Genomic DNA, 72,089 nt, shown 5'->3' on the forward strand with positions numbered 1-72,089 from the left:
ACTCTAGGCATCAGCAGTGACACACACATGCTTCCATGTGTTAAACCCATGAGCCTATCTAGTCTATCCACATTCTACATTACTTTTGAACTGAACAATCACACAGTGCCAGTGTGTCCTTATACCGGATATCTGCACATTTTTAAAGTATGCATTATTTAATTAATTTTAAGACCTCTACTTATAAGACTTATTTTATGTAAAATGCATAGCACTTCTTCCTTCAACGTAGCCTAAATGTTACGTTGAAAGCAGTCTGACAGGAGTAATATGTCATAAGTAATATATCAGACTGATTTCAGTCGGAAATAACATTGTAGAATAGGCAAAAAAAGTAATTCTGCTGCAGATCTAATTTAATACTGGCCCTCCCACAATTCCAGACATTATAAACAATTGTAGTCCTTAAATATCAAAAACTGTATTCAAAACGTTTTAAGATTTTGAAAATCTATGGGGCACCTGTAGTAATTAATGAATATGTTGAATACAGTTAACGGTGTTCTGGAGGGAACTCACGTTCGAAAGAGGCCACATTTCCATCCCCTTCATCCAGATCTTCACTAGATGATAGGGTTCCCGCAGAAATAGGCCTTTGGGCTTTAGTGATGTCACCTATAATCATAAAACCACACCATAACAATTACACAACCATTTAGAAAAATGGAATCGGCTTGAGATACATATGGCTGACACAGACCCCTTAAGAGTGCTGTGCATTATGGGATGGTACCTGTGCTGGTGGTGGGGGACCCTGGGCCACTAGCCCCTCCCACACTGTCTGTGTCGCTCAGGGTAGAGGGCCACGACTTATGGGATTGGTCTCGACCCGCTGTAGAAGAAACATCAAGATAAAGTCTCAGAACTTTCCAACATTAATCCCAATCACTAAAGATCAGGATAAACGTCCATCTCAGAACTTTCCAACATTAAAGGTTGTATCAGCGATTTCAGGCCCAAACATAAATGATCACATTCATCTAATCTTTCCTAACGATCCGCTAGCTCCCAGCCCCATAAGCAGGCCATCAAAAAACTGTGTCTCTGTAGGCAGCCTAGGCTCCGAGATCTGTACACAAAAACAATTGCTACTAACAAGGGTTGGCAACCCATCAAAAGCAAAATAAACTGTTTCGACCAATAACCGACGAGATGCGCGTTTAGGAGAGTTTTACTTGCACGGGAGGGAGGGGGAGGGAGTAGCGAGCTAGCTCTCTGTTTTGTTTGAACATCAACAGAAGTAACGTATCCCCACTATCGCTGATACAACCTTTAATCACAATCACTAAAGATCAGGATAAACGTCCATCTCAGAACTTTCCAACTTTAATCACAATCACTAATATTATAATGCAGCTATAAATAACACAGCAATTATTCATATACAAAGAGACGTCTCTAACTAGTATTGTTTAACTAGTAACACTAGTGCATGTAGAGAGCATACATTAGACTCAGCATGCGTGAGGGGCACCTGCCCCAGGAGTCCATCTCACCTCTCCTCTGTTTGACCGCATCTCCAGATCCAGACTCCCCTGCAGCTGGGGTGCTGTCAGAGCCGCTGAGGCTTCGAACCCGCGTTGAACCCCTAAGTGAAGAGAACAGTTAAAATTTGATTAATCAAAGTTCGATTATGTTCAAAGATGATCATGGAGATGACAGGTGGTAACCCATTAGCTTCACACTGACAGCATTGTCTATTATTCCACTAACAATACTTCATCAACCATTTACATGGACAGACAAGATAAAGGATTATATCCATCTATCTATGCACTGCTTGTCTCCGATGACTTCAGAAAAATCACAGAATACCAGCAACATGAAACAACTTGGGCAAACCCCAAACGACCAGCTCAGTCCACCAGCACTGTGCCATGGACAGAGAGTCCCATGCATGTGTCATGTGGCTGCAACAGCTCTGTCAGTCCTAAACGCTCTGTGCTGTGCTGTGTGTGTGTGTGTGTTTTGGGGGGGCTATACTCACTGGCTGGTGTCGGAGTACCGCTCAAATGTGTAAGTGGAAGGCGGCTCCTGACTGAGGGGCAGGTTCTTGACGTAGGCAGCGTACTGCTGGCCTGGGTCGTACAGCTTGCAGCTCTCGCACAGTGTCTGGTAGTGCACCGGCAATGCAGCTGTCTGCATGTGCATGATCTGGTAGTAGTAGATAGTGCACTGCAGGGAGAATGAGAGAGGACATGAAACAGAAAAAGGCAAAGGCAGGATGTCTGCATTAGTCCCATAAATTACACAGATGAATGGGCAGGTAATTGTACTGTGAATCGGCTAGGATTTGAGGGTGACCTGTATGGTCTCTGTTTCAAACAGGTATCACAAGTCACTGAGAGCTGAACAAACCCAGAGCTTAAAGGTAAACTATGCAGTATTGGCAATTTCCTTACTGTTTTCTCGGTTTTTGCTTATTTTTCGCTGGCTCTGTCATGACGAATGGTTGAGAAACTCCATCGCTACCTTTTTCTAGCCGGTGTCTGCGTGTATGTGTATTTGAATGCTGTAAAGCAATTTGTTACACTTGTTATGCTTCCTGACACTGAGGCCGTGGGCCCGCCGGCCCACAGTTGCAAGGGTGGTTTTTCCGCTCACAGGCGCTAGGGGGAAGCGAGACGGCCACCATTCAACCCGAAAAAAGTCATATAACCATCCAATTACTCTGAAGCTGTTAAATGAAGGTAAATGAAGCTAAAAAACTTGCATATTAAGCTAAAAAACCTGCATAGTGTGCCATCAAAGTGAGAAATCTAAGAGTGGGGCAAATGTCCAAAATCATTAGCGTCCGTTTCAGGCGTTAATTCTTCACTATGAGCACCATAAAACGCGACATGATATGTACGAACAGAACGCACAGGAATGAAAGCTCACTCTGCCCACCACAGGCGTGTTGTATGGCAAGCTGCGCTTTTCAACATGGGAAGGTTGAGGGAAGCCAAGAAGTTGGGAGGAGTGTTAACAGCAACAGATTAGATAATTAGGTAATCCACAGTATATATCAAAGCTGTTAAAACCTTCTGCTTGACTTTTGAATTTGTCTGTTTTTGTCTGTGCACATTTAGCTTGAGTATTTGCTTAAGTATGAGTAGAATTACTGATGCCATCTTATTTGTTTGATGCCATCTTATTTGCCTGTACTGTATTGATTGCTTTTTATTTAATGTCCTCCGCAGTTAATTCCTTTCAACTGCGCTTTTGATTAAATGATATCATTCCTTTATGGCCACAGTAAATTACACTGGAGGTGCCAACTTCGAAATGAGCGTCATATCTTGTTGGTAAACAGAACGTACAAAAAGAAGGTATAGTGCATGATTTTAGTGCTGCCGCGATAAGTCGACCATGAAAATTTGTTTTAGTCGATGAGTCGTTTTACTATTGACTTAATATTGATTTTTCTTCGATTTATTTTTGGTCTCCCATCTCAAACGGCTCATTGCAATGTTATTAACTCCACGTAATTAACTCTCGAGAAGTACTGTATGTGACTGTCTTTGGATGTTACACACATGGAACACATCTCAGATCGTAGCATAACTCACAACACAGAGCACACATAGGCCTACCACAAGCATAGTTAAATAAGGATACATGAGGGATACATGAGGGATACATGTCAATAACAAAGTATGGTGAATTATGTCCATAGTATCCACAACAGTATACTATCCTAATGGAAATGCAGATACTTATTCTTAGATTGTTACATAATGTTTTTTTAACACTTTACAAAAGTAGGCTGATATATATATTTATGTTCTGGCGCTTCAGTTGAGTTAAAAATAAAATGGACACAACGATATAACAAACAGTTTTTTTTTTTTTTTTAAATTAGTCGTTTAAATTAGTTGACTAATCGAAAAATTAGTCATTAGAAAATGAGTCGTGTGTGGCAGCACTACATGGTTTCTGTAGACTGGACCAGGTGTCAGGGCTAAGAGAAGTCTGGTCAGGCATGTAAAGGTGAGCTGGTCCAGGTCTGAGTGGGAGGAAGAGTGAGTGCAGTTGCACTTCTCTGCTAGAGACTTACGGTGCGGAGCGTTTGGTCTGTCTGTTTGATCAGGTCCTGGATCTGCCGCAACACGTTCACCTTCACGTCTTCCAACTCCTGCTGGTGGGTGCTGGCGTCAGCGATGCACGTACGGTATGTGGCCTCCGCTTCCTCGGCCTGGGCACACACACACACACACACACACACACACACACACACACACACACACCCCCAAAACGGATGAGCTTCAACATAGCTGAGCAACTCAACATATTCAGCAGGCACCATACACTGGCACCATAGCTACATCTTCTAAATATATATTGTATGTGCACACAAAAGGACCATCCAGTGTTCTCCTGTACTGCCAGTAATATACTTACAGTTAGCACGCTCTGCCAATGTCCAAAAACAATGTTGTCTATCAAGGATAAACAAGTGATCAGATCCACACAAGTCTAAAGAACTACTGACACTGTCTCGTCTCTCAAGCTATATATATGCCCTGTTGGTGTGGCCCTAGCCTGAAGCATGGAATGTTTGTCACAGCAAACCTTTAGCAATAGGTGTGGTCACCTGACATGATCTTCACAATACCTGATAGATGAGTATATCTGTTTTTGCATTACCCTCGTTGCAAAGAATTACAGTATTTCCCTGAAATTACCCTGGTTTTGGGAGTACTAAGCAAGGGCACCCACATATGATACGGGGGACCCAAACGCACCCACGTAACATATGATACGGGGACCCAAACGCACCCACATAACATATGATACGGGGGACCCAAATGCACCCACATATGATAGGGGGGACCCAAACTCACCTACGTAACATATGATACGGGGGGGGGAGGGGGACCCAAACAGACCCACATATGATACGGGGGACCCAAACGCACCCACATATGATACAGGGGGCCCAAACCCAAACAGACCCACATATAAACCCCCCGGGGGACCCAAACGCACCCACATAACATATGATATTGGGGGGACCCAAAAACAGCAACAGTCCTTCATTTCCTATAAACGGCGCTGGCATCTCAGTCACACTTTTCCAAAGAAACACGCGGCTATTATGACACACTGTGGCTAGACTGTGGGCGGAGGGTAGATCAGCCAGGAGGAGGGAGGATCAGCCACAGACTCGTTGTCATACACAACGAAAGAAGCCTGCCTCATAAAAGTGCCCCAAGCAACAAAAAATTCAACAAGATCAGTTGATTTGTGTAATTCTTTCTCCCTCCCTCCCTCCCTCTCTTTCTCTCTCTCTCTCTCTCTCTCTGTTAAAACTTGTGGCACCACGTGTTACAATAACACTTTGAGGCACAGAGGTTGAAGCAACTTCCACCTGGTGAGTCACTTCCTCTTGGGTCAGCTGACCTTGTTGCGTGCTTCCTCCTCCAGTCGTCTCTTCTTGTCGAGGCTCTTGGTGGCTGAGCCACTCTGCTCCTCCTCCACCTTGTTGACCACGCTGTGCGCCTTATCGTACTCCTCACAGCGAGCCACATACGCCTGCTTGGCCTTACGCAGGTTGTTCTCAGCCTCCACCTAGACAGCACATACACAAAGATATACAAACAGCAACACACAGTGATAGTAACGCACACTCACATACCAACTTGTATTATGGCATATATCCATAGAAACACACACACACACACACACACACACACACACACACAAACATACCAGCTTCCTCTTTGCTCTCTGCCATTGTTCTTTAATCTCTCTACGTTTCTTCTCATGTTCCTGCTTGCGCTGCAACAAAGGCTGACATACAGAAAGCGTGCCAGTTTTAACTTCTGTCCAACTGTGTGTATGTGAGTGTGTTATTGAACAGTATGCATGTAGGTTCATCTGTGTGCGTGTGTGTGTTTTGTGTGCTGTGTGTGTGTGTGTACCTGTATGAAGGGATGTGTGTGTGTGTGTGTACCTGTATGAAGGGATGTGTGTGTGTGTGTGTGTGTGTGTGTACCTGTATGAAGGGATGTGTGTGTGTGTGTGTGTGTGTGTGTGTGTGTGTGTGTACCTGTATGAAGGGATGTGTGTGTGTGTGTGTGTGTGTGTGTGTGTGTGTGTGTGTGTGTGTGTATGTGTGTGTGTGTGCTGTGTGTATGTGTGCGTCCTATGTGTGTGTGTGTGTGTGTGTTTTGTGTGCTGTGTGTGTGTGTGTGTGTACCTGTATGAAGGGATGTGTGTGTGTGTGTGTGTGTGTGTGTGTGTGTGTATACCTGTATGAAGGGATGTGTGTGTGTGTGTGTGTGTGTGTGTGTGTGTGTGTGTGTGTGTGTACCTGTATGAAGGGATGTGTGTGTGTGTGTGTGTGTGTGTACCTGTATGAAGGGATGTGTGTGTGTGTGTGTGTGTGTGTGTGTGTGTGTGTGTGTGTGTGTGTACCTGTATGAAGGGATGTGTGTGTGTGTGTGTGTGTGTGTGTGTGTACCTGTATGAAGGTGTGTGCGTGCATGTTGCCAGTGGCCTGCTGTGCTCCCATGCTCTGCTCCAGGTCCTGCTCCAGGGCCAGAGAGTAGATGGAGAAGAGCGGCATGTGGGGCTGGAGAAGGAGAAGAGAGAGGAGGAGAGAGAGAACATTTACAGTATGAGAGATTTGTCACACCTCCATGGAGCAATATGAGAATTCCAGTGTCCTGATGTGATGGACTGTGATGCTTCTTCAGCTTGAGATGGCTGTGAGGACAAGGGCTTTGGGAAGACTGAAAATAAGAGAAGAGGAGAGGAGAGAGGAGATGAGGGGAGAGAAGAGTAGAGGAGAGGAGGGGAGAGGAGGGGAGAGGAGGGGAGAGGATGAGAGAGGAGGGGAGAGGAGAGGAGAGAGGAGGGGAGAGGAGGAGAGAGAGGAGAGAGGAGAGGAGAAAAGAGGAGAGACGAGAGGAACAGAGAGCAGAGGAGAGGAGAAAAGAGGAGAGGAGAGAAGAGGACCCAGATGAAACACTGCCACTACATTTATGCCTAAACACAGCATCATCTGTTGCTTCAGCGGGCCTCTCGGCTGCTTACCTTAGTGAAGCTGTCCTTGCAGGACTGGTAGAGGCTTTGCATCTTCCTGGCAAAGTCCAGCTCTGCAAGAAAAGAGTTCCATCAGAGCAATGAGGACATGTGTCTGTATGTGAGCTCGGAACCTGCTCTGCAATCTTCTGGAATGTAACAGTGTACTGAGTGGACATCAGTAATCACCAATGTGTCCTGTGGAACTCTACTCACCGTGTGTGATTCTCTTGTCCACGTAGCTGATCACATCCTTCAGGTACCTCGCGATGCTCTTAGCGTAGGACAGGGCCGAGTCTACACCCCCCTCACTACGCTGCAGCAGAACATCCACCTGCTCCGCACTAATACCTAACACACACACACACGCACACCACACACATGCACGCACGCACACCACACACGCACACCACACGATGTTAATGCCCTGGTGAAGTATGCGCTCACACACAATGTTAATGCCCTGGTGAAGTATGCGTTCACACACAATGTTAATGCCCTGGTGAAGAATGCGTTCACCGGTTGAAAACACTCACAGCAATCCAGCTGGTCATTTCTTGGTGAATCCAACCCTTGTCCAGGAAATCCCCCATACAGGTTCTCCATTGACTGATCACACAGAGGGCAAGAGTGAAGGGTCAGACATCCCATAGCAACACAACATGGTCATCCCAGATCACCCCACCCACTTCCTCACCAGGACAGTCTGACTCTCTCTCTCCCACTCCAACTCTAATACAATCATACAGACACACACACACACACACATATTCTGACTATGAACATGGTGAGTAAGAGGCCTTGCATTAGAGTGAAGTGAAGTGTACAAAAAGCACTCCGTGAAGTATAAAGTTCAGTGTGAAGTAGATGACTATGGATGGCTGCCTTTCCAATATCTGCCAATTAGGTTCCACAGACATACAAGCAGATCAGGACTGTATTATTAGTCAGGGTGGGCTTTTGACAAGTATTTAGTTCCAGTATATCTGTGTACATATATACATATGTTATTATTTCTCCTATTGGGTAATGTGTGGTTCAATCACACTGGTACCTTTAACTGTGTTAGCTCTATGAGCTAACAAGCTGTAACAGTTAAGCCAACACTGGTTTTGTCCTCTCTGTGTAGCCTAACTTAACGGTTAACGTTCGCCTGTCAGGGTGGAAACTGTTTTCACCCTCTTGGTTTTTATTGAAGGTCTTTTAATATAATCACTTTTACTATTATTATGAAATAAATTATATTTCATTATTATATTTCATTATATCCTAGGTGTATTGGCAATTCCTTTCTGAATATGCATCCACCACTAGTGTAATGAACATTCATTTTCACATTGTTATTTTAATTCTGTAGGAATTATACACAAGCTTTAAGGTAAGTGCAGTATTTTTACAGTGGAGGCACCGCGCTATTGAATGTATTGTATTGTCTTTCATTACTCTAATTAGCCTAATGGTATACAGGAACTCCGCCAGTTCACCATTCCACTGCTGAGAGCTCTGGATCCTGTTGCACCACTGTTTCATAGCCTGTTTAATGTAACTTGTGCCTGGTACTGTGCACATCCATTAAGAAGGGGTTACACACACACACACACACACACACACACAGATATACTGGAACAAAACAATATATATATAGATAGATATGCTTAGCAATGTGACATCCCTCTTCATGGAAAAACAAGGGGAAATTATGCCTTCTGCATTCGTGAGAGATAGCGGCCCAATGCGCCCCGGGGGTTGTCTGCTGCAATTATTGTGAACATGCGCTATGTTTTACACTAAGGTCATCTTGGTCAACCGCCACCTCCAGATGGGTCAGATCTGAGACCTGAGCCTTGAGTCATATGGGCTTGAGTGTGAGCTATAAATTGTCCCAGTTGTGCAAGATTTCTGGTCTTGCACGGCAGAGGAACACAAGAAGTAAAGATAACGACACCAGGCAGGAAGCAGCCCCAACAACATCCGCTGTGCGTGCATACATGCATGCACGCACACACTCACACTCTAATAGACACAGACATACAGACAGACAGACAGACAGACAGACCGACAGACAAACTGACTAACCCTGCTCTTCTCTGCAGGAGGTAGAGAGAGGAGGGTGCTGCTGTCCACTTCCCCCATCAGCAACTCAGAAACACTGAGAGAGAGAGACAGAGTGAGTGAGAGACAGACAGCAGGAAGATAGAGGAAGGAAGACAGAGGAAAGACATATTCAAACATTGCTTCACCAGTACATTGGCCCACACAGCGACCTTAAGGAAAGCCCATGCATGTTGGGAGGGCAAACAGAAGAGGAGGTGATGGTATTCCACATATGTGTGCAATCTGTGCGAGGGATATAGTATTTGCAAGGGACACCAGTGAGGCACCCCTCTCTTCTGTTTATAAAAGGAAATAGTGGCGTGCCATGACACAGGAAGAAGGCAATACAGCACTGAGAAAAGAGTCTAATGTGACATTTTCCCCACAGATCTCACCCTTCACACACGCTCACACACAACCATAAATGGAGATCATACTGAAAAAAGACCAGTTACAACACCACTTACTTGCTGCTGAATGCAACAGCAATGGTCTCAATGGCCTTCTCAAAGTCCTTCTTCTCTGTCTCATTGCTAGCCTCAAAATGGAACCCTGAGCAAAGAACACAGTCAGTATGTAAAAGTACCTGCTCACCAACAACACACTATGATGTACTGTGATAACGATGATTAACTGTGATAACAGAGTCTTGAGAGGCATAGCAAACATGCGATATTTTAATTTACAGTCATTTGGCAGAAAAGACATTAAAGCAACAATTCATGTAAAAATGATATGTTTTGGTTTCACAGGGCTTCAGTGTCATGACCATTAAGATGAATCTTCCCATAAAAAATAATATATAATCTATAATCATTAACAAATACATACATATGTTTCTCACATCCAATTGGTGATCACTGTATTCATATGGTGCTACAAACCAAGATGGCTACCACCATCACAACTTTAAAGACGATGTAAATCCCTCTTTTACCCCAAGTCAAGAAAAATTTGCAGCCCTTTGATAAATTTGTTTAGAATCAAACAAATTCTTCATATGCTGTAGCAGGTGTCATAAGACGACTAATTCAGCCGAAAGCCTGCATGTGAATGGGACTGACTGAGTCGTGCGTACGTCCTAAAACTGACCTTTGACCTTAGAGATGAGTGTTCCGGCTGCTGTAAGGGTCTCCACGGTGTTGAGCAGTGGGTAAGTGCCGATGACCTGGCGCAGAACGCGCAACACCTCACCTAAGCACTCATGTGCAAGTCCACGCCTTAACTCGTCCTTATCTGTGGGCAGATCAGACATACTGTATGGTGAATACTGAGGACGTTTGATTGAGCACATTTTAAAGCAAACTTAAAATGCATTTTTCATGAGGTGTTACATGGCTTAACAAAAAACCAAGCAGAGATGATCAAACAACCAAACGCAAACCCCTGACCACCAATACACACAAACAAACACATGGATTTATGCACAGAGCTACCCAATGTTTCATGTTATTGCACCATCTGACTAACTCAGATGCAATACACCTGCAAGCTTTCAGGAAAAGGTATCTATATAGGAAGAGTATTCAGTGAAACTTCAGTTGTTGTTGATGTCCAAACACACACGCACACACAACAGCACACATTCAAATCAGAACTCAGTTATGAGTCACTGGAACCTAATTAAGCACTAGACCCACACTGACAGGAGCTAAAAGGCAGACAGCGTACAAACCCTCCTCATCTCATTGTTTAAATGTGGGTGCTTTCACATTGCATCATATCATGCAGACTGACACTTGACCGAATGACGTGAATGCAGCACTTCAGGTCAGAGGACAGTGAGGCTTGTTCCTGTCAAAGGGCTGCTGGAGCAATAACCCTGCCGTGGACAATCATGTACACAGGAGAAGAGGACAGAGGACTGTTTCATACTACATACGAGGAGTTGCTGTGATATCATGCCATGCTTGTGGCACATGCTTAGGCACTGGAGGCTGGCGTAGGCAACCAAAGGTATGGATCATGGGTTGGCTCCTGCGGTCCTGGCCTGGTTTTATCTGGACGAGGGTAGGGAGAATGATCAGAGACGTCCAGGGCTCGCCAGACACTGGCTATGTGTGGTGGCAGTGCTGCACTCCCTGGAAAGCTCCAAACGGAGACAGCTCTCTGACCCTTATCTGGCTGGCCACCCAGCAGCCACTGCTGCTTGGAGAATGTAAACAGGAAGAGAGTGTGATGAAAATAGTTGTGCTGTCAGGAAGTGCAGTTGCTCTGACCAACCTACACTGCCGTAACTGATTTCTTTGGTTCCTTACCCTGTCAGGAGGGTGCGTCAATGGTGGGTCAGTCCAACACCCCCCTGAATGTCCTTCTCGACTTTCACTTTCTGCTGCTTCCAGCTGTGTGTGTGTTACAGGAAGCAGCACTTTCTGTGAGGTGTAGGACCTCTCCAGTTTAAACTACTTACAAACGGAGTCAGTCCTTACCAAATATATTCTATATAAATATACTAATTTTAGCTAAACATAATACATTATATATTATACATTATTATATCCATTTTAATCCATTTTCGCTTACTCCATGGATTTTTATTTCATAGAATGTAATTTCATTATAATGTCAGTAACAGTGTTTTGATGCACTTTTTGTAGTAGCCTACACTCAACTTTAGCTTTAAAATAACTGATCTATATGACTGATAACCAGAACAGACAGGTCCAAAATGTGTCAATTTTTAAATTATTTTTTAAAAACTCATTTGGATCTGCTTATAAATTCCCAAACAAAATAGTGCCTTTATTATTGCAAACAAAGCCAAGCAAAGAAGTTTATCACCTATTTTGAAACTCTCCAAAACAACAAGGCCTAGCAGTTATTATTTAGCTGATCTAGATTGATCTGCATGAATTAATAAAGCCTTAGGGCTGTATTTTGGGTCACCAGCGCATGGCGTAATACTCGTTATTCACCCGCGGAAAGTCGAATTCGGTATTTTGCACGTTTATTTTTTAAGCATTGCGCCCAGGGGTGTGGCAATAAACAACCTAGGGAGGGGACTCGCGCATTGTCTAAAAATCGCTATCATACACCACCTAAACCTGGTCAGAAGTCAATGGCGAGTTGTTCATATGCTATTTTAAGAGCGCATGTCAACAGTCATATTGGCAGGTGCACGCACCATCCTTCTATCATTCATGAACGCACACCAGCGCACGTCCATGCAAAGCATTAAATTGCACGATTACAATGGGAAACATAATTAGAATAAAGATATTACGAAATACTGTACATCTCATGATGAGTAGTTATTCACCATCATTTGCAAATTGGTAATGACGGTTAAAAGTGATTAGGGGAGAGGCGAGAGACACGTATGGAGCACAGCTGAAGACGCACTGTCACGAAATATAAGCAACTCCTCTGCAGGATAAATGTTGTTTTATTCAGTCATTTGAGCAATATTAGGGTAAGTGTTGCTTTTTCCAGCCTATGTTTTCGATGGTAACCCATTGTCAGTCAATAGTGAAAGTAACTGCATATAACTGTCTTGTCGTTGACTGACTCCTTGGTGAAGTTAGTTTCACTTTGCCAAAGAGTTCAAATAATAGACGAGTGCAAATGCGTGAAGGCTATGCTAGATTTTAGTAAAGCATGGTTTAAGAATGACTATTCCATACGGTCTTGCAAGCAGCCTCCTTCAAATGCGCTGTTGAATGCCAAAATACCGATGCATTTATTTGACATATCGCGCGTTGCGCCGTTAAAAGGAATGACAGATGTCATTCTCATTGGTTTAAAATGATGTTACGCCCCAAACACACCCATATGACTGATTAAAAGACCTAGGAACACCTTGTTACGCCATGCGCTCCACTTTTGAGAACGAAACCCCTCCCAATGTGAACTGGACATCCTACTAAATTTGAATAGACTTTTGACGAGTGACGATGCACTTTAGAATGTCATGATAGGGCCCTTAGTGTTTTAATGCATGGATTGTCTGTGGATTCACTTTTTGAATGATCAGTTAAGGCTCAGAACATAGACTACTACTGGGATAACGAATAAAGACATATTTTTATCTTATCAAAACATTGTTTTACCCTTTGGAATTGAAATGAGGAATCAATACAATTTGAGCAATACCCAATCCTAGGTAAGGTATGATGACAAAGAGAGCAAGCGAGAGACCACATGATGGAGTAATCTCTACCAAAGGCTGCAGAGAAAACATCTGACGCACATATTCTCTTCCTTCCTCTTAGTTGCCATAGAAACATAAAGAAAAAAAAGAAAAGGAAACCTCAGAATGTGTAAATGGCCATTCCCCAGAATGATACCAAGAAAAGGAGAGGCAGGCACACAAAGGTTGTTGTACACATGTGCTGTGGAGGGGTCAGTGGAATTTTTCAAACAACTTCTTGATAAGACTTGCTGAGGCAAAGCTCCAACGGTCCCTAAGATAATATGCAAACATCACAGGAGTGGTGATTCAACTATGAAAACCACTCAGCCAATTCAATATACCTGTTTTTTTGCATTTGTATAAATGGGGAAGAATTTTGATAGCCCTTTCACCAATATATTTCCTTTATATTAATTCACCAGTATTCTAGATAAAATGCCTAAATACTTGTCGATTAAAGCAGCACCATCTTCATTACACAACTTCTCTACAGATGCTGTCCACTTTTACAACTTTTGGCAAAACTGGAGACCTGATAGCCACTTTCTCCAGTTAGCTCCCACCACCCCCATCAAGACGAGCTCACCCACCTTCCCCCAGCACCACATCCTTCAGCCTCTCCACAGCCTCAGCGAAGCGTGCTACATCCCACAGTAAGGGCGGAATGTCCTCCACCTCGATGGCAGCGCCCCCCTCCGCAGTCTCTGTAGTGGGGCTCTGGGCCAGGCCGCGGCTGTGTCCCCGGCTGAAGGCCCAGGCGCCGGCCGTCTGCATGGGGAAGCCTGCAGCACTGGCGTGCCTGCTCAGGGTCTTGGGCCGCCTCAGGGTGTTCACCGGTGATGGGCAGTTCACCAGCTTGCTGTGCAGCACAGACGGGGTGCCTGGGCACGACATGGAGACGGCATCCAGAGGGCCAGGCAAAGTAGACAGAGGGCCATCCACACCATCTATGGTGGACTGCTCCTGCAGAGAGGACAGCTTCATAAAGTGTGTGTGTGAGAGAGAGAGAAAGAGAGGGAGAGAGAGAGACAGAGAGATTGGGGGGGTTGGGGGGTGAAGGGATGGGAGGTTAGGATTGAGAGAGCTGCAGTCACATGTTATGCTAATGGATAAAAAACGACAGAGGGCATGTCATGAAGACACTTCAAAGTGACATTGTTTACTAACGTTTAAAAGAACAAAATAAACCATACACTACAGGTGGAAGCTTGGCCTACATAAAACAGTAAGTTAACGTTAACGTTGCTCTTACATTGATGAATGATGATGCGCAATGTTACAAGACACTACACTGCAATTTCCCCTGGTTGTGACTTCATGCAATAGAGAACTGTATTCTCCTTTTTGCTGAACAGCCCCTATATCTCTTTCAAAAATATATATAAAATAAAAACGTGTATTGGTTACTGTAATAACAACAGTAAAACACCTTACAGGCCTTTGGGCGACTTCAGACCGACAAGGCCACCTGTCATGCTTTGTTCACTGGCGCGCTAAGGAAAACATCTTAAATTTGGCGCGCTGATAATAATTTTTTAATTCCTAAACTAACTTCATATTACTGTCTTCTTAATAACAATCGAAAAATCTAATCGCCTAAATTTGAAACGTAAACGACTTCTCATCTGCATCTAACACCATAGTTTCCTATTCAAGTTAAGGTATAGTTCTAGTTCTAGCCCACAGTTCAACAGTTGAGTTGACTCTCGCAGGCGTGTTAAACGGCGAATGAGTTAGCCCACGTTTACGAAAAACGCAGCTACAGTAACTAGCGCTGAGAATGAACAAAAAGGAAAAAAACAATGTAAAATGTATTTGTTCAGAAGTAAAAGGGAAAACAATACCTGTTATTAGAATTTATGGACAACTGACAGTGTCAGTCTATTTAATGTGCAAGTTAACGTATCAGACCACCACTAACTTCTCAACGTCCCTTCATAAATCCATCAAATACCTTAAGGAATAACGTATGCTTTAGCTTTAACAACTATTAAACACATTGTGTTAGCTTCAACAACTGCTTTGACATAAACAGTGAAATCACAAATGACTTACAGATGGGCTATGAGGTCCGGGATTTCCTGCGTTAACGTTGCCCTTCTTTAACACTGAAGGGGTCTTGGATAAATCCTTTTTTTTTCGAAACATATTGTAGACTATTCTTTTATAGTTTGCCGGACTAGCTCAACTTACATACGTTCAAAATAAATTAACATGGGAAATAAAATGGCATCAGTCCCTCCCCACCTCTTAATTCTGACTGCCAAGCTTCCCCATCAGATCAACGGTCTCCTGGCTGAGCGAATAGCCTATACACACACACACTAACGTTACCGTTAACATCTAGTTGTCTCTTCCTGTCGTCACAGAACGAGTTCTGCATGCACTCTACATGCTAACTTGCTTACTGTGTTAATTTCAGACACTCAACACTTTGGTAATAAAATCTCCGCAAACACATTACTTCAATTCAGAGCTGCAAATTCAATTATGTTATGCCTTATTAGACATTCTCTGGTTATGCCAAATTGAATTTAGGACGAGACAGTTCCTCCCTCACTAAATCGATTGTCTCCACTGTGTGGCGCTGTTGAGACCTTTTTTTTTAGGAGAATTTTGATACACCTTGATAATCAAGAGCCTCATTCAACAATTCGACAAACTCTAGTTTTTATTTTGTTGTTAACAAAATTAATATCAATACAATATATTCCTTCTGTTAGATATAGAAAATGTTGAGAATGAGTCAAAAGGCACAGATGTTTACATTATTTACAATTTCACCTAATCATAAATATTCAGTAAAATAAAATGGAAACCCCAAAAGAAAAAGTGCTCCAACAGAAAATACATACAATCAGTAGCAGTTTCAATAAATGTTCTGTTTTTATTATCAAAGTGTTCACCAAAGAACTTTCTCAGTTCTTTAAAAGGGAAGGGTATAGACAATTTTATGAAAAAGCACACAGGGTGACAAAATCACTCTTGAAATACAGATTTCTGGTGTTTAACAAAAACACTGGGGGAAAAAAACTCGAAATTTATTTAAAAATGCTCAAAGGTCTGCTGAAATGGACAATGAATTGTTTGATAGTCACAGCTATGACAAACTGTAGCAGGAGCAGAATTGTCAATGAGCTGTTATCTGCAACAGGACATTGGAACAATATCAAATTCACAATTGAGATAGAATTCTCCTCTACTCTAAACTACCAGTTAAAAAACAAACAAACAAAAAAAACAGAATCTGATTTGGTGTCCAAGTTAATAAATCTTTTGTCTCCAGAACCAGTAGAAGAGGTCAGTTTACCAAATGTGTTCTTCTATTAAGTAAAACAATAGTAGTCAACCTTGCAGTGCAGGACACACATTTTGCCCTGGTAATTAATCCAACATGTTGCTCAAATGATCCCATGGGTCTTCCTGAGATTAACTTTGTAGGGAGAATTCGGTAACATGATTTTGTGGTGACCTGAAATGGTATCTGGTTAACAGCCAATGTAATTCACGCCTGTTTCAACATTGCAAGATATTTGTGCTGATGCTTTGGTGTCAGAAGAAAATGGATACTAGGGGGTATTAAACCCAACGAGGAGATGAGATCATTTCTGATTAGTGTGCATAAAATATGTCAGAGAGAAAAAAACATACAATATTGCAGTACAGCAGTATGTGGCAGTGCAATATATTTGGTGGCAGGTTAAATATGCTTCAACTAACTTCTGAGGAGAGTGTGGGGGGACAGGACCCTGACAAGAGGTTTAGAACGTGTTGAGCTATCAAACAGGATTAAAGAATCAAAATAACAGTCCTACTAAAATATCCCTTGAATATAAATAACAATTATAGTTATGATGACAATAATATGAACAGCAACATCAAAGAACAATAATACACTTCTTTCTTCCCACTTGGATACAAGAATACAAGACACAATCTATTGACCTTACAGTAAGGACCTTTAAACAACTGAACTTTTTTTACCCCATTTTTAAAAAATATTTAAATAGAACAATTCAAACCTGTAGTCAGACAAATACACACCAATTCCTTGAATCACTGAAGCACTTTTGATGAGTCGTTGATAACTTATAGGTACATTTGAGAAATGTTCATAAGACACTGTATTGCTTCCACTTCCACTTGGAGGTGAGACAGTGAAAACATACCTGATTTCACCAGTTGTCATGTTTCGCAATTTGGGAGGTTCACGTAATCGAAATGGTCTGGTTCCCCTGAATGAGTAGATTAATTTCCGAAACATATCTTCCCAGAACTAATTGAATTAAAATACGGTAGCAATTGGTCTGGACTTGTAGAAAAAGGACAACACTATACCTGAGAAATTACTTAAACAAGCAGTACAAGTGACAAGATTTCTTTTATTACAACGTCTGGCTCACATTATGGCCATCTGTCCATTTTCAGCACTGGCCACTCCCTCTCTCTGCTGTCACAGTCAAGGAAGATGTGGACGAAAGAGGATAGTCTGACTTGCTGAGTGGGGCAAAATAAAAGCATCTGAATTAACAATTATAATATCAATAATAATAACCATAAACAGCAGACTAAATGTTGCATGACTATGTTTGACCACAGGTCACTGCTCAAGAGAGGAAGGTTTTTCTTTTCTTCTTTAGAGTAACATAAGTCATTACAATAAATAATAATATTCCACTTCTCTCAATATAAATATATACATACCAGTTTAAAAGACTGCATTTGTTAAGCATTTGTAAAGGCACTGTTAGGACAAGGCATTTCTTTCTTTTGATCTTTTTCCTAAGATCAGAACCAACTTCCCCATGACAAACATAAAAAAATAACAATAGGCTCTAGCCACAAACAAACAACTATAATGGCCTCAGCCATTTTGGATCTTTAGTTCAGATGGCCTGACAGTTGCACTTGATCTGAGAGGCAGAGGGGTATTCTTACATGCGTAAGTGACGTGACTGATCGACAGTCTGAAGATGAAGGGCCAAACAGTGTAGTTGAGGCACTATAATTGACAACAATTTGCACTGGGCATTTCATTTTGATGTGCCAACTATACTTTCTACAATCAGATCTACAACCATACTGATTACATTTAATATGCTTGGACGCATGGAAGGTTGTAAAGAATGTTTTCTTCAATGTAATCTGGCTTCTGAGTACAGAATAAATTAGTGCCTCTGCTGAAAAAGGGCAGAGAAAAGTTTCTGTCAGAGGTAAACTTTTCACAGCAACATGCCCCCACAGAATAAGCCCATAATAGGCATTCACGGCCAAGATCAACTGTGGTCATCACAGAGTAAAACAAATAAACAAAAAAAAAAACATAAAACACCATTTCATAACAGTAGCTTATAGATGCAGAACAAAAACACAACAGAAACAATAACGCTACTTGACAGCCCTGGGGAGGCGACAGTGACTCACGGTGTCTGCATGTGGGTGGGGTGGAGGTGTTGGGGGGGGGGGGGGGGGGCAGGGGAGCAGTACTGATGTGCGCATGAACAGTGTCAGCCAAACGAGTGAGCAGCCTGGACACTAAGTGGCGTCCCACTCTGGCTTGTGCTGGATGACAGACTGTCGGTCGCCAGCGGCAGATCTCAACATGTCCAAGGCGTCCATACTGCAGTGGCCGTTGGGCAACGAGGAGGAGGAGGATGACGAGGACGAGGACGAGGAGAAGAGCGAGGGATTGGCGGAGGAGAGGAGGTAGGCGTCAGGCGGGGATGGGAGGGAGTGGGCCCCAGAGAGGAGGGAGGGGTTAAGCGAGTGATTGGAGGAGGCCAGGTGGGAGGAGTTGGTGTGAGCTGAGGAGGGGAGGAGAGTATGCGCCGGGGGGAGGATGGAGGAGCCGCTGTTGGAGGAGAACACATTGCTGGAGGACAGAAAAGCGTGATTGGAGGGCAGGATGGGAAGGTTAGCAGAGGAGGAGGTGGAGGAGGGCACGAAGACGGAGGAGGACCCGGCGCCCGTGCCCATGGGCAGAGGCAGGCCAGCGGAGTAGAGCGACGCCGAGGAGGCCACGGTGGGAGACGAGGACGAGGACGACAGCGAGGGAGAGGAGGAGACGGCGTGCGAGGACGCGGCCGAGTAGTACGACGGCGGCAGGACCGCGGAGGACGCCGAGCAGTCCAGGAAGTCCAGAATGTCGTCGGGAGATGGACAGCTGTCCAGCGCGATGGGCGGGCTCACAGAGAGTGCCTGCGTGTTCACCTGGGCGTGCGGCTGAGTCTGAGCGAGAGTTCGGGGCTGGGCGTGTGAGCTGTGCTGCGGACCCAGGCTGTTGTGGATCATCTGCTGTCGTTGTTGCTGTTGCTGTTGTTGTTGCTGTTGCATCAAGCGGGTACTTGATGCTTGTGTGTTTAACAGCTGTTGCTGCTGTGTGTGTGTGTTGCCCATGTGCATTGCGTGTGTGTTTGAGCCATGCAGAGTGTTGGGGAGGAGCTGCCTGTTTGTGGCCTGCTGAGCGTAAGGCAGCTCTCTCCGCTGCTGCTGTCGCTGCTGTTGTAGAATGTTGTGTGTGTCCGTGCGGATCTGCTGCTTGAGTGCGCTCAGTGACAGAGGCGTGTGCGGCGCCGACTGCAGCGGCTGCATCTTGTGCGCGCTCTCGTTCGCGCGCTGCATTTTGTGCGCGCCGGCGCCGGCGCCGGCGGCGTTGGCCGTGTGCCTGGGCTGCCGGAGCGGGGGGCCTCGCGGCGCCGACTGTGCGTAGGGGCCTCGGCCCACGGTGCCGGCCGGGCGCCCATGGCTGGTCAGCGGGCTCCCGGGCCGCTGCAGCAGCTGCTGGTGCAGGTTGGCGTGGGCCATGAGCAGGCGGCTGGTCTGCTGCTGCCGCTGCTGGGCCTGCCCCGGCGTCAGGCTCCTCTGCTGGGACAGGAGGCGCGGCGGGAGAGGACTGCGCTGCTGCTGCTGCTGCGGCGGCTGTTGGTGTTGGTGGTGTTGTTGTTGTTGATGTTGTTGTTGATGTTGTTGTTGTTGATGTTGTTGTTGTTGTTGCTGCTGCAGTTGGCGTGCGTGCAGGGTGAGTGTGTGGGCGCTGCTGCTCCTCTCCCGCTGTTTCTCCTGGGAGATGAGCGCCTCCAGGTTCAGCGTCTCGGGCAGGCTGGGACTGCGGTCCGCGTCTGCGCCCCCGTCGGCCGTGCTGCTGTCCGGCGAGGGCGAAGGGCTCAGGGTCAGGTCCAGCACCTCATCCTCCGCCACCTCCTTCTTCACCAGGGCCGGCAGGAGTCGGTGGGAACCGGTGGCGGAGGCGGTGGCAGCGGCGCTAGCCCTGGGGTACAAGGCGGCCAGGTTGTGGAGGTTGACGTTGGGGTTGGCGGCGCGGAGCTTGGCCAGGCGGAGCAGGAGCTGCTCGGTGGCCAGCTTCTCCTGGGCCCTGTGCTCGCGCTCCTGCCGCTGGCGCTTCACCTCCTCGTCCATCTGAAGGAGCTCGGTGCGCACGCGCCCAACGCAGTTCTCCGGGATCTTGATGCCTGTGTGGAGCAGAGCAGAACACACACACACACACACACACGGTTAGACAGAGGGGAGCACACGGTCCGAAGAACACAACACAGAAGTCCAGTGAGGGCTCATTCCGGTCAGATGGGAATGACCCACTGACATGCATGATCTGTGGGGCAATGTAGTCATGAAGGACCGAGGGGACCCAAAGAGCCAATGGTGGTTAGCCTACACACCACACCAACAGGAAGTGGTGGAGAGGCGGGGCTGAGGATTGGGACGGTACTCACCCACTTGCTTGCTGTTGTGCTTGGTTTTCAGTCGGACAATCTGCAGGATGCTGGAGTTGGTGATGTCGGAAACGATGTCTGCCACGCGCTTCCAGACACGCAGCAGCGCACCACAGAGCATGTGGTATTGCCTTAGACGCATGCCCAGCCAGCACTCATGACCCAGCTCCTTTTGTTTACACTTGCCCTTCCTGAAACACACACACACACACACACACACACACACACACACACACACACACACACACACACACACACACACACACACACACACACACACACACACACACACACACACACACAATTTGAACAAAACAGATTTTTGTATGTATGTGAATTTTACCAAAAGACCGATTGGCTACACCTCATGTCTCTATTTGTAAAGCCTAGCTGATGAGCCCTGATGCACAGACTGGCGTACAGTATTCTATCCCCAAAAGACTATCTCTTCGAACACTTCCACAGGGACATGGTTCATTCTCTTACGAAATCAGCACAATGTACTTCAGTATTACACAAACGTAACCCACATTCAAAATGAGAGGCTTTCTTGGAAGAGTGAGCGACAGACATCTGGTCTAGGAGTGAACCACTGGATTACTCATAAGGTCAAGTGGTCATTTAAGGAGGCTATTTCTACAGTTTCCTGGTAATGCAACCCTTTCATTCATAGGTCACACACACTCACCAGTGGGCATGGCTGCATTTCTGCAGAGAGAACTCAAACTGATTTTCCCAGCAATCCTTTGCCTCCTCTGGAGTCACCTGCACAGGAGAAAAACATTGTCAGCAGCAGCCCACATCAAGCCAACCCTCACTAACAGGCCTTGGAGCCTGAGGCAAATATGGGGCCACCATTTGAATAATGGGCAAGGTCTTAAGTCCAACAAAAAAAAAATTATCTAATTGATTTTTCCTATTTATTAACACAATGGGCAAGACCTTCACCGCAAACACAGACCAGTCCGCTCAATGCTCCCACATGCCACAAAATAGTTCAGTATGTGATTTGTACTTTACACTTACAATACAAGTTACATGTTTTGCTTTTACATCAGTGATTCTTAAACTAGGGGTCGCCAAAAACTTCCGTGGGGTCGCTAATTGCTTTCTGTATTCAGTCTGAAATTATTATTAGGTGAAACAAAGGAAAATAATATTGGCCTTTTCTGCCTTTTTCTTATTTACACGCAGTTAAGAGATCTGGTTCAGTCTATGGGCTACTGCAGTGATTCTTAAACTAGGGGACGCGACCCCAAATGGGGTCGCCAAAAACTTCCGTGGGGTCGCCAATTACTTTCTGTATTCAGTCTGAAATTATTATTAGGTGAAACAAAGGAAAATAATATTGGCCTTTTCTGCCTTTTTCTTATTTACACGCAGTTAAGAGATCTGGTTCAGTCTATGGGCTACTGGTCCGCTGATAGAAACAATGTAACTATCTGCTCCCACTATGCAAACTCAACTTGTTCCCGCTATTTTAAGTAAAACAAAACAAAAGACATAGGTAGCCTACTAGCCAAAATGGACAGGTGGCTACTTAAAAAAATTAACAAAAGCTCGGAAGTGCCATCTACCAGTGCGTCTACTCCTCTGTGATAGTCAGATGGGACAAGTCTACAGGCCGGTGAGAATAAAAAAGAACAAACGGCGCGTCGGCTTTATCAGAAATAATTTCTGAAATATGCATTCACTTGCCAAGTTAAAGATAACTTCGACCACGCACAATGTGTGATTTGCGGCGATGTTCTGGCGAATGAGAGCTTAAAACCTGTCAAAATGAAACGACATCGCAAAATACAGATGTCGGCTCAGCACCATGGAGGAAAATCTCCGTGTCGCCGTATGCAGCATTCCTCCTATAATTAACTTGCTATGTTCACGGAAGCATGCCCACCCTTCCCATTGAAATTGTTAAAGATAGTAAACCAGAAAAGGGAAATAAAAAAATATTGTTATTGTTATCGCCATAAATATAATTAATGTAACGTTGTAGGCTTAATGCTGCATGTGTGTGTGTGCGTGCTTGTGTGTGCGGGAGCCTACACTTGTTTAATCGTGATTGTTAGGTTTTCTCGGTTCATGTTCATATGGAGTAAATAAAACAAATGACTTTGCTTTCTAGTTTTTGCTTGATTTAGTTGTTAACGTTTGAGGGGGGTATTTGAGTAAGGACTTAGAATGGGTTTGGGGAAAGTGGGGTCGCCAGACCTCGCCATACTTTTTTGTGGGGTCGCCAGACAAAAAGTTTAAGAACCACTGTTTTACATAATCTGACTGACTATGTTTGTCTTGACTAAGAGTGTATCTGACATGTTTTGCTTTGTGCAGTGCACATTAATTCTGCTTCTTGTCAGTGGGCGCCCAGACCTTGCGGTAGCGGAGCTGCAGGTTGTCCAAGCTCTCCGGGTGAGCCTGCTTGCCAATGTTGGGCTTGAAGACGATGAGGTTTCTCCCGCGCCCCTGTTCTGCTAACAGTACACATGGCATGCTTCCCCGCAGCTGAGGACACATTAAAAACATACATGGAGTACAGATCAGATTTCAAATAACCATATCTATCTTTGAATTCTTCACATGCTTGAGGTGGCTGTGTGTGTGTCTGTGTACCTTGTGAGAGAGGTAGAATCCCTCATCTTCTCCAGTGAGTGTATTGGCCTTACTGAATGCCTCCTCCCATGGCATACCTCGATCTACACTGATCTGAAAGAGATAAGGATCAGAGCAGACAGAAATGAAACAACGATCAAACAGATCCATAGTGTGACACAGTGAATTCAAAGGCACACAAAACAGAGGAAGCTTTCTCTCTCTCTCTGTGAAGGGGAGAGAGAGAGAGAGAGAGAGAGAGAGAGAGAGAGAGAGAGAGAGAGAGAGAGAGAGAGAGAGAGAGAGAGAGAGAGTGATGGTGTGTGCGAGAGAGGGAGGGAAAGAGAGAGATATAGTGAGAGAGAGAGTTGCATCTGTGATATGTAAGCTTACCTTGTACAGTATGACCTGTCCCTCCTGCGGGTTCCCTGCGGTCAGGAAACGCTCCTGGGTCTCCTCACGGATCTCATCGTTCCCTGGAGCCAGATCTAATGACACATGCACACACAAACACACTCTCAAATTTCTAACCAAAAAAGCCCCATCAGAACAGTGCGACGGGAGAAAAGGTCAAGGCAGCATACTGTAGAGTACAGGTGTACTTTCAAACAATCATGGACATATTATGTTGGCTGTTTGGACCCTTGGTCCGTTTTGCTGGTCGGAACTCGAGAGTGATTATTCTAACCTCCTCCTACTCCCCTGCCTTCTATTCATATTTTACATTATTTGGTAAACCCACGGTCTGTTCAGGTCATCAACATGTAAGCAACACCCAGCTTATTATTTACCAATGTCTGTAGCAAATCAGTCTTTTGGTAATTTGGTTATTTTCGCTGTGCCAAATGAAAATACTGGAGACAGGCAGCAATGGAAGATAAATGTGCAGCTTTGAAGCATGAATGTCCACACGGCTGTTTTCTAGTCTCTATTGTTAATAATTGTTGCATTTTAGATTTTTTTGTGAAAATAATTTCACATTAAAAAAAATTGCTTTAGATCGATCCATCAGTGGTCATAACAAGTGTTCACTGGTGCTGTAGTTCGGGTGAACTGTGCCCCACAATCCCACCTTGAGTGTGGTCCTTTGGTACACAACAGCTTTCATATCAATGACGCGAATCAAACTACAAGCGACTGCAGGTTGTGGGAAAGCCCCTTACTCTACAAAATCTCCAGCTCTTTTTCAATAGCGTCCAAAAGCCACTCACCTAGGATGCCCATGTCGTATTTGCCTTCTTTCTTGTCTTTCTCAATGAGGTGCTCAAAGTTGTCAGTGAAGTACTGGAACAGGTAGTTCTGCTGGTGGACCTCCAGGCCCAGGATGCGGTTCAGGAACTTGGTGATGGTGCAGTCTGGGGAAGTGGGTTAGCACAGAAATGACTGAGCACCACTCAAACACATTTTAGAACCACACACATGCCAGCACCAATACTTACATATCAATCCATTTATTGGAAGTTGTAGTTGAAAGACTACAAGACATTCTCAGTTACAAGATTCTTCCTTAGCTACAGCAACAAAGCTATCGGATAAAAACTGAACTGGCTATGATCTCTACTGTGTAAGTATCAAACCAACCATCAGTGCCTTCCGAATGTATTAAGGTCCCCCACACACACACACGGCAGCCAGGACTGCTCACCTTTCTCAGCATTGATGACGAAACGAGGATTGCTGGCCAGGATTCCCACATCAATCATGCACTGCTTCATGTCTACGCAAAGAGAAACCGCACTCAAACAACTGGAAATGAGGAGGCCTCAGAGACGTCACAACATAATCCCCCCAACCCCCAAAATAAACAGTCATCTGGCGTCTTACTTCTGAAGAAAACACCATCACCGCCAGGGTAGTCCTTGGGTGCTGGGACAGTGTTTTTGATGTGGCCAAGAATGGCTTTGGTGATCTTATCCAGAGCTTTGTTTCCATACTACAGTAGAACAAAAACAAAAGTACAAACTCATCAGAAAAAAACACAGATGACTCAAACATGACTAAAAACAAGGACATAGGGCTGCTAGATTATGGACAAAAATCATAATGAGGATTATTTTTCAGAATTAGCATTGAAATTGGCTTTTGATTAATTGCATAGCCTTACAAGGCCACTGTGGCCCTTGGCTCTCACCTTGTTCTCAAAGTTGAACTTGCTCAGGTCTCTGGACTCGGTGGCGCGTCGGTCTCCGTGTGTCAGAGCGCCCTGTGGACGTGGAAAGGGAGCCGCATGTCAACCAGCAGCCAATCATCTGCTACCGTGCGCTCATCCGCACCCTCACACTCATCCGCACCCTCACACTCATCCGCTACAGTGCTCTCATCCGCACCCTCACACTCATCCGCTACAATGCTCTCATCCGCACCCTCGCACTCAACCGCTACAGTGCGCTCATCCGCACCCTCACACTCATCCGCACCCTCACACTCATCCGCTACAGTGCTCTCATCCGCACCCTCACACTCATCCGCTACAGTGCGCTCATCAGCACCCTCACACTCAAGGTGGGGGGTTAGCAAAACTGGTTTTATGACCTGATAAATGACCTTATCCACTAGGCAATGTGCTGCTCAGTGAGGGTGCTTATACAGCTGTGGAAACACATGCGCTCACTGCTTTTGCCATCTGCTGTAGGGAGTTATGCGAAGTCGTGTGTGTGTGTGTGTTTTTACCAGGCTCTCCAGTCTCTTCGCCACGATTGATGCAAAGCGCCTCTCTCCTGCCAGCTCTGAGATAAGGAAGATGTACTCGGGCGCAGTCACCTGGTTGGAACGATGAGTGCGGCCTACAAGCGAGAGCGAGAGACAGACACACTCAGAACCAACAACAATCAGCTGTCTACATCTCACTTGAGTGATCACATGTTTAACCACCAAACAAGAAACTCATCACAAGACACACACTTCCACTGAACATGTTCAGTGGCGTGGAGATGTGTGATGCGGACTGACCGAACTGCTGGATGGCTCGGTCGGCACTCCAGGGCAGCTCCAGGGTCATGTGGACCCTCCTGAGTTTGTTCTTCACTCGCTTGTCCGCCTGCAGGGAGATGCCAGAGCTCGCCGCTTCCGAGATGATGGCCACCAACTGAGACAAACCAGAGCCACGGGGAGGGTTAGCACACAAGGAGGAGGAGTGACGGGTCATCGTTCAGTAGATAAATTCACAGGGTTCCCATACCAAGTGAGAAAAAAAAAGGGTGCAATATACTGACCAAAAATTTCATAACAGTCGTGTATAGTTCAAGAATCTTTTATTTTTTAGAGCGAGAGATGAATAAATGGGCATTGAATAAAAAAAAAGTCGGGCTAACCACAACTACTCAAGCAAGCAGTAAAGCTAATAACCAGATATACACCAATTCTGAGTGGAAATATATTTGTATTAATGTATTTTGGCAAGAAAATTTTAAATTGCTATGACAAAATTCCTAGATATTCCATGATTTTGCCCGCAAAATGATCAAATTCGCTGACTTTCCATGTCTGGAACAGACTTTCCAAAATTCCATGATATTCCAGAAATTCCATGACCTGTGGGAACCCTGAATTCAGTAACGCATGCTCTCTAGTCTAAATGTTAATCATAAAGAACGCCACAAAAGTTGAGGTGGTGGTAGTGTAGTGGCTAAGGAGGCTAGCATGCAGTAGCTTAGAAAGTTGTGGGTTCAATTCCCGGCTTCCACCATTGTGCCCTTGAGCTGAGCACTTAATATAATTGACATTTGTAAGTCACTTTAGATAAGAGCGTCTGCTAAGTGAATAAATGTAAAAAGGCACACAGCTCAGGGGGGTGGTGTGAGGTGTGTTCATGATGCGAGCACAAACCTTTTCTCCATTCATGAAGCGCTCCTTCTCTCGCATGTTCACATGATCGATGGTGAGGCCTTGCTCTGCACGTGATTCATAGCGCACACTGCCATCAGGTCGACGAACCACACGACCCTTACGCCCAGTCATCTACACACACACACAAACACACATGATTAGGTGCAATAAGGAAACATTCCTTTACCAGAACATGCCACATTGAAAGCAGACAAAACAAAGGGCAAATGATTCACAGAATGACAGTTATACCAACAGCAAGTGCAGAAGTGTGACTTTATGCATCAGAGGCTGAAAACAGGAATTGAATCCTGAGGGCATCCCATGCTGTCTTTGTTCAAAGGGTTTTCAGTCTGATTTTCTTCCCCTTTTCACCAGGAAGTTTTCCAGTGACACACACAAAAACATCACTGAACTTCATAACAGCTTTTACCAAACATACAGTTGGTCACCCTTACTCTGTACTCTCGACAGCATTTTCACAATCAACTTAACGGATGCCCGCTTCATTCACCTCGAGGGGCCTGAGGCCATCCTTAAAAATATTTTTGTTTGCCGTAACCTGACCGACCCTGTCAATTTAGAACTAACCCAAACATTTTTTTTTCTTCTAGCTTTTAGTCCGACCGACTTGCCGGTTGTAAACTTGCATTAATTAAGACAGACCAATTTTTTTTTAACTCTAAACTACTAATACAAATGCAATAAAATAATATTTAGATTTTAATCTAATATCTAGTATTGTGAATATAAATTGCCTACATACAAACGCAGGCTACGTTCTCGCTTTTAAATAAAACCCTGTGGCGTCATCTACAACATTGGTTTACGCATGTCACACTATGACCTTCGTTTCGTATCATTCACAGAAACATCTCGACAACGCTTTAACTTGGCACGAAGTTCTGGAAGAACTGTGCTCAGATCTTTTCCTATCCCTTCTCCCCTCTAGTCTAACGGTGACCGTGTCGAAGATTTCAAATTGTTTGTGGTCTATTCAGCGTTTCTCACACTATGGGTCAGCAACGTGGAGGCTGCTAGTCCGCGGAGTCATGGAGTGAAAATAGGCCCGGTGCTTTGTCTGATAATTTGCTACGCAGTTGATCAAGAAACCGCGGACTGACAGAAAAAGAAAACAAACTTAGTTTCTGCTATCAGGAGGACATACTTTCTAATTTGAGGTCATTAAACATGGAGCCATGGAACCAGTGGTGGTATGAGCGTTCATTCAATGCATGCTTGTGCACGTCTGCGCGGGATTAACTGAAACTACTCGATAACGTTGGTAGCAAAGCTCCGCTTCAACCTGTTGGAAGGCTATTTAATTATTTAATGACATTTAATAGAACAACATGGATTCTTGGAACTTCCATAGTTAGAAACAGAGCCGAGACTGTACACTGTCTAGCATTGAGTATTGTAAAGATCTCCACATCAGTGATTTACGCCTATCTGCTCCGCCGTTTACCATACCGTATTGTATTTCCTGAATCCTTCCATTCAGGCATTCAAATTACATTGCATTAAAAAACATGTTTTTTTTTCTCAGTAGTATCTCATGCGAGCATCATGCAAAAGCAATGAAACTAATTGTATCGTACATTAGTAAAGCAGTATTCTGTATTCTGAAAATATTGACCTACCTACTGAGCCATTTATATTTATTTTCTTTGGCTGTTACTGCAAACAAGAATATTTTTAAGGATGGCCTGAGCCTTTGGGACACAAAGGTATCAATTAAGATCAGGCTTTACCTCAGCCACCATCTCAGGTCCTCCGAAGCGGTCAATCAGCTCATCCAAGGTATTGAGGGGTAGCTCCTTTCCCAAAGCAGAAATCTTGCTGAGCAGAGCCTGCTTCAGTTCCTCCAGTTTGGCTACAGTGGAGGGGGGGGGGGGGGGCAGGGTGCAAAGAGAGTGTGAGTCATTTTACTGAGCAACAGGTCAGACAAAGCAGCCCGTCCAATTAACTAGCAGAGAGGGCCAACACTAGAGAGGACAGGATTAGAGGTGGGGGTGCGTCTTCAGGGCTTCACCTGTGTGACCATTAATGTGGTTGACAAAGATGACGTCATCGTTGTCCTGTGGGGACTCGGGCGAAGAGTTGGAGTCGCTCTCCATTCCGTCCGACTCGCAGCTGCTGCTGTCGCTTATGCTGATCACCTCGCCGACCATGTCTTTACTGTGCTTTGGGTACTTGGGGGGCCTGCCACGGGGCTTCCCTGCAGAAGGAACACGCATGGTAATCTCATCCATCTCATAAATTTGTCGACAAATTTAAAGCAACTGAACTTTTTCAATGTATTTCACAGTTAAAACAAAACATTTACCATAAAATCCTCAAATTATGGCTGGGATTCTATTAATAGCCGGGCCTCAGATAATAGCCGGGTTGTGGTCGATTCGGACAAATAAAGGCCGGCCCCCAAATACAAGCCGGGGTAATACCGTATTTTCCGGACTATAAGTCGCACCGGAGTATAAGTAAAAAAATGCGTCATGAAGAGGAAAAAAAAACATATATATAAATATATATATGTTGCACCTGAGTCGCAGGACCAGCCAAACTATGAAAAAGTGTGACTTATAGTCCGGAAAATACAGTAATTGCCTATCAGTAGGGCTATCAGTCCACGAGCACTAGAAGACATTGTTTCGATTTAACTCAATGAAACAAAATACCTCTTCTTAATATTTTATATTGTTGGTTAGTCTAATAGGCCGCCGGCCTCAAAGTTGCAAGCCTACTGTTGCCAATGAAAGGTCTCCAAAATGTCGCTCTCAAGCTACCAGTCGCTTGCCGCCCCCTTCTGAGCTTGCCAGAGGCTGAAGCAGTACTAGGCTTACTATATTTAAACACAGTTGTTGCTGTGAGGTATTCCAGCCTACGGATTTAATAAAAAAAAAAGCAGGCCTAAATCATACATCATTAAAAAAATAACTCAATTTAGGCTACTTGGTTATGCAATAAGATTTCCATTAAAGCACAGCGCACATTCAATGAAATAAAAAGCGGCTGCCTTGTCTTGCAATAAGCGGGTGGAAATCCAACACTCTTTCAACTACATGAAACTTAATAGTGAAACATCAAATACCCCCAGATTTCAGTGTCCATCAGTCCCAACATTTAGCAATATCAAACAGTCCTAAAGTAAATTAAATCCCAAACCAAGACGAAAATCTTCTGCTTTTGATAGCCTGTAGCCGCTCCAAACAGAATGCATGTTACAATAAAAAGAAAAAAATATAACCTTAACTTGCCGTTATCTACGCTAATTTGTTATTGTTCATGAAGGCGTGTCTGGCAAGTTGTTATTTTATGAGTGGCCTTTTAGCCTACTTTATTTCTAAGAATAAAATTCTACAACAGATGCCTAAAAAGAAAAATGCCTGCCTCGAATATAAGCCTGCCCCAAATAAAGACCTGTGCTTTGCGCAGCCTAAGTAAATAAAAGACTCCGGTCACAATTTGAGGATTTACGGTAAATCCATATGTGGAAATACAACTGACGGTCACCACAGGTAAATTCAGTGTAATTCCTCTACAGCCTGGGGCTGCGGCTGCAGGAGGCTCAGGGCTTACGTTTCCTCTTGTTCCCAGCAGGCTTGTCTCTCTTGGGCTTCTCCAGGGGGAAGTGCTTCTGCACCAGCGACTGGAACACACCCCTGTGGAAAACAGGAGCCCAGTTTAGCTTCACCTCGTTTACAGTGGGGTACAATTACACCACCACACCACACTGTGGTCAGGGCTCAAGCTGTGGCAACACCAAAGTGAGGGCTGTGCTTTCTAGGAGGCCAAACGTTATTCAATCTCAGAGGGACCAGTCATTTTCGGCTCATGGCAGTGTGTGTGTGTGTGTGTGTGTGTGTGTGTGTGTGTGTGTGTGTGTGTGTGTGTGTAATGACCATGACCGTACAAAGTATGACCTTGTCATTTATCACAATACATACACACACAGACGGATTACACCCTGCATAGCAGGACAGGATAGTCAGTAAAACAGGAGTAACGAGACAAGTCGTCATGATAGTCTAGCCACAGGGCCCTACAGGGAAGAAAGGTCAGGGGTCACTCACTCAGCGGCAGAGACAAAGCGGTCTAAATGCCCATCATTCTCGTCCAGCACCTCTCTGGTGCGAGCCTCACCCGTGGACTGAAGACCAATCACAATGCACTGCAGACAGACAAAGAGGACAAGAACATAAGAGTCAAGTGTTGAAGTTATGATAAGGCAGAGTTCACATTATAGACACTGACAGATATGCCACTAATGTGTCATTCTGTCAAGATTTAGGGGCACATCCAACCCCATTCATGTGAACACAGGGAATATAGAGTCTCAAAAGTAAGAGGTAGAGCTCGGACTGACCTTGCCTTGCTCGAGCTCCGTCTTGGCCAGCTCCACTAGCCGGCGCACTTTGGCTGAGATGCAGAGGTATTTGAAGAAGCGCTGGTGCGAGGACCAGAACTGTCCCCACAGGGACTTCCTGGACACCAGACCCAACGTGTTGGCCGCCCCCAGGAACAAGGCCAAGGCCTCCGCCCACTGCACAAAACATAGGGGAGACTCAAATTACAGGCCCACAGCAGGAGGGAAGGTGGCAGTTAAACGGCATCAATCAAGCACAGAACAGATTGCACAAAAACACTGAAATAGTCTAATAGAAAAATACAGATTCCAAATCAAATAATCTGGTCTTTTTCAGCCAAAGAGCTGAATCACTAGAGAGACCAGGCTACAGACCAACACAGTGCAACATAGACAGGCCCGGGGGCAATTGAGGGGGATACTGATTGAGCCACGGTTGGTCAAAGGGACCATGAGGAATACCTACCTCCACCACCCATCCACCCGTCACACATACACCCAGTCCCTGCGTTCGGTTAACAGAACATGCCCTCACCAGTCTGGCTGCTTTGTTGTACATCAGCTTGAACTCGCTGTCCAGGGCGATCTCCTCGATGCGGAACGACACACCCGCAAAGCTCAGCTGCCGCGCTATGTACATGCCGCTGACCTTCATGTCCATGGCAACTATCTCCATGGCTCCCACACCCCTGGCAAAAAAGTAAACAAGGTCACGGTTAAACTAACCTGGACAGTGCAGGAGGTGTGTGTGACGGCAAACGACCACGCATGGCGAGCCACGAGTGACATGGATAAAGGCTTTAAAGACACATCCGGTTCTTCCTGTCAGGCGATGTTTCATTTAGTCGGCCGTTTTTCTTACACATTTCTTCTTGTCAAAACTAATGTAACTATGTTAGCTGTGAGGCATGTCGTCACAGTTAGACAGAAGGATATAATTACAGTACACTGACACTCTGTGGACTACATTAAATCACACACTGAGAAAAGATGTCAGTAGGAAGCAGAGTTTCTATGGAGTTACTGTGATGGCATGTATGGCATGAGACGGTTGTATATTAAGGATCTTTGGTGATGGCATGCATTGACTCTTCATGGAGTGTGAAAACCTGGGCTGGAGAATAAAAGTTTCAGGATTAACATTTCAGCTCATTTCTTCCAAAGCACTCCAGTTTAGAGACACGCTAAAACCGGAAACACACTTCACAGTGGTGGCTTTCAGCGCCTGGCTTTAACCCATTCATGACAGCAGCATCATGCAGGGAAAAGGTGATCTGTGATGGAAACCGTCCCCAGCAGGACATGCAGCTCTGAGGCATGAGCTGACCTTTTCTCGATGGCATGCAGAAAGTCTTCGAAGGTCTTGAAGGGCGTGCCCTCCCCCCAGATCCCTAGACGGCTCATGTAGATCATGTTCTTTGGCTCAGAGGCACCTAGGGGAACAGGGAGAACAGGGGCTGTAAGGAGCCAGAAAACAAGTAGCTGTGACAACTCTGGTGCTCCACTCAACTGCATGCAAAAGGGTTTCCCTCGTTTGACTGGAGTCCAGCTCTGTCTCTGTGTGGCATGTATGAAGACAGCAGGAGCGGAGCTGATCTGGAGCCCTTGCCCTGTCTCTGTGTGGCATGTATGAAGACAGCAGGAGCAGAGCTGATCTGGAGCCCTTGCCCTGTCTCTGTGTGGCATGTATGAAGACAGCGGGAGCAGAGCTGATCTGGAGCCCTTGCCCTGTCTCTGTGTGGCATGTATGAAGACAGCAGGAGCGGAGCTGATCTGGAGCCCTTGCCCTGAGGATGACCCACCTGTGGCACTGGCGTACACCACCCTCGCCTTGGGCAGCTTGCTCTGGAGGTCCAGTACAGCCTTGCCCATTTTAGTGGATGTTGCATTTTTGGCTTTGTGGCATTCATCAAAAACAATCTGAAGCAGCTAGTCAAGGACCCATCACACTCTGGACAAGTGGAACATAACCTGGCAGGCATCAAGCTCTATCAAGCAACAAAACACTCCAATTGCCCTATTGTTTGGGTAACACTTTACTTGACGGTATCGACATAAGAATGACATGACACTGTCGTGAACACATGACACTGACATGACGCATGAAACCTAACCCTAATCCTAACCTCTAACCTTAACTCTAATCCTAACCTCTAACCATAACTTGTTATGACAAGAACCGAATGTCACTTAATAACAGATGATGAGTTTATGATTTGTTTATGACACGTTCATGACAGTGTCATGTCTCTCTTATGTCGACACTGTCAAGTGTAACCATTGTTTGTTAGCAATTCATCCACTGATTTACAAATGATAATGACAAATCTAAACAGTGATACATGATACATCCCTCCTGGATGGTTTAAGCCCATTTAGGTTTAAAAAGCATTCAGTGTTATAGAAGTAGTGTCCTGTGTTATGGGGACAGATGAAAGAGGATACAACTCCATCGAAGTTGGGTTTGCACCAGTCCAGGATCTGCTTGAGTCTGGTGCGGTGCTGCCCGCCTGCCTGACTCTCACCAATCAGAGCAGAGTATGTGGCGAACAGCACCCCCTCTGAGGTAGCTGTGTCTCCATACTTTATCTGTGGAGGACGGAGCACAGTCAGAGGAGAGAATCTCCACAAGCATTCATTCTGAGCAGACAGTGGATATAGTTGAGTGTGGAAGAGGAGTAAAAACCTTATTTAAAGCATGAACGGGTAAACTGGACGCATCAATGTCTTTGAGATCTCTCTCCGCATCATACTTCAGGTCATTGGAAACACTGAACCTGTAAACCACAATGACCAAAAAAAAAAAAACATTTCCCCATTAGCATCAAACCATGGACAGTGCAGAGAAACAATAATACATTTAGGCTATCCAAATGACTCAAGATACACACACAGACACACACACACAGACACAGACACAGACACAGACACAGACACAGACACAGACACAGACAGACACACACACACACCAGGGTCTCCAAGATATACGTAAGAGAACAGTCTCCTCACCAGAGGGATTTCTTGCGGCCCTTCAGGTAGTTCTCCAAGATGATGCCGGCCACTGTTCTGCCTTTTCCCACTCCTGCCCCATCTCCAATCAGGAAGCCCGCTCGCTGTCCATTCTGTAGAATCACCTCGTGTTGCTGTATTACAAACACAAACACACATACAATTTATAGTTGCAAAGTATTCACACTGAACAGTCTACAACTACTGATACACTGTTATTAAAGGTGCAGTTTATGATTCTAAGAAGGGTTTAGTTGAGACTTGACATGCTAAGAGCCACTGCAAGTACGCCCAGTCAGTGGTGAAAACAAGCAGTGAAAATGCAGGAATGATTCAGGATCACAGAAGGGAGGCGTGTAATTGGATTGGCTGTTGAGCTCAGATATTAAGAACCTTGTGCGAAACCCAACCGCAGACCGCATCTTTAATCTCTCCGTATTCTGGATTCTTCTCTCTCACATCGGGTCCTGCTGACACATTCTGTACCGTGTCAGTCATTCTAACGGTCATTGCCATTTGCTGTTCTGTTTCAGAAAAGCAGCATGCAGACCTTGCAGCAGTGAGGGGCTGTACCTGGCAGGCGTAGATGATGGCCTCCAACTGCAGGGCAGACAGCATGCCAGTGTTGATGGCGCTCGCGGGGATGGAGAGGGTGTAGGTGACGTCGGGTGGGGGCACGCTGGACAGGGTGTTGGTCTCCACAACAAAGTCCGGGTGGGAAATGCCAATGGTGGCTATCCGTGAAGAAGAAACGAGAAGTTGATCATTACCAAAACTCCACCTAAATTGAAGTCAGTTAAAGTGGCTTTGAACTGCAGAAATACATAACACCATAAACTGACAGATGAGACCCATAAACTAAGGGCCTATGGTATGGCAGCCAGTGCCTTCAATCCTGTGGTGTGACAGCCCCTGGAACTGACATCACTGAACTGGAACTGAATCATATTCTTATTTGACAAGATTCTATATGAATTTTGCAGCAATTCCATTCAGGATTTCCTGTTGAAAATTTGATTTCAAAAGTTGAGTGGAAACCGGGCATAAGACAGCTTTAAAGAGCAGCCCTTACATTTGGATGGTTTGTATTCAGCGTATGTGTCCACGTGGCCCAGCTCCTCCGTTTCCTCTTCATCGGCCTCCTCCTCTTCCTCTGCAGGTGGTGGAACTGGAGCAGAGGGCTAGAAAGAAAGAAAGAAAGAAAGAAAAATCAGCTGATGTGGCCATCACAACTCACCTGCCCTGGACTCCCCCTGACATAACTGACACCACTCCATTAGTCATGGGAGCGCACTGATGCAAATGAACATGAACAGAGTATGTGCATGAAAGGGTACATGAGCGGAGCAGCACACAGGAGGAGAACAAGGGATGGATGGGTGGATGAGGCTGATCATGTACAAAGGAGGAGGGCTAGGAGGTAGACCCGGGGCTACCTGGAATCCTCCCAGTGGTGGTGTGTTGATGATGGCTGACAGGTCGTCCAGACTACTCAAGTCATGAGTTCTGCTCAGGCTCTGCCGATGGTGGAATGAATGATGTCAACAAACAACTGGACACTGACATATATCTACATGTAGATGACAAAGATGATGAAGTCTATTTGCTCCATTCAAAAGCACACAACACAACATTGTCACCAAAACGAGAATAACTACATCTACTTCAATGTCACTAATGGAATAAATATAGACAGTATGGGGTGGGCATCACAGAGTAACTCACTAATCTATATACGGTCATGGTATTTTGCCCACAATAATGATATCACAATACATTGATTCGGCAATACTCAATACATTGCAAAACGATTCATCTATGATACATCACCATATCTGTGTAAAGAAAGAGTTATTCCTCTGAATTTGAGTTCCTTCTTTGCCTAATGTCTATCCCATCAACAATGGGCAGAGCATTACCCTCATTCATTTGATAAGTGCCACCAGAAGGATAAATGTAGTGACTCAAATCACTGGATGATGGTGGAGGATATTTGGCAGCAGCGTTTCAATAACATATTGCATAAAGAAGATATGATATACTGCCAAATCAATATTTTCTCCCCCCTATCTATCTATCTATCTATCTATCTATCTATATATATATATGTGTGTGTTACCTCTCTCTGGCTAATGCCAGACGTGTTGATGTTGCCCCAGGGCACCATGGCAGTGGAGGTGTGTGGCAAGCTGTCTGCGCCATAGTCTGACAGCGAGTCACGTGGAGAGGAGAACAAGGAGTTGTTGGAGAGTTCATCAATGAGTTCCTGAGAGAGAGAGAGAGAGAGAGAGAGAGAGAGAGAGAGAGAGAGAGAGAGAGATACAGAAGTTGATCTAAAATTCAACCATCGTTAAACATTTGTCATCTGCATACAATCTCACTTATTCTGAAGCAGAAGCTGCATATTATACTGGAGATAACAGAACACAGGTGCTGTATGTCTGGCTACTCGGCAGCTCAATAATAGTGTGTAAATAATGATGATTGGGGCAATTTAGTTCACCAGAGTAATATGTCCCTACTATGACTGAGTACAAGGCTTTATAGCATTACTGTAATTGCATAATAGCTGTAGATGATGGCTGCAAATAAGACCAGACCATTCAATCCCATGATTCTTAATTTATTACTATATGAAGTGTGTGTGTGTGTGTGAGAGCGCATGTGTGTTGGGGAGCAGGAGGGGGGAGAGAGAAAGAGAGACAGACAAACAGACATAGACCGAGTGAGTTAAGTGTATTACTTCAAACGTGGCTTCAGGCCAAGATGGTCTTTACAAGTCTACACAGCCACTTTATCACTCAATTCCATCTTACTTGGAAAACTGATATGTTCCCATACTGATCTGCATGGGAAGCAAGTCATGAGGGAGCGAGAGAGGAGCTCACATTTAACTCAGCTACTGTAGTTATGAGTGTGGTTGAAAAGCCCCACTAGAACACAAAGGTCAGATACTGAAAGCCAATAATTACTTCACAATTAACCACCAGCATAGCTCGAGAGGTGACGTGATGGCAACAATTACCAAACACACAGACAGGGACACAGGCCAAACAACATGGAGGACAACCTTCTAAGCCTTCTCTCGACACTTGGAAGCAGCAGCCTAGAGGTAGTATTAAACGCAAAATGCCATACACAGACCTCCTTCTAAGCCCTTGTTCTCCTAAACTGGCGGAGGATAACACGCACAGACTGACATCTATGCGTGGATCCGTCTTCATATTCAGGTACAGACCTCCAAGACCACATTCCTTCACCATGCCAGGCTTTGTAGACGGCATGCCATTTCCCACAGCCACTACAGATTACATCTGACCTCCAAGGGCTCCCTGAAAGCTTCAGTTTCACCCAGGTCATCAACACAAACCCATGGTCTTAAAGGAAGGATTTAGCATGCAGCTAGTGCAGCTGAAAGAAACAAAATGGCCATCTCCCCCACCCACCCTAAACAAAAGGAAATAACCACATAAATTAAGAGTTACAAGCAAGTAGTCATAAATGAAAATGTACAGGCAAGTCAATGAGCTAAAACATACAAATTATAATATATTATAGACTAGGACATTTCATTAATTTATCTGTGGAAGCCTATTGCTTTTATTTATTTATTTATTTATTTTGTGCAGTATTGGTTATGCCGCATAACCCCGAGCAAGGAGGAGGGGAAACTCTAGTCTGGGCTTATCCTGTGCTGTAGCCGCCATGATTGAATAAGGCATTAGATGGGTCTGCTTGGACGAGATAAGGGCTTGACGTCTCTACAGCTCTGACATCAAGCTTGCCCTAAAAAAAACTACAAACCCAAACATTCTAATGCCCTCCCCAGAGAACATGATGCATTTAGAATCGCAGAAACCTGAGAGCCATTTCACATTAGCTACACACTCTAATCTCCCATTTGCAGCGCTGCCACCAAGAGACTGGCTACATTTAATGCCTCCTTCTCTATGGAATACACTGCAGCGTTTACTGTCCTTTTTCAAAGTAGGCATTTGAAATTGCCATTCGAATGGCCTGGCCACCACACTGCATAGCAGCAGTACAGGCCATACCAGTCAAGGGCGCCTCATGCTATAGTGCACATTCTGAATCATTTATGTCTGAAACCCTGAGATGTTTTTGTTTAACTGATCAGAGTCGCAGCACTTTATCATACTGGATAACGTCCCATCTATTTGGTTGGCTCGCAAAGACAGGAGGTTTGGCCACTGGAATGCCCAGTGAGACCTAATCCCACAGCCTAAAGCAAGAGAGTGGACCAAGGCAACGCTGCATCCGCAACATTATAAAGACAGTCAGTGAGTACTGTCTGTCACCACCCACTGCAAGAGGTGGATCTGGCAGCAGGTCCTCAACTGACCGTTTCAAACATGCAGCTCACAAAGCCCAGACACTCCAGGGAAGGACATGCTGTACTTATGAAATTCGCAAACGCAGCTACCAATTCAGGACAAAGTGAACAAACGCCTTGAGAAAAGGGAAAAAGACCAGACTGTTGCAATCTGGAGGAGGAGTGAGGGGTGAGTGAGTGAGCGAGGACAGACTCTGCACAGCAGCAGAGACAGATCCTGCCAGTGTGTTTGTGACACAAAGAATGACCCAGTGTTTCCTGAGGGGCCTCGGCGTGAGCGCTCGCTCGCTCACTCCCTCGGCCTCAAGACAGCGACCCCAGAGCTGCCCACAGGGAATCCTCCCACTTCCTCCTCACACAGGAAACAAACACACTTACACAAAGAATCATTCACTGGGTACGGGGTGCGAGTGTTTTCAAAAAAGGGGTTAAAAATAATATAGGATGGCGTAAGCAGGCATCAGACTCCATGATACCCCTTCCATAGGCTCATAATTCAAAGTTCTGACTTGCAGAACAAGAATCAGAAAATTGCTTTAAATGATGGCAGTGAACAGTGTTCACTTTCAAACACCAGAAAGCACAGGTTAGGCTTAGGTTAGATTAGGTTCATTGATGACACTTTGCAAGACACTCACGTCCTACATGGGATAAGCTGAGCAGTGGTCATCATGTTAGTACACAGATGTGTACAGTGCAGTGGGTTATGATAGAAAAAAAAACACAATGACATTTTCAACATCCACTCACTAGGACCTGAATTAAGTTACAGCCGACACAGACACAGGTGAAATTTAGGTGAGAAGAAACATCTATCAGGAGTCAACTAATAATTCACCCTTCGCTAAGTCCCGCCCTCCTTAGTTACTGTTGCTATGTCTGACAAGCTTTAGCACCCTGCACGTATATTACATAGGGGGAGAACTGGGACTTTTCAATGAAATGTAATTTACAAAGACATCGTACCACACTGAAAGCTAATATTTTGTCACTAGCAACCTACATCTCTGTCCTCTGTCAAATACAGTTGGAATTTCATCTCTGAACAAAACCGTTCATGAGTTATTTAAGCAAAAGTCGAATGTGCGTTTTGTTTCATTCGACTCTTCTGGCCAGAATGAATGGAACAGGCATGGGGGACGAAAGAAACATAGGCCTACCATTTAAGCTATGTACTTCCCACAACTTCAATATTTGACAACATATCATGAATGGTACTTCAAATAGGTGTTATTTTAAATACATTGCTGATGGGCTATCTTGGTGAACGTCTGTTAACAACTTCTTGCCGTTATCGTGAAGCGTGTATCTCGCGGTTATGGAAATATCATGCAATATGCCATTTTTTACAGTTAGAACAATATGTGTTTTCCAATTATATCATGTTTCTATAGTGTAACATGTTATTTCACTGTGTCCACACATCCAAATAAGTGCCCTTCATGACACACAGGCTTTCAGTCTCCACAGGTTAACATGGCAAAACTCGAAAAGCTTGTCAGACCTCCCGTGCCTAGTGACGGGTTGCTAAGCCACGATTGGCCTGTGGCGGTTTTCGGGTGTGGCTTAGCGAAGGGTGAATTTATCAAATAATTATGCGTCAACTACTAATTTACTAAACTTAAAATAAATGACAGTGGAGGCCCTCTCCAAACGCCCTCATTTCCAATCACTTAATGGCAAAATGAATACATAATGAACAACAATAATTAATTTCCGTGCTAGAAAACAGGGTGGAAATTAGCACCAGGTAAAAGATGTAAGTGGCTGGTGGTATATAATGATTTACTATTTCCACTCCTGCCAGACAAACTACAGTGTTTCCCATACATTGACTAATCTGTGGCGGGGCGCCATAAAATCAAAATCGGCCGCCACAGATTAATATTCTATGTTTAATTTAATTTAAATTAAATATAAGATCAAATCCTTGCATTACCATTGAGCTGCGCTTTTTACGCACGCAGCCTTTCCTTACCCCGCCCCGCTCTCTCTCGTAGCCTGCTGCCCCTCCTCTGCATGTGCATTTAACAAAATATTCACGATTGTTGAAGGATTGTTGTTGCCACATAAGCATTGCATAGAAGACGTCTGGCTAAATTGCTATTAAATCCGCTTAGCATCGTGACCATGCTGCGCAAATTTGTTCAAAACTGCTGCATTGAAGTTAACTCTGCTATGGTCTTATCACAACATAGTAGGCTACATTAAAGAGACTAAACTTCAGTTAAGTTATGCAATCAAGCAGTATCTCAAAGCTAACGTTAGAATACTGTTTGGATGTCGAATTTAGCATGCTTAGCCTTCTTACAGCTGCTTGTCAATTTCGTTTCGTTTCGGCTCATTTTATTGACTCTGACACTGAATGTTTGCAAAATCCCGATGTAAATGGAAAAGTGTTTTCCAAAATTCAAAAGTCCCAAGGAGAAGTACGAACCTTTATTTTAACTATGTAGAAAACGTTATGAATTGTATCCACACATCAGCAACCTTTTAACTGTGTTAATCACGAACGTCTTAAAGTGACAGGCACTCAATTAGACCTCAAGACGATCATAATTACCCCCCCCCCCCCACCCCCCCGTTGTCCAAGTCAGCTACCGCCACAAATTGAATCCAATTCTGTGGGAAACACTGAACTATAATAAAACACTTAAGTTTTACAAAACCTACACATAAGCCCAAAAAGGGTTTGTGATCAACATTTTATTGTTCAGTGCGTGCTACTGGAAAGAAAACAATAGTGTTAAGTTTACTTCAAATGCACTAATATTGTGTAAAGGCACAGCACCCCACCCCAAATTAAGCATTATTTCCTTCTTATCTTCCAAGTCTTACCTGAGGAAAATCATTCCTGGTCAGGTCAAAATCATCATGGAAGGGTGCCGAGTTGAACACATCCATTGGCGTCACAGTTGAAGAGGTCGAGCTGTACTGCCTGGTAAACATATACAGACAAGACCAGGTATTGTTTACTAGGTGAGAAGTTACTGGGTGAGAAGTTCTTTTAGATGGCAGCATCAAAATGCAACTGACTGCTTTAAGGTTTCCATCTACTATGATACTAAAGAAACTAAGGTGATATGATACTGTATAATACTGATGCCATTTTCATAAAAATATGTAGCAATATCGTCTGCTTTGTTTCAGTGTCATGTGCAGAGAATGAAATGTCTGAGATTTTGGACTAAGCGACCACCAAGGTGATCCATGGAAATCCATATGACTGGATATTGAGTCTGCTATTGTTATAGCCAGGGACCTCCTTCGGGGTTCTTCAAACTAAATTAAAATTCTCCAAATACCCCACCACCACCACCGACAACAACAAGCAGATGATAAGCATACCTATACTTGAAAACCCTATTTGAATTATCCATTTTGTTTTCAAAAGGCCCATATATTCAGACTTTTGAAGCTTGTGGATATGAAGATGATAAAACCTGATTGAAAGCAAATGATAGTAATGGTAACAATGCTAGTTGTTCACAATGCATGTAACATTCATACATCATTTTCACCAGATTTCAAACTGGATAAAGGTCACAGCTCATTTGATCACAGGACAAAATGTATAGGTAGAGATGTAAAGTCGGTTTCAGCCATGGCAAGGTTCAGCTCCCATGGTAACAGAGTTACCATGAGTTTTATTTTTCCTTTGAGAGACACAGCTCTGTAGGGAGCCCAGGGGTGGGAGAGACTACGGAGTCAGGAGTGGTCCTGGGTAAGGAACCCAAGCATACTGAAACCAAGCTACTTACAACAAGGTAAGAAACCATTCTTCATTTATATCTGGTGTGGAGATGCTATGTTTCGCAAATTATGTGGAAAACATTTTTCTAGTTTCCAGGTCAATTAAAACAAGTAAAATGATTTACCGGTATATATACACACAAACACACCATATCCCTGGGAGTAAGCAATGTGAAGCTTCCCTAGATCTTATCTCTCGCTCACACACACAAGTACAAGCTGAAAGTAAGCATTATCAGATGGCAACAGGTACCTCCACGACACAGACAATGTCATTGCAGATGTCATGTAAGAAGTACACACCAGCACCATACGTTAAACTCATACAAAGTGAATCATGATTCCTTAACTTATCTGAAGCCGAAGTGGGTAGAATTGCCATAGACAACAGGCAAGAACTCACCTCTCAGATTGCATAGGGAACTGCTGACTATATGCAGTCTGCTGGGACAATCCCCAAGAGTTTGAGGGAAATATTGGACTCTGAAAAAGAGGGAATTAACAAGTTACAAAAACAAAATGAGAAAAAATATAAATGCACAAGACATTGCCCAATGTGTACATAAACACCTGGTACTGGTGCAAAACCAGGCATACAGCAACACCAATTACCTTGACTTTGTGCACCCTGTTAAAGTGAATGGTCACTTGGACAATGATCCAACCACGATTATATAAAGCCCACACATGCTTATTTTCACTTAATCACACAATACTTGTATTCCCCTATTATATTACATTCATTCATAATGAATGAATATTTCAACACAAAACTCTTAGCCCCTGCAGCCAAAAATAAGTGATAAGTAAGAGTGCAATATACATCAAAATACCCATTTGTGCACGTAAGTTGCAAAATAGGTGGCAAGTTTCCCCTTAGTTAAACCCAAGGTAAGGAACCATAGGCTAACATGTCATTACCACAGCTGTTCACACAATGGATGAAGAGTATCTGCAGGGCATACAAGATGAACAGAGGGATGAAAAGAGGCATAGAGAAGATACAGACAGACATGCAGGCCGTGCTGAGGGCTCATTATGTTCACTCCACAAAGGGGGGTGTTTATAAAGGAAAGTGAAGTTATACGAACATAAGTCTTTGTCAGACACACTGCCCCAAGAATAGAGTTAGCATAGTGCACAGATGATCTAATTAGTCCATGCCCATGCCTGTTTCACATCACATCAGCATTAGTTCTAAGTTGCCTGCTATTCAGAAATGGTATCTCTGAGATCTACAAAGTCTGGAGTCTGACAGGACAGACAGACAGACAGAGACACACAGACAGACGAACCCTCAGTTTGTGACATCCACCCAATGGTTGCCTTACCTCCATGGAGGACGCCAGAGGAGAGCTGGGAGTGCCATATTCAGGGCTGTCCAGAGAGTCTTCTGGGAGCAGGTAGTCCTCTGCATCCATGGCAACAAATGTGGCGAGCATGGGCATCAGGTTCTGGGCTGGTACATGGTGACAGAGCCAACCAATGGGTCAAACTGCACTCCCTCTGGCATCATTCTCCATCCGTCTCCTGCACAAAAGAAGAGATGAGAATTAAATATTACATTTTCCTCTTCATGTGATTAGGATTTGATATTCACAGATAGCACTAACCATAGCATTTACCTACAAGTGTGCCTGGTGTTACTGCACCAAGTCAAATAAACACAAATTCCAAATGACTTGACTGATACCAACTTGTAGGCTATTGCTTGTAGTAGTTGTTCATAATTTTAATGAGCGCCCACAGGGAATCTCGCTTAAAGCGGATTAAAGTTAGCCAACAGTCCAACATATCACTACACTAGATGGGCAACCGTGCCCCGTCTACAGTTTATCGTAGCCATAGCCATGCATATTAACAGGCTTTGAATGTGTTATATGAGTGTTCCTGTTGTTAACGTTTGCGGTTGGTGGCTAAATTTGTTCAGCAGATATGCCTGCTACCTTAACGTTACTGACGTTTCTCTTTTCAGTTCCAATGTTATCGTGAAAACTGCCTGAATTTGGAACACGTTGCCAGCGAGTTTGGCCAGGATTAGATACTTCTTGCTTTCACTTTACTGGGAAACTATATCTCTGACCATCAAAAATTGCTCTGTGTGGAATAAACTACTAATCGTATCCCGACTAGGCGCATAGGGCTAATTACTCAGCTTTAGCTTGCTACTATATCAGGTCGCTGGCTAGCTTGTGATTAAAACCGGCTAGTCTATTAGGTTAGTGCTAGCCACCTTCAGCTACACCGATTTCACAGGCTAGTAATATTGCGTGATATTTGTAAAACGTTTACAAAGGCATCAATAACCCGAATAATAAAACCTAATTACCTACTATTTCAGCTGATTATGAACAGTGTGTAAAGACTGTGACTTTCTCGAATCCTTAATGATGAAGCTAGCTGGGCCAAACCCTTTTGTCTGACCAGATAGCCTACTCGCTTCTTAGCTAACGTTAGCACTCCAGCTATCCGCTGGGAGCGAGTTTAGCTAGATAGCTAACGCTGACTTGGTAGCTAGCTATCTATATTCACTCGAGGTTATAACGTTACAGTTCTTTTAGGGATGTGTATTTTATATTAACCAATGCACTTACCGATTTTATCTTTCTGTCGTTCACGTATATTCAGTCTCCTGGAAACAAGCCAACCTTAATCAAATTCAAAGGAACATAAACATAGACCCTAATCCATGGCTTTCCGTAGCTACCAGCATCTACTTCAGGAAGATATAAAGCAGGAAGCGACCGTGATGTCACAGTAGGCGCTACCGTACCGATACAGTGAAGCCGGTGGTGCAAGACGTGCAATGAAAATGGCTTTCGGTTCAGTAGCCTTATTGTAAAACGTTAAAAAAAAAAACTACTACGAAACACCTTACAGCTATATCTCCAGCCATATAAACCACAGTTCGCCTGTTTGGATAGAAAAGTAGCCCAACATGGCCTGTAAATATTGGTCTAATAGGCAAGACCATATCAGTCTATGGGCAAGACTGTCCCAGCAATGTCGTCGTGAAACTCAATTCACCAAGCTTTCAGTTGTTCAGCCCGGAGCGTGAACTGGGATTATAGGCCGTCGAGACAGGAGCCTAACGTTATGTGTTTATAATGCAACCATTCCAACATCCAAACACATTCTTAATAGCATGATAAAGAAGACTATTTGCGATATAAATAATAGGCTATATGGAATAAACGCGTTGTTATTGTGATAGGGCAATCATTTATTAGCCTACAAAGCAATTGATGCTTTTTGTTGGATCAACTAGGCTATAGATTGTTGTTTTCACCTGGCTTGCTTGCAGCGGTCCTTTTTTTGTGGTCAGTGCTATCATTTTGGTTTTGGGCTAAGTAGGCTATAAAGTCTAGGCACGTTTTGTCACCACAAAAAAAGTAGGTTTGGCTGACACTGAAGAGAATTTTGTTCAACCAGATAATAATTTGATTAGGCCTCCCTTGTAGCTTTTGACTAGTCATACTCAGATTCTAGGCAGAACCTCAAATGTTGTGGGCGGGGCTAAATTCGGCTGGCACCCAGGCTACCTCCCTTGCACTTTTGTCATTCAATGGATAAAGGATGTGTCCACCCTTGATGGAGAAGTAGAAACTTGCACTCATTGTGATTTCAGAGACTGAAATAGTGAGTATTGCTTCACATGACACAAATTCATCTTTCAGTTTATATACGTTCTCTGACGATACTGCAATTGTGGGGTGTATCAGGGACGAGCAAGAGGAGGAGTAGGCTACAGGAGCCTGGTGGATGACTTTTGTGCAATGGTGCAAACTCAACCACCTTCAACTCAACACTTCGAAGACCAAGGAGATGGTGGTGGATTTCCGCAGGTCTAAGCCCACTCTGCTACCAGTCTTCATTGATGGGTCAATGTGGAGGTGATAAACACCTACAAGTATCTGGGCTTACACCTGGACAATAAACTGGACTGGTCAGCCAATACTGAAGCACTCTACAAGAAAGGGCAGAGCAGGCTGTACTTCCTGAAGAGGCTGCGGTCCTTCAATGTCTGCAGTAAGCTACTCAGGATGTTTTACCAATCTGTTGTTGCCAGTGTCCTCTTCTATGCTGTGGTATGCTGGGGAGGAAGCACAAAGAAGAAGGATGCTGGGCGACTAGACAGGCTGGTAAGGAAAGCTGGCTCTGTCGTGGGAGCCGAACTGTGCATCACTTCAATATCAGATAAAAGGACTGAATAAACTGATCAACATCTTGGACAATAAATGTCATCTACTCCACAGCACTATTACAAAGCAGAAGAGCTTGATCAACTGGAGACTTCGCTCACTGTCATGCACAACTGACAGACTGAGGAAGTAATTTGTCCCCAGGGCCATTGAACTGTTCAATGCTTCACTAAAGGGAAGAGGAGGGATAGAGGAGAGACTTCTCTGTCTGTCTACCTCTCCACCTTCTCCATGTTTGTGGACTGACTGTCCACTAGCCCAGCGGTCCCCAACCACCGGGCCGCAGGACATTCCTAACCAGGCCGTAGCCTACGACATGAGTTTAAAAAAAATGCATGCAAACTAAACTAAATTTAATTTGCAATAATGTCACGTTTTTACATGGCATAGGCCTATATGCAGTTGTTTGATTGCACGCATGTTTGCATTTTGCAAGGTCTATTTTCTTACGTCTGTCTGTCCCGCCTTCAACACTTTTACATATTGCCTTCAGCGCTGCGCAGCCTCAGGTCAGCTCACTTCACTTGATCAGTTCTTGGCGAACAAAAACAGCAACAAAAAACAAGCATCTTTAGCAGGTCACTGGCCAGAGTGTTTGAGTTGCGAGAGCCGCTGCAGAGATTTCTTACAGAAAAAAAGTCACCGTTAGCTGCACATTTTAGTGATGAGGACTGGGTGTCAAAACTCGCTTACCTGTGTGACATATTCGGGTTGCTTAATGACCTCAACCTGTCACTCCAGGGGAGAATGACGACTGTCTTTAAACTGGCAGATAAAGTCGCTGCATTTAAAGGCAAGCTTGATTTGTGGGGACGACGAGTGGACCAGATAAGTTCCAAACAGTATTGGGGGTTTTGGGAGAGACTGAGGCAGGGCCCTTTCTCTCGCAGCTGGTGCGCGATCACCTTGTTGCGCTTTCAAATGAGTTTGAGCGTTACTTCCCATCCTCCAAAGATCCACGGCAAACCAATGAGTGGTCCGCAACCCATTTGTCAAGATCCCGAATAGTCCTAACTTGTCAGCGCAGGAGAAAGAGCAGTTGATCGAAATTGCAAATGACGGTGGTTTTAAGAGTGTGTATAAGGAAACCTCTCTGGCGGGTTTTTTGGATCAAAACCAAAGCAGAATATCCCGAGATAGCCGTAAAAGCGCTGAAAACGTTTCCCACCACGTATCTGCGAGGCCGGGTTTTCGGCAATGACTGCAACTAAGACCAAATTGCGCAATCGACTGGACATTTCAAACACACTGAGGGTGTCACTGTCTTCCATCACCCCCAGATGGAAGCTTCTTGTTGTAGGGAAACAAGCAGGGCTCCCACTGATTATATTCGTAATGCACGTTTAGTTCCCATGTTTTGTTCCCATATTTTGTTAAGCATGTTCACACTTAGATGTAGCCTCAAGTTGTTCAATATTCATAGTTCATATTGTTCAATTTTCACTTCTTCAAGTTCACGTTTTTAACAAGAGATCGTTACCTTCACTGTTCATACATAACTAAAGCTAGTTCTTTTCAAGTAATGCATGCACAACACATATGGAACATGGAACCCCCCCCCTGCCGGTCCGTGAAAAAAAAAAATAGGAATCAAACCGGTCCATGGTACATAAAAGGTTGGGGACCCCTGCACTAGCCTACTGTTTGACTGCTACACTGTTAGATAGATAGATAGATACTTTATTGATCCCCTAGGGGAAATTCAAGATGTTTACATGCTATATTAGCACATATGCATAACCCCTCCTTCCCTCCCACAGCCTGGATTGTGGCCGTACTTAATACTTTATACTTAATACTTGACCAATGGATGTAACCCTATTACTTCAACCTATTCTTGCACTGATATAGTTTGTTATATTACTTTGTCTATATTATTCTCTTATATGTCCATATTTATTGTATGCTAGTCTCTAGACTTTATTCTTGCACTGTTACACTGTTGGACTTACTTATTTGCACCATCACCATGACACTCACTCTCATAGAGCACCTTACCATACAGAATTACAGGCTCAGTCCCTGCCCTGTCACTGCAAGCACCTCATGCTTGATCATCCTTAAGCACACTATGTGGATATTTTATTTAGTATATTTAGTATTTTTATCCTCTACTGTCTCTATTGTGCAGTGGAGTTTTTTATATGTATATATTTGGGGGCCAAGCAGCGAAGCTGCGAGGCAACCCATAGTGATTCTACGTTTTCTTATTAGGGGTCCGAGCAGCGTAGCTGCAGGAACCCTATTGTTTCTGTACCGTTCATTTTTTGGCCAAAATTCTGTAAAAGTCATACTGCAGCCTAAACCGTAACTCCAAAACTCTTGAAATTTTTAGGTATGGTTACCAGTACCCCCCTCTACCCATAACCCAAAATTTGGGGTACTGCACCCAAAGGTGGCGCTATTGAAAAAAAAAGTTAATTATGCTTATTTCTCCTTACCAGATTCACCTAGACTCAAAATTCTTTCAGAATATTAATCTCTAAACTCAGATGCATCTTTTTGGCCCTGGTCTTATGGTCTACAAATGTTTACTTTTTCCACAATTTCATGGAAAAGCCAAACATTATAAAAAGTTTCACACTCTTCAAAAATAATCGAATCTTCACCAAAATTCTCACAGACAATGTTTAGACCAAGCCTCACAAAAGTTATCGCTCAGAATTTTGATATTTTGTTCCATTTCAGAGATATAGGCCAATAAAGTTAGACCACTTAGGCCTTTTTTCCTAGATCACCTATATTCCTATAAACCGTAAGTCCTAGAAACTTGACATTTTCAAGTATTGTTACCAGTACCCCCCACTACCCATAACCCAAATTTGGGGTACTGCACCCAAAGGTGGCGCTCTTGTCAAAAACGCTTATTTCTCCTTACCAGATTCACCTAGACTCAAAATTATTTCATCATATTAATCTCTACATTCAGATGCATCTTTTTCACCCTGGTCTTATGCTCTAAAAATGTTTACTTTTGCCACAATTTCAGAGAAAAGCCAAACATCATAAAAAGTTTCACAGGCTTCAAAAATTATCAAATCTTCACCAAAATTCTCACAGACAATGTTTAGACAAAGCCTCACAAAAGTTATCAAAATAATTTGGATACGTTGTTCCATTTCAGAGATATAGGCCAATAAAGTTCGACCACTCAGCCCATTTCTCCTATATCACCTATATTCCTATATGAGTAATTTTTTTTTCAACATTCAACAATCAACATTCACACTCATTAGTTGCCAAGAATCAGAATGCCGACACACTCAAAGACATATAGGGGAACTTCTTTGTTTACTATTTTTCCTTCATCATTAAGTCTATCATATTTATATTTCATCCATTACTGTTCTTCTCTACAAATGTCTAATTGTCCCAGAATTTCCAAACGTTTTCAGGTGTTCTCTTTCAGGAAAGCCCTTCATTTTATTGTCAAATGTATACTTGGAGTTTTTCTTGTGTGTTTACCAATACACATTTTCACGATGTGAATGTGACTGGCAAAGATGTAGGATTGACAGTGGCTTAGTGGGATAATGCCTTGTACTGGTCATCCTTATGTTGAGAGTTCAAATCCCACCTGAAGCATTAGTGTTAAAATACTGTTGGGTTGTGGAGGTTAGCATACTAGAATAGAATGCTGTTGGGTTGTGGAGGTTAGCACACTATAACATTACAGCATTACAGCTACTTGTCAATATGGACTTGTAGTGCAAGGCAAGTATAACTGTATAATTATACGCTGTTTATCTTATTGACTCCGACACAGAACCCACCACCACAAATACAATTCAATTCTGTGGGAAACACTGCCTTCCATTATCAAACCCTTCATCTTATCCACAACAAATAAAAAGTCCTGTAGAATCAAGTATTGTTAGAATACTGTTGGGTTGTGGAGGTTAGCACACTATAATGTTACAGCACAGGGTAATCCTAATTTTATGCATCAAATTTATTCCAATCCAACTCAAAAGTTTTGAACGACACAAAGTGAAGGTTTTATCCAGATCAAAACCAAGAATAGATTATGTGATCTAATCCAATTTCAGGATCCTTGTTTCCCTTTGAACAACCCATTTTCAAGATTTGATCCAATCCGATAGCTGAAATCCGGTAACTGAAATCCGATAACTGAAATCCGATCACGTTTCTTTTGAACAATTGTGCCCAAACAATCAAAGCATATGTAAAACTAAAAAGCTATGCTATCATGTTCGTTTTGCTCGGACCCCGTAAATCACCGCTTGCGGTTATATTTATTATTATAACGAAATGCTAATTTGCCATTGAACCATACAGTAAAAAGTTGGGAAATTTGGCACATTGATTCGGTTCAGTTATATGTTTAATTTATCAAAGTTTCAAGTCTGCACTTCCGAGTGCTCTAGCGCCACCAACGTTTCAAATTTTTTATTACATCTATGCACTTAACATTTCAACCGTACACCACATTTTGAACATTAAGGTGTATTTGGAATCCTTGGATGAGACCGAACTCGACGCACCCCATGACGTCAATATCCGCCATGTTTGACGTTCCGCTATATTGAATTTCATCAAAAACACTTAAAAGTTTTCACAGATCACAAAGTTTATCCAATTTTCACGAAACTTGACGCAGATGATCATCAGATCATGACTCATAAACGCATTGCTCTTCGGAGTCATATATAATACCTGTCGCCTATCACGACCAAGGCTTCCGCATATCAACACCAAACTCAGTACATGGTCTCAGGACCCAATTAGGAGGAGGCTCAAGAAATTTGGTGCATTTTGACCACTGTGTGGCGCTATAATCACAGGAAGTATAGTCATATTTCAGCAACACTTTGACATATAAAAACCAAAGTCAGTACATGGGGTCAGGACCCAATAAGGAGGCTCAATACATTTAATTACCTTTGACCACTAGGGGGGCACTATAATCACAGGAAGTGGGCTCATATTTCAGCAATGCTTTCACCTATCGAAACCAAACTTATTATATGGACTTGGGACCTTATCCTGAGGACACAAAATAAATTTGGTGACCTTCAACCACTAGGGCGGCGCTAGAGTAACAGAAGATTAGGTCATATCTCAGCAATGCTTTCACATATCAAAACCAAACTTGGTTCATGGACTCAGGACCCAATTAGGAGAAGGCTCAATAAATTTGGTGACTTTTGACCACTAGGACGGCGCTATAATCACAGGAAGTAGGCTCATATCTCAGCAACACTTTCACATATCAAAACCAAACTTGGTGCATGGACTTGGGACCCCATCCTGAAGACACACAATCAATTTGCTGACCTTCGACCACTAGGGGGGCGCTAGAGTTAAAGGAAGTTAGCTCCTATCTCAGCAACGCTTTCACGTATCAAAACCAAACTTGGTACATGGACTTGGGACCCCATCCTGAGGACACACAATACATTTGGTGTACTTTGACCACTAGGGGCGCTATAATTAGCAATACTTTCTTGTATCAACCTCAAACTTGGTACGTGGAGTCGTGGCCACAACCTGAGGATGCACAATAAATTAAGTGACCGATGACCACAAGGGGCACAATAATTCACAACACTTTCTTGTATCGACACCAAACTTGGTACATGGACTTGTGACACCATCCTGAGGACATGAACAATAAACCTTTTGACTTTCGACCACTAAGGGGGCGCTAAAGTTACAGGAAATTAGCTAATATCTCGGCAAGGCTTTCAGGTATCGAAAGCAAACTTGGTTAATGGACTCGGGACCACATCCTGAGGACGCACGATAAATTTAGTGACCATTGACCACAAGGGGCGCTATAATTAGCAACAGTTACTCGTATCGACACCAAACTTGGTACGTAGACTCGGGACCACATCCTGAGGACGCACAATAAATTTAGTCACCGTTGACCACAAGGGGCGCTATAATTAACAACACTTTCTCGTATCGACACCAAACTTGGTACGTAGACTCGGGACCACATCCTGAGGATGCACAATACATTTAGTCACCGTTGACCACAAGGGGCGCTATAATTGGCAACACTTTCTCGTATCGACACCAAAGTTGGTACGTAGACTCGGGACCACATCCTGAGGACGCACAATACATTTAGTCACCGTTGACCACAAGGGGCGCTATAATTGGCAACACTTTCTCGTATCGACACCAAACTTGGTACGTAGACTCGGGACCACATCCTGAGGACGCACAGTACATTTAGTAATGTTTGACCACTAGGGCGGTGCTAGAGGAACAGGAAGTGCTGATGCATGTCAGTTGCAGTGCAGTGCAGTTGAGAGACCCTGGGTAATGGGCAAGTGGTGCAGTAGAGACCTTTAGGCAATTGGCAGGCGAAGCAGTAGAGACCTTGGCAATGTCAAATTTATCTGCCATCTCGGCAGCTCAAGTATCTGCAACCAGCTTGGCCCCCTCATTGCTGCTTTGTAGCTATATTTATATTACTTTTTCTGCTGTAAATGCATGTTGTGTGTGATGTCTGTATGATACTGAGACCTTGAATTTCCCCTTGGGGATAAATAAAGTATATATCTATCTATCTACCTATCTATCTATCTATCTATCTATCTATCTGTATATCTATCTATAGGCAAATGCAAAGGTGTCAACGCGATAGCTGCCACCAGCACCATGGAGGGCAAGTCCAGTGTTGCTTCAGACCTGCTTGGTGGCTGGAATTTGATCACACTCTCTCTGACCATAAGATAGCCTATATATTTGTATTACAGAAGCTAACTTTCAACATTGATATCTACTATGATGGGTGACTTCATTGTGCATTTGGGAAATTCCTCTAACCTTTTAAGCTCAGCTCATGCATGCTTACTTTGCATCACATAATGTGGACTTTCCAAACCACAACAAAGGCCCTATTGGACTTGGTCTGCTGCACTGGTATCACACCTTGGAGCCTAAGTGCTGCTGAACTACTCATTTCAGACCAAAGTTGTGCTATTCGACACCTACCTGCCTCATGAAATCAGTAAGTTCAGCATCTGATGTCCTTATGACATCACCCACTCTGGCAGCTCTGAGCCATTTGAAATAGAGATTTTAGAGCAAAATGCACAAAATGCTATAAAATCTCTATTTCAAACCATGACAAGTTTTCGGTATAGCCAGCACCAGGTAGGGCTGTACGTGAGATACATTAAAGTGTTATATCGCAAATATTGAGTATTTCACCATCATCTTTGTTTTATGCCGTTTTACGTCCCTATCTCTCCCCACTTAACCTCTCTCCCTCCCTCTCACCTAGCGTTCATGGGCTTCGGAAAAAACTTTTTGTACTGTAAAGGCAAAAAAGGTGTTTCTTTGTCGAACAAATTGGGATACAATTTGAGCCTTGAATTACATGCCATGCAGGAATTTGCTAGGATCTCAAAACCAGATTATGAACATTCTTTGCCATAGAGAAACACACAATAGCTTTGGATTATAAACATGCTTTGCCACAAAAACAGACAAAAAACGTGAGTCAAGCTATATAAAGTAATTATTTTGATGTCACTTCCTCTGTTTTATAACCCAGAAGGATGTACTTGGTATCAAATGATAGCTCTGTGTCTCCTCTTTCATCTGACATGTGTGCCATATCTATGCGTTCACGGGTTCGCGAGTAATTCAAATGAGAGTAATGGGTGCGCAGGTGAACGCAGAGAAGTATAGACTGTAAATATGATGCAATTTAATTTAATTTCATGACTTTTTTTATTTTCATACTTTAAAGTACAGACAAGTGCGTGGTCTCGTTGGAAAGTCCCATTTCTGCTCTGTCACGCAATAACGGTTTCATCTCGCTGCGATGAACAGTTGCGGAGCAATGTAACAGAGAAGAAAGGGTTTGTTTTTTGACGGACTTTGCGTCAATCGGGTTCTAAGGGTTAAAATATCACGTACCCCCTGGAGTGCCTTCACGTACCCCCATTTGAGAACCACTGCTCTAAGCGATTGGGTAACGTCACTTCTGTTGACGTTCAAACAAAACAGAGAGCTAGCTCGCTACTCCCTCCCCCTACCTCCTGTGCAAATGAAAAGTGCATCTCATCGGTGATTGGCTGAAACAGTTTGTTATGTTTTTATGGTCCAGGCTGGACCAAGTTGTTTTGGTTGCCGTTTTTGGAGCCTGGGCTGTCCACAGAGGCCGCGTTTTTTTTACAGTGGACTATTTAGGGCACAGGCTGGTGAGGTGATGTCTGCTGTTTGTGACAAAAATGTTTTAGCTTAGAAACCACGTACCATCGCTTAAATCACCTTTAAACTTATGAGATCTTCGCATTGAGGCAGATTAGGCTACCGTCTATGAGTGCATCTGACTCCAACCTGTCTCAAAAAACCCAAACGTGTCATTTATCAACCACTAACCGAAGGACTAATTAATGTACCACACTGGTACCTTACCCTTCTATCCGATGTAAGCCATCATCATTCATATGGAGACATTTCAGTGACAGAAACAAAATACATTTATTTGGTAGGTCAACTAAAGCATGAAGCCATGCACAAAGAGAAGTGAGTTAACAGTTTATCCTGACAAGTGGACAGACAGAGGGGCCTCAAAGAAGGCAGAGAAAGAAGAGAGAATGATAAAGCCAAATAACAGGCCCTGATGAATCCTCTGCAAATAGGCTAAAATAAACGATGTACCCTGTTTAGGAGTGTTGACATTTTTGCGTGCACACTTTTCCCTATGAGAAATTTTCATTGTAGGCTACTGGCAAGAATTCAAAACTATTTTTATCCCTTTACATGCAAATATATAATGTCATGCCAATGTAAAATAGAAACCACCTGTGAATAACCAAGAATGTTTTAATGCAAATATTTGCAGGGATTGGACTGGTATGATTTAGCCTAGCCCATTGGTTCCCAAAGACTGGGTCGCAACCCACGGGTGGGTCGCAGGAGATTTTATTTGGGTCACCAGCACAATTTATGTTGTGTAATAGGCCTAACTTATACCATTTAGCCATGCAGGAAAGCTAACAGTTTTCTATTAGGATCTAGTTTGTTAACTACAGTCATGGCCCTCTGTGCAATTTTGTATTTAGAATAGCTCTGAAACTTGGGGGCGAACGCGTCCCAGAGGGGACAGCGTGGACATGTCACTTGCAAAATGAAAAATTTTTGTGGGACGCCTGCCATGGACCTCACAGTTGCAAAATTCAAGGGACATGAATCAGCCTTTTTGCACAAACATTAACAGGGCATCGAAAAGTTTGACAACCTGTGGCCTAACACAATATTGGTGGTTGCATGTCATTTTTAAAAAGTGGGTCCCCAGAAAAAAAGTTTGGGAAACACTGGCCTAGCCTATTGCATTATACTGGTATGATTTATGCAGGGTAAAAGTGAGAATTCATGAATTCTTTTAAGTAAATGTCTTAATATTAAGATGTATATCATCTATTGTGAAATAGACTAAAAATATTGCAATATTATTTTTTAGCCATATCGCTCAGCCCTAGCACCAGGTATACAGATCATGTAAAAAAGATTTGAGAGTGTAGAGCGCTCTTAAAATATACATGCTGCAAATGACCAGTAGCCTAATTGGGGGAAAAACACACAAGTGAACTGTATAGGAACAGCTGCCATTCATTCCTGTCCAGGTTTGATGTCAACAAATAATAGTAGGCTAATGTTGAAGGCGCAGTCAGGGATTGCATACTACATACATGCACCAGTGGAGCGCTACTTAAGAGGGGCAGCAGCCAGTAGCAATGTAGGTGCCACTGGTGTAGCCCCTGTCTGTGCTATCGTCAGGTATGCTGTTTCCCTGTACATTTGTGGTTTTCTGTTATGTATATTGTGGTGTTTTTATTGTTTAATCTTCTTCTGTGTTCTGTTCTTTTAGGCAGCACAGTCATGCTGGTGAGGTAACATGGGTCGTGCTGCTGTCTTGTCTTGTCTTGTCTTGGCTTTGCATTGGTTATTCGTTATGTTTGGTTTTTGTTTTGCTTGTCTTGTCCTTTTGTTTGTGTCATTTTTGTTTTTATTTATTCGGGAGGTGGCTCTGAGGCACATGTGTGGTGTTTCTGGTGTATTGCTTGTAGCTTTGCTGTGTGCCTTTGCTGTGTAACAGGTGAACCTTTTATGATGCTTGCATGGTATTGGTGTGAACTTCCATAGTTGCCACCCTCATATCTCCACTTCCCAACCTTTGTGTCTTAATAAATCTTAAATTCATGTCTCCCCTGTGTAATTTTCTAACCTGTGGGAGCTGTCTCGGTTTAGAGGTACGATCTCTTAAAGATTCCCTGATGCATTAGGCCTCAGGGTGGCGTAGTCGGGCTACTGATTGGCCCCTTGGCCCTTCTTATGTACCACCCTGTTACACATTGTTGCTAACCTGTAAACAACTTAGTTGGTTGGCAATGGGACATTGCATTGCAACCAACAAAGTTGCTAACTTAGTTAGCAACTATGGTTTTGGGAAACACACCCCTGAATCAGGGGCGTAACTATCGGTAAGCAGGGTACGCGGTCGCTTACGGGCCCGGACCCATCAGGGGCCCGCATCACACTGGAAATACATGATTGACGGCCGGGCCACCTATCGCAATAATCGTCACTCGCGACCGGGCCTTTCACTGTAAAACGGACATTGTTCAGACCTTAACACAGCCCAGCATAGTCCATGTTAAGATTATCTTTGTTGGACCAAACCAGGTAATAAATAAACTTGTTTGAGTTTAGGAGCAATGCACCTTGTCTAAAGTTATTCATTAGCCTTTAGGTTAATAGACTAATGATGTCTGCCTATTCACCTATTGCCCATCTTAATGGTTTAAAGTTCACGTATTCTCCCATCAAATAGACTCGTTATACATTTTCGCGTGCAAAAATAACAGGTTAGCTGTCTAATATTGTTCACGTTAATGACATTGAAAAAATATGCTTCTTGCTACACTAGGATACTCACCGTTTTTTCCTAACATAATTTGAATTTGAATTCTCAAAGTTTCATGTAGCTCACCTGTGACATCCTCTGTTCTCTCTGCTCGGCGACTCACATCACTATTCCTGATACATCGGACGCACCTATCTGCGCTCATAGCCTACTTTCGCTTTCTAAGAATATCAAAATTACGTTATATATATTTTTTTTTTTTTTGGTAAGGGGGGCAGCTCAGTCAAAGAGGGCAGACGGACAGTTCTATTATGCACTAGTGCTATGTTTGTGGCTAAATTAACGATTTAGCATAACATAATGACTATCATTAATGCAATTTCATATAGTAGCCTAACCAGCAGTGTTTTTTCATGTGTTAGGCTATAGTGCGCCGTCACCAGCAGTGTTTTTTCATGTGTTGTGCGCCGTCACCAGTATTTTTGTTTTTGTGGTGCACGTACTCCTGATTTTGTCAGACATCTCATCTCTTATATGCTGTGTCTCAAGGATCCTATCCTGTCCTATTCATGGTAGCCTACTCGTGGACATTGCGTTATCACGTGCTGTAGAAGGGGGGCCCGCCTTGATAATATGGGCCCGGTGTTGGCTCGTTACGCCACTGCCCTGAATTGAAGGCCTCCAAAATGGACAAATTTCCTCAGCTATTCCTGGATTTCTTCAGAGTGTGCTGGATGTTATTGGTCCTTGTGAGGTCCTCAGTGATGTGCACAGCGAGGTATGCAGTATTTAAAACTTTCAACCCTCTCCACAGGCTGCCCACCGATCTTTAATGGAGTACTTGGAGCCACAGGTGAGAACTGAGTCCGGGTCTGGAAATCCATGAAATGTCCGAATTTGATGAAAGAATGCGAATCGAAAAATGTATTGATAACATTTAACAATTCTTAAGTTTGATTGATCCTCGCTGTGCACTGTGCTATTTGGTTGAAACAAAATGTAGGTAGTTTTTTTCTTGATATGTGACTCTCTTTTTACTGTGTCTGTGGGATTCTCTTTGGCTATTTTAGGCCTTGTTGTCAATGCATTCAATTAAAATGTAATACAAAATAGGCCTTTCCATTTAGTTAGTATTATTAGTAACCATTTATTCACTACATACAGAAAATGTGTTATCATTCATTCATATCATTATCAGGATATGAAATGACCTATATCACAGTGTGACATTTTGGCCATATGACACAAGCCCTGAAAAATATATTTGAACAAAAACAAAAAGCTAATACTGTTACCATTAGAATCAAATGAATTATCACCATGTAAATAGAGGAGAAATCAAAAAGCTTTTCATGTTTAAAGGAAGAGGGTAGATTACTTCAGAAAAGCTGGATATTCAGCTTTGCCTTGGATATTCAGCTGAGAGTGAGGTGAATTCTGCAGCCTTTGTCGCCACTGACTGCTGACAAAGATTGAGACCCATTTTAGTGCAGAGGAGCGCCACTAGATGTCGATAGCGCACCGATAGCAAACACTGGATAATGGCACTTAAGAACATGGGGGATGATCTGTTGGCTATTGCATAGGCCTTTTAGCTAGTAGGAACCAATGGATAGCGATCTGATATGCTCATCTGGGCTGGTTAAAGACTTGCCATGCTGACACAGCAGGTTTGATATTTTTCCTAGATGTAGGCTATTAGTCACAAACATGTAGAGAAGAGAGAATGAGACAAAGGATTTGTGCTAAGAGCATACTTATTTTACTATTAGCCTACTTATCTACCAAATAACTTGGCAGAGGTGGACAGTAACTAAGTACATTTACTTAAGTATGATTTTTGAGTAGGCCTAATATTTTTGGAAATTTGTGACTTTTACTCCACTACATTTGAAAGACAAATACTTTACTTTTGACTCCTTTACATTTGAAATATGAGCATGAAGTAGGCCTACTAGTTACTTTTAACCAAATTTGATTCTTTAAATGCAATAATGCAATAGACCATCTTGAAGGGCATTTCAATAGTTAAATTTGAACTTCGCTGAATTGGCTGTGGTAATGATGGTGACAACAGATTCTTCATCAGAACATCCTCCATCCCAGATAGCAAAATCAGATTGGCAGATAGCGGACCACTGGTGGTCCGCCGTTGGACCACCATCTCTTTATATTTAACTTGTCATGAACATTAAGAAAAGTTATTAAAATGATATCTGGAGTATAACTGAACAAATGAAAAAAGATTTTAGACCAATAGTGACAAAATATTGGGCAATTTGTCTGCAACCCGCCAGCGCACCGCTAGAGAACCGAAGAGCAAAATGCTAGCGGACCGCAAGAGAACCGATGAGCAAAATGCCAGCGGACCACTAGAGAACCGATGAGCAAAATGCCAGTGGACCGCTAGAGAACCGATGAGCAAAATGCCAGTGAGAAAAATGTCAGTGGACCGCTAGAGAACCATCTTTAGGGGAAAGTCCGTAAGAGTTGATTGCCGAGTGTGGAGTAACACGCTCTGGAAATTCACAATTTCGTCGGCGTTTTTTTTTTTTTAAAAACATAGTCCAGTATTTCTTTCGAAATTGAAATGAAGTTGTATGCAACAGCAAACCCTAGCTTACTAACAGGTTGGAATTTTGAAATGTCACGTGACGTGATGTCGTGCAACGACGTGATGCAATCGACTCCTACGGACTTTCCCCTAAAGATGCCAGCTGCAGCAGCAACATTTCCGGAAAGGTACTGGCTTGATGAAATTCATTCTGGACTCTCTATCCGACCACATAAAGACCTCGGGATACTTCGGTTTGGCTTTAGGGACCCTCTACTCACTACCACGTAAGTGTAATGTTGTTTGGAACTGTAGAAGAGGTATAAAAATAACGTTTTGTAGCAGCGAAATGACATGCCCTGGTCACTTCCAGGCTAACGAGTTTTGACTAAAAACGGTAAAATCGAACTTTCTCAAAACACATCTGAATGACATGATTTTGATGTCAACTCAACGTATGTACTCCCAATTATCCGTAAATTGATCTAAAGTGCATTTTACTCCGGATAATTCCTTTAAGGGAACGAATTATTGAAGACTTCAAGTAGGGGTCGACCAATTATCGGCCTGGCCGATTATTAGGGCCGATATTTATCATTTTTATAATAATTGGTATCGGTCATTTTTTCCACCGATAAGCCGATATTGAAATGGATAAAGAATGAAACGCGCTACTTTGTCTGTAAAGCGTCTCTCACTCCCTGAATTTGCTACTATGTGGTCAAGAGCATTGTCCTGCCCACTACACCGTCTGATTTGTTAGTTAGCACGAATGCAGCCAGGATCAGGATCGAAGACTGAACACAGACAAAGTTTAGGATTCTCACTGAGGCAGACTGGGCTTCAGCTGTAGCCTACGGAGCTATTTTTCGAAGGTAAGGAAGGTAGCCTACATTGCTGAAGTTGCAGTGAATCACAATCATCTACACTGAAGTTACAAAAACACCACTTTGTAAGCTATTGTCTCTTTGATCCGGATCAAAGCACCCACTTCCTTCATTTAGCGAATTCCCGATTGATGCACGTTACTGATGCTGTTTAGTTATCCCACAAACTCGGGTGCTGCGCAGGGGCGGAGCCAGACATTGTAAACATTCGGGGCTTAGCCCATTTTTTTTTTTTTTTAAATAACCCCTTAAATAATGACTTCTAGTGAATTTTGTGTAAACTAATGGACACATTGAGACTTAAAAAATGTGAAACTAACATTCAACAGATTCAAGGTATCTGACTGGCACTACACTGTGTAAAATTATAGTTTTGGGTCTTTCAAGAGGCAATATCTGTTCATATCTGTTTAGCATGTACTTAGTTAATTAAGCGTTTCTTATGGTTTGTATATTATAGTATTTGTTTATTTTCATTAGGCTATTGTTTGATATGACATTATTGTTTATTATTGCTATTTTCCTTCTTCCTCTTCCCTGATCTCATCTGTGTGACAAATATGTAGAATATCTTATACTATAATATACATAATATTATGATATATTTTACAGTATGGCCAGTCATCATGATACAAGGGTATTTTAGAAGGAATGCATTATCATCTTGACATAGGCGTTTCTAAATTATATTAATTTTGTAATTTAGCAAGATTATTCATAGGTTTCATCAGGTCCCTTTACACAGGTGCATAAAATTAAGCACCTAGATTATGAATGCAGACTGCATGGTGCTTGATTAACACACTTATGGAAAGGGCCCTTTCCTTTCAATATATCATTGTAATGTTTTTTTTTAGTTAATAATTAGTTGGCAGCCAAAACAACATAACATGACTTTTATATTTATGTGGACTCTTGGATTATAAGATCTGTGGTGGTGAATAGGATATCAACAAGGTTTTAAGGTAGGCTAACAGTTAACATTCTTTTGTGCAACATTATGACACTGAAAAGTTGACATGGGCAGATAACTGTTAATGGTTTTTTCTGACATTTCAAACAGTGTAGCCTAATTTATTACAAGACGAGGATCACTTTGTTTTGGGAGCTGGAATTTCTTATTCTGCAGTAGTTTAGCTAGCCTATGAGAGTACTGAATTTGCCTTTTCCGCCGACGAACGAGGACATTTAACGTTAACGTTAAGCATTTAGGGAGCTAGCCAAGTAGCCTAATGTTAGCCTGCCTAACTGACTGAAAGCTCTTAACGTGAAATCAACAACCTGAAACAACACCATCCGTCAGTTCACTGGGCGATGCTGTTGCTTGAACGGAGCTGGGTGGTCTTTTGAAAAACGTTCTAATATCCATAACGTTTCAACAACATACACAAAGTGTTTTCTCACAGACTGTAAAAGTGACAGACTTCTGACAGAGGCTTTTTGGAACACCGAAGCCATGACGTAGCGTTGTCAAGGCAGCATTTTCACTGGATCTAAACAAATCAATCTAACCATTGAAATCACCATAGCGGATAGCTCAGAGACCTGGCATAGATCGTGTAGCAAGTCAAATTATTTTTCAATATTGGGCTTTGAAAATAAGGGATATATTTCCTCAGTAATAGAGCATTTTGTGACATTTATAGAGAAACCGAGGGGAAGTTATATTGGAAATAAGAGTTGCCGAGAATTTAAAACACCAAAAAAAGATTCGGGGCTTTTGAAAAAAGATTCGGGGCTTAAGCCCCCTAAGCCACCCCCTAGCTCCGCCACTGGTGCTGCGCATCGGGAGTTCTCTGACTCCGCCTCGTTCGTTAATTGTGAATAACGGGACACCTCGGCGGACATAGTACAGACAACTATTTTAAAACTCTTTTGTTAAACTATTCAACCGTAACACTTGCCATCACGCATGCACCTCTTCCTCTCCCTCTCGTCAACTCACACACACGAAGGCAAAGCATCCTCTTTGTGACAGGTCCCTTAACAAGCACATAGCCCATTGTGCAGGCCTACTCTATGAAAATAATTGCTATCACTCAGCTCTTGGATTAACATGATACACAGGATTTACACTTGCAAAGTGATGCAAGTTGATAGACAATTGTGTATCAAAAGAAGAAAGAAAAGTTTGCATAATTAAATGATTTTGAATTACATTTTTGCAGCATATAGCCTTTACTATCTACCCCCCTTTTTGACAACTGACATATCGGTTTTACATATCGGTTATCGGCCCTGAAAAAACCATATCGGTCGATCCCTAACTTCAAGACTCACCAATTCCATTACAAAGGCTAAGGCTACTCTTTATATTATAGTCCATTTTCCAAATCACAGTGAGTGCAGTCTGTTAAGGATTTTTTAGATACCGAGGTCAGGGCATCGCTATCCATCCATATACTTAAAGGAGAATTCCGGTGTGATTTTGACCTAAAGTGTTTTGAAACATGATACCGAGTGTGAACGTATGTCTCATAGCCCATCTCGGCTTGTCCCCTGCACTCCGAAATCTGGTGCTAGTTAGCCGATGCTACCAACAAGGCGGTCAATGGTGGTGCCTCGGCATCGGCATAGCCATGCAAATAAATCACTGTTTTACACCATTTACGAGGCTCAATGTATCTCCACACTTCATTGGTAGACTTCCAAGGGCCCTGACATTTAAAACGAGACATTGAGAACTTTGAAAAAGCACTGGTAGTTTACTTACAAGACGATTTATACAGACAGTATTTTCTCGAAGTTTAGCGTTTGCAGCCATCTTGAATTTAGTCACGATAAGTCGAGTGACGAGTAAGAATGAACAGGTATGATAAGGGATCAGATTCCAAAAATAATTCCGTGGAAATGCATGGATTCCAGTTGCTGCTACTGGAAGAAACTGTAATCCATGCATTTCCACAGAATTATTTTTGGAATCTGATCCCTTATCATACCTGTTCATTCTTACTCGTAGCTCGACTTATCGTGACTAAATTCAAGATGGCTGCAAACGCTAAACTTCGAGAAGATACTGTCTGTATAAATCGTCTTGTAAGTAAACTACCAGTGCTTTTTCAAAGTTCTCAATGTCTCGTTTTAAATGTCAGGGCCCTTGGAAGTCTACCAATGAAGTGTGGAGATACATTGAGCATCGTAAATGGTGTACAACAGTGATTTATTTGCATGGCTATGCCGATGCCGAGGCACCACCATTGACCGCCTTGTTGGTAGCATCGGCTAACTAGCACCAGATTTCGGAGTGCAGGGGACAAGCCGAGATGGGCTATGAGACATACGTTCACACTCGGTATCATGTTTCAAAACACTTTAGGTCAAAATCACACCGGAATTCTCCTTTAAGTTTCAGTGCAGGTTAGGTGCTTCTCCACTGAATTTCAGCATAACATTTCCAGTACAGGTATAAGCATCTAATTTGTGGCCCTATTGCATCTTTATTGTATTTAACCATTTAGCTTTCTCATTCTTTTTGACTTGTCAGAGGTAGCCTAGGCCTATCTGCAACTACGTGTCACGTGACGGTGCGTTGAGGTAAGGATAATTGTCTTGTTGGCTATTTTTACTCAATAAATGAAGCGAAACTTGATACGGCCATGTGACTGCAACTAGGCTACGTGTCACCTGACTTAATAAATGAAATGAAACTTAAAGAAAGAAATACCAGTGTCCTCTATGGTAGATACGGCCATATGACTGCAACTAGGATACTTGACAAGGTGCGTTGAGGCAATGATAATTGTCTCGTCAGCTAGTTTTACTTACAAAATACGACCACCGAACTCAGTCACCGCATATTCTCTCCATTAAAAAATAAATGTCTCCATCTCCTACTCCATCCCCTACTCTTGCAACTTTTGTGTATGTAAACGAGTGTGTGCATTTGTGCATTTGCTTTTGTGTATATGTGTCCTTCTGTGTGTGTGTGTGTGTGTGTGTGTGTCTGCCTGCTTGCCTGCATGTATGTGTGTGTTTTATGTGTCTGTTCATGTGTGTGTGTGTTCGCTTGTGAGTGAGTATGTGGGGGTAAATGCATGTGAGTGTGTGTTTATGTGTGTGTGTGCCTGCATATGTGTGTTTTTATGTGTGTGTGCGTGTGCTTGTGAGCGTGTCTGTGTGTGTGAGTCTGTGTCTGTGTGTGTGCGTGTGTGTGTATGTATGCCTGCATGTCTACTGTGTGTGTATATGTGTGTGCTCAAAAGTCCAAAGTCCAAAACTCAAGTTCCAGCTTTCCAGTTTCACTAATAGCAAGCTTACATTTCTTAGATAGATAGCTAGATAGATAGATAGATAGATTCAAGAATTCTTTGGGTTAGCTGTCCAGCCTGCCTGCCTGAGGGACTCCAGTACTTTTTGTACCCTTGGCAAGTGGCTCTCCCAATCCTGGCTCTGAATGACCACATCATCTAAATACGCAGATGCGTAAGCTTTGTGGGGTTTTAATACCTGATCGATGAGAAGCTGGAAGTTGGCAGGGGCTCCGCATAATCCAATTGGCATCATTTTGTAGTGCTGTACAGCCCTGAGGTGGCGAATGCGGTCTTCTCCTTCGATGTCTTGGTCAACGGCATTTGCCAATATCCTTTGGTGAGATCTAAAGTGGTGATAAAATGAGCATTTCCCAGGCCTTCAATGAGCTCATCAACTCTTGGCATTGGGTAAGCATTGGGTAAGTGTGCGTGCCAAATGTAACACAGTCGAACAATGGGGTTGTGGGACTAGCTCTATCACCTTTTCCTTACATTTGTTAACCTGGTACAACAGTCCCCCCCTTCACAGCAATATGGGTATAGGAAGGTGCTACTCTTGACCCCACCAAAGTCCCCTCTACACTACATTTCTTGAAGCATTTAACAGAGTGGGATCTTGTAACTGTGCCGCACCGTACTGACCTTTAAGTGGTGGTAAGACTTTGGAGACTCTCCTCTGCCTCCTCTGGCGGAATAGGGAGTGGCTCCAGGTCGTCTGATTCTCCAGGTACCGAGTGGTCATCACTGGTGTCTCTTGCCCAGGCTTGGATTTCAACAGAGGGGTCAGCATAGCATGGGGCCAGTTTAAGCCAAAGGTGATTCTTCTCATGAGTCAAAGTCTTGCGGCTTCTTGGCTTCCTATTCCAACTTTTCTGAGCATCTTTCTTTCTACAGTATAATAAATGCAGGACAGTCCCTACCAATCACGACTGGTATCAGCAGGGACTCAACTACTCCTACTTCAACCCAGAATGTGCCTTTAGTGGTCTGGAGCTGTACTTTTGTAGTGGGATATGAGCGGGTGTCTCCATGTACGTGTAGTATTTGTAAGTACATACTGTAAACAAATGTAATCTTAACTTCATCAACCTGTCTGCCTCATAGTTGCCTGGTGAAGACACGCCTCGACCATAGGAGGTCGACGCCAATTAAGCACGCATAGGTCCGGGGCGTGACTGAACTTTTCCACTGGAGCCATGGAGGTATTATATATAACTGGAGAGAGTGACCTCAAGTCCCGCCCTCCATACAAATGAATGGTGAAGGCTAGGCTAGTAAATCCGGCCAATTGATAGTCAACGCCATATTGAACACTGGGGTTCGGATCCAGCGCCAGTCGGCTCTGACCATGCGACAAGTTCCAAAGCTGGAAATGACGCATGGACCAACGTCGATTTTTATTGGATATTCTGTAAAAAGAGAGTCGTCCTCCAGTAAGAGGGTGGCGATAATGCACATACATTGCTTGCCACATAACAAGAAGAAGAAAAAGTTGCTCAGGAACGCGCATGGAGTCCGAGTGGAGTCGCCCTTAAGCGCAACTTTATTTCATTGGATAACAGCGGCTCTAACGAACAGCAGTCTGCCTGCCGTCCTGCTGCTGCAAATATAAGTATAAGTATATATACTCTTTTGATCCCGTGAGGGAAATTTGGTCTCTGCATTTATCCCAATCCGTGAATTAGTGAAACAGACACAGCACACAGTGTACACACAGTGAGGTGAAGCACACACTAATCCCTGCGCAGTGAGCTGCCTGCATCAACAGCGGCGCTCGGGGAGCAGTGAGGGGTTAGGTGCCTTGCTCAAGGGCACTTCAGCCGTATCTACTGGTCGGGGTTCGAAACGGCAACCCTCCGGTTACAGGTCTGAAGTGTTAACCAGTAGGCCACGGCTGCCCCAAATATGCATTCGAACATGACGTGAAATAGGCCTATCTGTAGTCGAACTATAAATAAACTATTCGGGTTTACTGCCGTCCTGCTGCTGCAAATTAAGCAGAAGAGCCTGATCAGCTGGAGATACAACTTCCAGCCGATTGAGCAAATTGTTCTAACTGAGTAGCTACACAACACACTTGATTAAACATGGTCATAATCCATTCATTTGATATAGGAATGTGGTGTGTCTCCCACAGAATAATATACCATTGATATCACATATATGAAGATAAACAGAGGGAGAGCACAACTGATGCTATTCACCTGTGCTGGTTTTGGACATGGCCCAGACAACAGACAGAGCCTAATCATTACAATCCCAGACCTGACTGAGAAAATAGGCCAACCTGGGAATTTCTTGAAAGGGAAGGGAGCAATGATGAGCATAGCAGAGCGGAGACCCCAGCTAAAGCACTGTCCCCAAAGCACCGTCCCAAGACTGGATCAGTCAGACTGGAGGGCCAAGAATGTCAACAAACTTTAAAATGGGCAGTCGTGGCCTACTGGTGGTTAGGGCTTCGGGCTTAGAACCGAAGGGTTGCTGGTTCGATTCCCCGACCAGTGGGAAAGGCTGAAGTGCCCTTGAGCAAGGCACCTATTTAAGGTATACAATGTGTACTTTCAAGGATTTGGTGTTTTTAGGTATTTGCTCCACCACTTGAGGTATAGGGACATTATGGGGGTTTTTTGTGTGTGTGTGTGACATTTTTTGTGTGTGGGCAGCTGTGGCCTACTGGTTAGCGCTTCGGACTTGTAACCGGAGGGTTGCCGGTTCGATATGAAGGTATATTGGGTGCAAAAGTGGCGAGCACATTTAACTGCAGATTTTGCATGTGCACACTAAAGTCGTAAATGTGTAACAGTAAAGTTGAAGTTGTACATATTTTTTTATATCTTTTTAACACAAAATAGGGGCTACGGGTTCACAAATCCTTTTTACAGGTACACAAATCCTTTTTACAGGTACACAAATCCTATCCTGTGAGTCACAACTTTCAAGAGTCATGCACTCGACACTTTTGCTCCAAACGTTGCAGCGCAGTTGGTGCGAAACACATTTGCACATCCGTGTTTCATAATCTGAGAACATGCACAACATTCGTGCATTTGTAAACCCAAATGTGAACTAATGCATCCGAAGTTGTGCATCTGTGAAATAATTTCTCATTAATAAAATTGTACAGATCGCTTTGATCGCTTTTTCTTGCACGACTACAAGTCAATTGATACAAGTGCTCGAATCTGCTTCTACGAGTGACGAGTGACTTTTGCTCCTGGCTAGGTGATATAATAGGAGCAAAAAGATTTGTATGTGTGCACGTCGAGCAATCGATCGAGAAAACAAGGCGGCCGGATCTGGATCCTGGATCGCGCTCAGACTACCATTGCCTGCTCATAAAGTAAGTAACCTCAGCATGTTTCCTTATCAATGAAGGACACACGATTTATATTTTTTCTTTGCACAAAGTGAGGAAAAAATATTTGTTGCGGTGTGTTCGAAAATTGAACGATTGTGTCAGATTATGTGTCCTAACGATTTTGGATGGGCAGTGTTATATTTCTGTACTTCTAAACTAGTTATTTATCTAGCGATAGCTAGCTAGCTTGATCTGGCACTGGAGGATTTAGCAAGCAGGTAAGCTAAGCTAAACATAGCTGTCATGATAATGTAAACCAACAAACAAGATAACTTTCTTCATATTATTATCATGTTACTTACCTTATGAGCAGGCAATGGTAGTCTGAGCGCGATCCTGGATCCAGATCCGGCCGCCTTGTTTTCTCGATCGATTCGCTCGACGTGCACACATACAAATCTTTTTGCTCCTATTATATCACCTAGCCAGGAGCAAAAGTCACTCGTCACTCGTAGAAGCAGATTCGAGCACTTGTATCAATTGACTTGTAGTCGTGCAAGAAAATCAAAGCGATCTGTAGAATTTTATTAATGAGAAATTATTTCACAGATGCACAACTTCGGATGCATTAGTTCACATTTGGGTTTACAAATGCACGAATGTTGTGCATGTTCTCAGATTATGAAACACAGATGTGCAAATGTGTTTCGCACCAACTGCGCTGCAACATTGGGAGCAAAAGTGTCAAGTGCATGACTCTTGAAAGTTGTGACTCACAGGATAGGATTTGTGTACCTGTAAAAAGGATTTGTGTACCTGTAAAAAGGATTTGTGAACCCGTAGCCCCTATTTTGTGTTAACAAGATATAAAAAAATATGTACAACTTCAACTTTACTGTTACACATTTACGACTTTAGTGTGCACATGCAAAATCTGCAGTTAAATGTGCTCGCCACTTTTGCACCCAATATACCTTCATAGTTCGAACCCCGACCAGTAGGCACGGTTGAAGTGCCCTTGAGCAAGGCACCTAACCCCTCACTGGTCCCCGAGCACCGCTATTGTTGCAGGCAGCTCACTGCGCTGGGATTAGTGTGTGTTCACTGTGTGCTGAGTGTGTTTCACTAATTCACGGATTGGGATAAATGCAGAGACCAAATTAGTACTTATACTTAAATGACACTTGGTCATATTAACTGATCCCAACTGAGTCTTTTTACAGTCAGATAAAATACTCTCAATACATTGTTTAACTTTAACTTTGTTTAACTTCTTAACTTTTAATCAGTGTATATTTCTTAAATTTGAAAACAAATCTGTTGTTATTGGGGAACCACTAATATGCTAGAGACCCTGAACCAATCACCCAAAAACACTAACCACCAGGTGGCAGCTGAATTCAACTTATGGCTATGGATTCAAGTCAAGGGACAAGGGAAGGGCAAAACAAGAGCTTACTCAGAGACCCAGTAGACATGATTTGAATAGGTGAAAAACAAAACCCTCCCCATAGTAACAAAGTCCCTTAGAGGACATACACCACACCATGATATGACATCAAATCAGATATTTCCATCTTGCTTACTGAGTTATCTGAAATCAGTGACAAGCTAAATGGAACGACTGTCACAAATGTTGCAAATATGCGGCTATATCTCATCATCATTTCTGAGGAGAAAAAAACTGTTTGCCTCTCTGTGGCTTGTGTTTACACACCGATGCTGAACAGCTACTCTCAGCCTTCCTGTTTGTCCTGCAGCAACAACTTCAGCGCCTAACTCAATTAAATATGGGCTCTCACACGGGGCATATGAGTCCAGGAGTTATTTTCAGACAGGGCAACTTGCCGTCCACTAACAGCAATCACACAGTCAGCAGGAGGCCAGAAACTCTCCATTCCAAATAGGCAAGCCAACCTCAATTGGTTACTGAAGAAAATTCTAGAAAATTAATAGAGCACTAAGAGCATCATTTATTTTAAACATGAATAAAAAGTTGTCTCCCTGTAAATCTGCCTTTGTTTCTCTCTGTCTCTCACACACACTCACACATGTATGCATGGATAAATGCCAGACTATACACACACGCACACACACATGGGTCTTCCAGAGCGTTGCCATTACAAGTATACATAAATGTATAAATGTAAAATGTTGAATTGAAAATGAAATGTTACCGGTCAAGTTCAACCTTTAGAACATCATAAAAGCAGAAAAAAGAACACAACACACATACACTGTCACAGTGGCATGACAAATGTATGTACTGCACTTATTGACACTGTTTGAGTTTTTATCAGGTTAGGACATGTTGGCACATGCCTGAACCAGCCCAAAATGCAGAGTAACAATTAGTCACTAGACAAACACGCTAACCACAGGCACATACCATAGGTAATTTTCCTCTCTACATCGTCCTACATACCACCCCTAAGGGAGAAGCATGACGCTTACATAACACCATTTTCTCCTAACAAACTCCTTAAGCTCTTGTGCAGGAAAGGCAAGTTTTTCTGGAACTGCAAGAGAAAAATCAAGCTCTGAAGTTTTATAACCTAATGGGCGTGTTCTCCATTTCAAAATAAACTAGACATGACAACGGCTTTAATCAGCCCTGCAACGCATACAGAGCCTCTGCCAAGGCATCAAGGTATATAACTGTGTGAGATGCAACACTTCTCAGTGACAGGAGTGTCATCAAGTTTCTTAGAAATGGATAACTGAAATAGGGATGAGTCTACATCATGGTTGCTAATTAGAAACAAAACTCCCTATACTACATTCCTGGACAGTTCCACGGTAATCATTTCCAAGAAAAGCAACTGGACCTGGGCCTTTTCCTCCCTTGCTTACGCTTTTCAAGAGTATATACAATATGTGGCTTGAAAAGTGAAAGTGAAACTGGTGAAAACAAACACATAATCTTTAGATACGTTGAATATCCTTTAATACCTCATCACTAATCCCAACTAAAGTTGCAAGAAATGTGGGCTTTTGGATGTTTGGTTAGGAGTGACACCCAGAAGGCCTCTGTGTGTGGCATGCATTCAGAATCATCTTCTGTGGAAACATCTCTGACGTATAAACACATGTCCGCACATGCACATGTGCTGGCACGGTCCTGAATCACCTCAATGTGTCAGCGGCCAGCTGCGTCACGTTTCCTTCGTGCTT

The 72,089-nt window shown here is 43.4% G+C and overlaps 2 protein-coding genes across 6 annotated transcripts in view; both read right to left on the reverse strand.

Moving 5' to 3' along the window:
* Positions 1-15,707, reverse strand: part of arhgap45a (Rho GTPase activating protein 45a) — a 25,506-nt gene extending 9,799 nt beyond the window's left edge. Inside the window, exons 1-16 of one of the 3 annotated variants that reach the window (XM_076294133.1) lie at positions 15,293-15,707; positions 13,828-14,200; positions 10,198-10,341; positions 9,573-9,657; positions 9,088-9,160; positions 7,548-7,620; positions 7,228-7,362; positions 7,024-7,085; positions 6,449-6,559; positions 5,695-5,775; positions 5,386-5,553; positions 4,040-4,177; positions 1,988-2,175; positions 1,497-1,588; positions 734-832; positions 520-615 (exon numbers count right to left, since the gene is read on the reverse strand). In XM_076294133.1, coding sequence (XP_076150248.1) covers positions 520-615; positions 734-832; positions 1,497-1,588; positions 1,988-2,175; positions 4,040-4,177; positions 5,386-5,553; positions 5,695-5,775; positions 6,449-6,559; positions 7,024-7,085; positions 7,228-7,362; positions 7,548-7,620; positions 9,088-9,160; positions 9,573-9,657; positions 10,198-10,341; positions 13,828-14,200; positions 15,293-15,385 — 2,011 coding nt within the window. In that variant the 5' untranslated portion in view covers positions 15,386-15,707. Of the gene's footprint in view, positions 1-519; positions 616-733; positions 833-1,496; positions 1,589-1,987; positions 2,176-4,039; positions 4,178-5,385; positions 5,554-5,694; positions 5,776-6,448; positions 6,560-7,023; positions 7,086-7,227; positions 7,363-7,547; positions 7,621-9,087; positions 9,161-9,572; positions 9,658-10,197; positions 10,342-13,827; positions 14,216-15,292 lie in introns of all 3 variants that reach the window. The other 2 variants (XM_076294132.1, XM_076294131.1) reach the window with 2 other exon arrangements.
* Positions 15,708-18,703: 2,996 nt separating this feature from the next.
* LOC143134064 (protein strawberry notch homolog 2-like) lies at positions 18,704-45,713 on the reverse strand. 3 transcript variants are annotated; one of them, XM_076294137.1, is made up of 32 exons: positions 45,461-45,713; positions 44,198-44,396; positions 43,270-43,349; positions 41,952-42,051; positions 36,879-37,025; positions 36,196-36,276; positions 35,832-35,940; positions 35,333-35,493; positions 34,760-34,893; positions 34,437-34,527; positions 34,196-34,339; positions 33,553-33,670; positions 33,078-33,183; positions 32,286-32,439; positions 31,751-31,927; positions 31,458-31,555; positions 30,964-31,046; positions 29,417-29,602; positions 29,136-29,257; positions 27,382-27,513; positions 26,506-26,641; positions 26,227-26,339; positions 25,688-25,759; positions 25,381-25,489; positions 25,202-25,273; positions 24,768-24,911; positions 23,950-24,044; positions 23,578-23,670; positions 23,338-23,469; positions 21,656-21,732; positions 20,968-21,158; positions 18,704-20,706 (listed from the first exon to the last, which is right to left on the reverse strand). In XM_076294137.1, exons 2-32 carry the CDS (start codon positions 44,312-44,314, stop codon positions 18,773-18,775), a joined length of 5,508 nt encoding a protein of 1,835 aa, XP_076150252.1. In that variant the 5' UTR covers positions 44,315-44,396; positions 45,461-45,713; the 3' UTR covers positions 18,704-18,772. The 3 variants fall into 3 exon arrangements, with proteins under 3 accessions (XP_076150252.1, XP_076150254.1, XP_076150253.1); XM_076294139.1 differs by lacking the exons at positions 44,198-44,396; positions 45,461-45,713 and adding an exon at positions 43,788-43,796; XM_076294138.1 differs by lacking the exons at positions 44,198-44,396; positions 45,461-45,713 and adding an exon at positions 43,700-43,765.
* Between the last annotated feature and the right edge of the window lie 26,376 nt (positions 45,714-72,089).

The sequence above is a fragment of the Alosa pseudoharengus genome, unplaced genomic scaffold, assembly GCF_046254945.1.
Source record: "Alosa pseudoharengus isolate Yale_2024_CS ecotype anadromous, Long Island Sound unplaced genomic scaffold, YU_APseudo_1.1 YU_APseudo_1.1_scf_2, whole genome shotgun sequence".
In the NCBI taxonomy this organism is placed as follows: Eukaryota; Metazoa; Chordata; class Actinopteri; order Clupeiformes; family Clupeidae; genus Alosa; species Alosa pseudoharengus.

Coding starts and splice junctions, on each gene's coding strand:
- LOC143134064 (XM_076294137.1), bottom strand. CDS start 44,314: ATGCCCATGCTCGCCACATTTGTTGCCATGGATGCAGAGGACTACCTG. Junction 43,350..44,197: donor CTCTGGCGTCCTCCATGGAG/GTAAGGCAACCA, acceptor CCTCTTTTTCAG/AGTCCAATATTTCCCTCAAA. Junction 42,052..43,269: donor TTCCCTATGCAATCTGAGAG/GTGAGTTCTTGC, acceptor TATGTTTACCAG/GCAGTACAGCTCGACCTCTT.